A 69,270-nucleotide genomic window follows, 5' to 3' on the forward strand; every position below is an offset into this window, starting at 1 on the left:
TCACAATGGTCTACTAGATTTTAGACGGTTGCAATGAATCCCTGGTTCCACGAGGTTCCATGATGTCACAATGGTCTCCTTGGTTCTGGACGGTAACAATGGAGTCTTGTTTCCACGAGGTTCCATGATGTCACAATGGTCTCCTTGGTTCTTGACTGTTAACAATGGAGCCTTGATTACATGAGCTTCCATGATGTCAAAATGGTCTACTAGATTTTAAACGGCAGCAATGGAGCCCTTGTTCCACGAGGTTCCATGATGTCACAATGCTCTCCTTGGTTTTGGTGGGTAACAATGAAGCCTTGGTTGCACAAGGTTCCATGATGTCACAATGGTCTCCTTGGTAATGGACGGTAACAATGGAGCCCTGGTTCCACGAGGTTCCATGATGTCACAATATCCTCGATTCTGGACGGTAATGATGGAGCCCTGGTTCCATGAGGTTCCATGATGTCACAATGGTATCCTTCGTTCTGGACGGTAACAATGGAGACATGGTTCCACGAGGTTCCATGATGTCACAATGGTCTCCACGCTTCTGGTGGGCAACAATGGAGCCTTGGTTCCACAAACTTCCATGATGTCACAATGGTTTCCTTGGTTCTGAATTGTAACAATGGAGCCTTGCTTCCTTGAGGTTCCATGGTGTCACAATGGTCTCCTTGGTTCTGGTGGGTAACAATGGAGCCTTGGTTCCATGAGGTTCCATGATGTCACAATGGTCTCCTTGGTTCTGGTGGGTAACAATGGAGGCTTGGTTCCACGAGGTTCCATGATGTCACAATGCTCTCCTCGGTTATGGACGGTAAAAATGGAGCCTTGGTTCCACGAGGTTCCATGATGTCACAATGGTCTCCTTGGTTCTGGTGGGTAACAATGGAGGCTTGGTTCCACGAGGTTCCATGATGTCATAATGCTCTCCTCGGTTATGGACGGTAACAATGGAGCTTTAGTTCCACAAGGTTCCATGATGTCACAATGGTCTCCTCGGTTCTGGATGGAAAGAATGGACCCCTGGTTCCAAGAGGTTCCATGATGTCACAATGGTCTCCACGCTTCTGGACAGTAACAATAGAGCCTTGGTTCCACGAGGTTCCATGATGTCACAATGGTCTCCTTGGTTTTGGAGGGTAACAATGGAGCCCTGCTTAGAGGAGGTTCCATGATGTCACAATGCTCTTCTCAGTTCTGGACGATAACAATGGAGCCTTGGTTCCAAGAGGTTACATGATGTCACAATGGACTCTTTGGTTCTCGACTGTTAACAATGGAGCCTTGGTCACACGAGGTTCCATGATGTCACAATGCTCTCCTTGGTTCTAGACGGTAAAAATGGAGCCTTGGTTCCACGAGGTTCCATGATGTCACTATGGTCTCCTTGGCTCTGGACGGTAACAATAGAGCCTTGGTTCCACGAGGTTCCAAGATGTCACAATGCTCTCCTTGGTTCTAGACGGTAACAATGGAGCCTTGGTTCCACGAGGTTCCATGATGTCACAATGCTCTCCTTGGTTTTGGAGGGTAACAATGGAGCCTTGGTTCCACGGGGTTCCATGATGTCACAATGGTTTCCGCAGACCTGAACGGGAACAATGGAGCCTTGGTTCCACCAGGTTCCATGATGTCACAATGGTCTCCTTGGTAACGGACGGTAACAATGGAGCCTGGGTTCCACGAGGTTCCATGATGTCACAAGTGTCTCCTTGGTTTTGGAGAGTAACAATGGAGCCTTGGTTCCATGAGGTTCCATGATGTCACAATGGTCTCCTTGGTTCTGGAGGGTAATAATTGAGACTTCGTTCCACGAGTTTCCATGATGTCCCAATGGTCTCCTTGGTTCAGGACGATAACAAGGGAGCCCTGGTTCCACGAGTTTCCTGATGTCACAATGGTCTCCTCGGTTCTGAATTGTAACAATGGAGCCCTGGTTCAAGGAGGTTCCATGATGTCACAATGGTCTCCTCGGTTCTGGACGGAAAGAATGGAGCCTTGGTTCCAAGAGGTTCCATGATGTCACAATGGTCTCCTTGGTTCTGGACGATAACAATGGAGCCCGGGTTCCACGAGTTTCCATGATGTCACAATAGTCTACTCGGTTCTGGATGGTAACAATGGAGCCCTGGTTTTACGAGGTTCCATGATGTCACAATGCTCTCCTCGGTTCTGGACGGAAAGAATGGAGCCTTGGTTCCAAGAGGTTCCATGATGTCACAATGGTCTCCTTGGTTCTGGACGATAACAATGGAGCCCGGGTTCCACGAGTTTCCAAGATGTCACAATGGTCTACTCAGTTCTGGATGGTAACAATGGAGCCCTGGTTCAAGGAGGTTCCATGATGTCACAATGGTCTTCTCGGTTCTGGACGATAAAAATGGAGCCTTGGTTCCACGAGTTTTCATGATGTCACAATGATCTCCTTGGTTCTGGAGGGTAACAATGGAGCCTTGGTTCCAAGAGGTTCCATGATGTCACAATGGTCTCCTTGGTTCTGGACGGTAACAATGGAGCCTTGGTTCCACGAGGTTCCATGATGTCCCAATGGTCTCCTTTGTTTTGGCGGGTAACAATAGAGCCTTGGTTCCTCAGGGTTCCATGATGTCACAATAGTTTCCCCAGACCTGAACAGGAACAATGGAGCTTTGGCTCCATGAGGTTCCATGATGTCACAATGGTCTCCTTGGTTCTGGACGATAACAATGGAGCGCTGGTTCCACGAGTTTCCACGATGTCACAATGGCCTCCTCGGTTCTGAATTGTAACAATGGAGCCCTGGTTCAAGGAGGTTCCATGATGTCACAATGGTCTTCTCGGTTCTGGACGATAACAATGGAGCCCTGGTTTTACGAGGTTCCATGATGTCACAATGGTCTCCACGCTTCTGGACGGTAACAATGGAGCCTTGGTTCCACGAGGTTCCATGATGTCACAATGCTCTCCTTGGTTTTGGAGGGTAGCAATGAAGCCTTGTTTCCATGAGGTTCCATGATGTCACAATGGTCTCCTTGGTTCTGGACGGTAACAATGGATCCTTGGTTCCACAAGGTTCCATGATGTCACAATGGACTCTTTGGTTCTCGACTGTTAACAATGGAGCCTTGGTCACATGACGTTCCATGATGTCACAATGGTCTCCTTGGTAATGGACGGTAACAATGGAGCCTTGGTTCCACAAGGTTCCATGATGTCACAATGGACTCTTTGATTCTCGACTGTTAACAATGGAACCTTGGTCACATGAGGTTCCATGATGTCACAATGGTCTCCTTGGTTCTTGACGGTAAAAATGGAGCCTTGCTTCCACGAGGTTCCGTGATGTCAGAATGGTTTCCTTGGTCCTGGACGATAACAATGGAGCCCAGGTTCCACGAGTCTCCATGATGTCACAATGGTCTCCTCGGTTCTAGATGGTAACAATGGAGCCCTGGTTCAAGGAGGTTCCATGACGTCACAATGGCCTTCTCGGTTCTGGACGATAATAATGGAATCTTGGTTCCACGAGGTTCCATGATGTCACAATGACCTCCTTGGTTCTGGAGTGTAACAATGGAGCCTTGGTACCACGGGGTTCCATGATGTCACAATGGTTTCCCCAGACCTGAACGGGAACATGGAGCCTTGGTTCCATGAGCTTCCATGATGTCACAATGGTCTCCTTGGTTTTGAATTGTAACAATGGAGCCTTGGTTCCACGAGGTTCCATGATGTCACAATGGTCTCCTCAGTTCTGGACAGAAAGAATGGAGCCTTGGTTCCACGAGGTTCCATGATGTCACAATGGTCTACTAGATTTTACACAGTCGCAATGAAGCCCTGGTTCCACGAGGCTCCATGATGTCACAATGGTCTCGACGGTTCGCGACTGTTAACAGTGGAGTCTTGGTTCCATGAGGTTCCTGATGTCACAATGGTCTCCGCGTTCCGGACGGTAAAAATGGAGCCTGGGTTCCACGAGGTTCCATGATGTCACAATGGTCTCCATGCTTCTGATCGGTAACAATGGAGCCTTGGTTCCACGAGGTTCCATGATGTCACAATGGTCTCCTTGGTTTTGGAGAGTAACAATGTAGCCTTGGTTCCACGAGGTTCCATGATGTCACAATGCCCTCCTTGGTTCTGGACGATAACAATGGAGCCCTGGTTCCACAAGTTTCCATGATGTCACAATGGTCTCCTCGGTTCTGTATTGTAACAATGGAGCCCTGGTTCAAGGATGTTCCATGATGTCACAATGGTCTTCTCGGTTCTGGACGATAACAATGGATCCCTTCTTTTACGAGGTTCCACGATGTCACAATGGTTTCCTCGGTTCTGGACGGAAAGAATGGAGCCTTGGTTCCAAGAGGTTCCATGATGTCACAATGGTCTCCTAGATTTTAGACGGTAGCAATGGAGCCTTGGTTGCAAGTAGTTCCATGATGTCACAATGCTCTCCTTGGTTCTGGACGGTAACAATGGAGCCTTGGTAGCAAGAGGTTACATGATGTCACAATGGACTCTTTGGTTCTCGACTGTTAACAATGGAGCCTTTGTCACATGAGGTTCCATGATGTCACAATGGTCTCCTTGGTTCTGGACGGTAAAAATGGAGCCTTGCTTCCACGAGGTTCCGTGATGTCACAATGCGCTCCTTGGTTCTAGACGGTAACAATGGAGCCTTGGTTCCACGAGGGTCCATGATGTCACAATGGTCTCCTTGGCTCTGGACGGTAACAATGGAGCCTTGGTTCCACGAGGTTCCATGATGTCACAATGGTCTCCTTGGTTCTGGACGGTAACAATGGAGTCTTGGTTCCACGAGGTTCCATGATGTCACAATGGTCTCCTTGGTTCTTGACTGTTAACAATGGAGCCTTGATTACATGAGGTTCCATGATGTCACAATGGTCTACTATATTCTAGACGGTAGCAATGGAGCCCTTGTTCCACGAGGTTCCATGATGTCAAAATGCTCTCCTTGGTTTTTGTGGGTAACAATGAAGCCTTGGTTCCACAAGGTTCCAAGATGTCACAATGGTCTCCTTGGTTCTGGACGGTAACAATGGAGCCCTGGTTCCATGAGGTTCCATGATGTCACAATGGTATCCTTCGTTCTGGACAGTAACAATGGAGTCTTGTTCCCACCAGGTTCCATGATGTCACAATGGTCTCCTCGGTTCTGAATTGTAACAATGGAGCCTTGGTTCGACAAGGTTCCATGACGTCACAATGGTCTCCTTGGTTCTAAATTGTAACAATGGAGCCTTGGTTCCATGAGGTTCCATGATGTCACAATGGTCTCCTTGGTTCTGGTGGGTAACAATGGAGCCTTGGTTCCACGAGGTTCCATGATGTCACAATGGTCTCCTTGGTAATGGACGGTAACAATTGAGCCTTGGTTCCACGAGGTTCCATGATGTCACTATGGTCTCCTTGGTTCTGAGTGGTAACAATGGAGCCTTCCTTCCATGAGGTTCCATGATGTCACAATGGTCTCCTCGGTTCTGTTGGGTAACAATGGATTCTTGGTTCCACAAGGTTCCATGATGTCATAATGCTCTCCTTGGTTTTGAGTGGTAACAATGGAGCCTTCGTTCCACAGGTTCCATGATGTCACAATGGTCTCCTTGGTTTTGAGTGGTAACAATGGAGCCTTGGTTCCACGAGGTTCCATGATGTCACAATGGTCTCCTTGGTTATGGACGGAAAAAATGGAGCCTTGGTTCCATGATGTTCCATGATGTCACAATGGTCTCCGCAGTTCTGGACGGAAAGAATGCAGCCATGGTTCCACGAGGTTCCATGATGTCACAATGGTCTCCTCGGTTCTGGAGGGTAACAATGGAGCCTTGGTTCCACGAGGTTCCATGATGTCACATTGGTCTCCTTGGTTCTGGATGATAACAATGGAGCCCTTGTTCCACGAGGTTCCATAATGTTACAATGCTCTCCTTGGTTTTGGAGAGTAACAATGAAGCCTTGGTTCCACGAGGTTCCATGAGATCACAATGGTCTCCTCGGTTCTGGATGGTAAAAATGGAGCCCTGGGTCAAGGAGGTTCCATGATGTCACAATGGTCTTCTCGGTTCTGGATGATAACAATGGAGTCTAGGTTCTACGAGGTTCCATGATGTCACAATGGTCTCCTTGGTTCTGGACGGTAACGATGGAGCCCTGGTTCCATGAGGTTCCATGATATGACAATGGTATCCTTGGTTCAGGCCGGTAACAATGGAGCCTTGGTTCCACGAGGTTCCATGATGTCCCAATGGACTCCTTGGTTCTGCACGGTAACAATGGAGCCTTGGGTCCATGAGGTTCCATGATGTCACAATGGTCTCCTTGGTTCTGGAGGGTAACAATTGAGCCTTGGTTCAAGGAGGTTCCATGATGTCCCAATGGACTCCTTGGTTCTGCACGGTAACAATGGAGCCTTGGGTCCATGAGGTTCCATGGTGTCACAATGATCGCCTCGGTTATGGACGGTAACGATGGAGACCTGGTTCAATGAGGTTCCATGATGTCACAATGGTATCCTTGGTTCTGGACGGTAACGATGGAGCCTTGGTTCCACGAGGTTCCATGATGTCACAATGGTCTCCTTGGTTCTGAATGTTAACAATGGAGCCTTGCTTCCATGACGTTCCATAATGTCACAATGGTCTCCTTGGTTCTGGTGGGTAACAATGGAGCCTTGGTTCCACGGGGTTCCAAGATGTCACAATGGTCTCCTTGGTTTTTGACGGTAACTATGGAGCCTTGGTTCCACGAGGTTCCATGATGTCATAATGGTCTCCTAAGTTCTGGACGGAAAGAACGCAGCTTTGGTTCTACGAGTTCCTCTGATGTCACAATGGTCTCCTCGGTTATGGACTGCTAACAATGGAGCCTTGGTTCCACGATTTTCCATGATGTCACAATGGTCTTCTTGGTTCTGGACAGTAAAAATGGGGCCTTGGTTCCATGAGGTTCCGTGATGTCACAATGGTCCCCTCGGTTCTAGATGGAAACATGGAGCCTTGGTTCCACGAGGTTCCATGATGTCACAATGCTCTCCATGGTAAGGGACGGTACAAATGGAGCCTTGGTTCCACGAGGTTCCATGATGTCACAAGTATCTCCTTGGTTCTCGACTGTTAACATTGGAGCCTTGGTTCCACGAGGATCCATGATCCATGATGTCACAAGGGTCTTCTTGGTTTTGGAGGGTAACAATGGAGCCTTGGTACGGCGAGGTTCCACTATGTCACAAAGATCTCTTTGGTTCTGGACGGTAACAGAGGAGCCAGAGTTCCACGAGGTTCCATGATGTCACAGGGGTCTCCTTGTTTTTGCAGGGTAACCATGAATCCTTGGTTCCACGGGGTTCCATGATGTCACAATGATCTCCTTGGTTTTGGAGGGTAACAATGGAGACTTGGTTCCATGAGGTTCCATGATGTCACAATGGTCTACTAGATTTTAGACGGTCGCAATGAAGCCCTGGTTCCACAAGGTTCCATGATGTCACAATGGTCTCCTTGGTTCTGGTGGGCAACAATGGAGCCTTGGTTCCACAAGGTTCCATGATGTCACAATGCTCTCCTTGGTTTTGGAGCATAACAATGAAGCCTTGTTTCTATGAGGTTCCATGATGTCACAATGTTGGCCTCGGTTCTGGGGGGTAAAAATTGAGCCTTGGTTCCACGAGGTTCCGTGATGTCACAATGGCCTCCTTGGTTCTAGACGGTAACAATGGAACCCTGGTTCCACGAGGTTCCATGATGTCACGATGGTCTCCTTGGTTCTGGACGGTAACAATGGAGCCTTGGTTCCATGAGGTTCCACGATGTCACAATGCTCTCCTTGGTTTTGCAGGGTAACAATGAAGCCTTGGTTCCATGAGGTTCCATGATGTCACCATGGTCTCCATGGTAATGGATGGCAACAATGGAGCCTTGGTTCCACGAGGTTCCATGATGTCACAAGTATCTCCTTGGTTCTCGACTGTTAAGAGTGGAGCCTTAGTTCCACGAGGATCCATGACGTCACAAGGGTCTCTTTGGTTTTGGATGGTAACAATGAATTCTTGGTTCCACGAGGCTCCAAATTGTCATAATGATCTCCTTGGTTCTGGACAGTAACAATAGAGCCTTGGTGCCACGAGGTGCCACGAAGTCACAATGCTCGCCTTGGTTTTGGACGGTAACAATGGAGCCTGAGTTCCACGAGGTTCCATGATGTCACAAGGTTCTCCGCGGTTCTGAAAGTTGACAATGGAGCCTTGGTTCCATGAGATTCCATTATGTCACAAGGGTCTCCTTGGTTTTGCAGGGTAACCATGAATCCTTGGTTCCAAGAGGTTCCATGATGTCACAATGGTCTACTTGGTTCTCGACTGTTAACAATGGAGCCTTGGTGCCATGAGGTTCCATGATGTCACAAGGATCTCCTTGGTTGTGGTCGGTAAGAATGGAGCCTGCTTTACATGAGGTTCCATGAAGTCACATTAGTCTCCTTGGTTCTGGACGGTAACAATGGAGCCTTGGTTCCACGAGGTTCCATGATGTCACAGGGGTGTCCTAAGTTCTGGACGGTAACAATGGAGCCTTGGTTCCACAAGGTTCCTGATGTCACAATGGTCTCCTCGGTTCTGAATGATAACATTGGAGCCTTCGTTCCATGAGGTTCCATGATGTCACAATGGTCTTCTTTGTTCTGGAGGGTAAGGATGGAGCTCTGGTTCAAGGATGTTCCATGATGTCACAATGCTTTCCCCAGACCTGAACGGTAACAATGGAGCCTTGGTTCCATGAGGTTCCAGGATGTCACAATGGTATCCTTGTTTCTGTACTTGACAATGGAGCCTTGGTTCCACGAGGTTCTATGATGTCACAATGGTCTCCTTGGTTCTCGATTGTGAACAATGGAGCCTTGGTTCCATGAGGTTCCATGATGTCCCAATGGTCTCCTTGGTTCTGGACGGTAACAATTGAGCCTTGGTTCCACAAGGTTCCATGATGTCACAATGGTCTCCTCGGTTCTGGATGTTGACAATGGAGCCCTTGTTCAAGGAGGTTCCATGATGTCACAATGGTTTCCTCGGTTCTGGACGAGAACAATGGAGACCTGGTTCCACGAGGTTCCATGATGTCACAATGGTCTTCTCGGTTCTGGACGATAACAAGGAAGTCTTGGTTATACGAGGTTCCATGATGTCACAATGGTCTCCTCGGTTCTAGACGGTAACAATGGAGCCCTGGTTCCATGAGGTTCCATGATGTCACAATGGTATCCTTGGATCTGGGCGGTAACAATGGAGCCTTGGTTCCACGAGGTTCCAAGATGTCACAATGGTCTCCGCGGTTACGAACGGTAACATTGGAGCCTTGGTTCCACGAGGTTCCATGATGTCACAATGGTCTTCTCAGTTCTGGATGGAAAGTATGGAGCCGTGGTTCCAAGACGTTCCATGATGTCACAATGGTCTCCTTGGCTCTCGACTGTTAACAATGGAGCCTTGGTTCCATGAGGTTCCATGATGTCACAATGGTCTCCTTGGTTCTGCAGGGTAACAGTGGAGCCTTGGTTCCATGAGGTTCCATGATGTCACAATGGTCTCCTCGGTTATGGACGGTAACAATGGAGTCTTGGTTCCCCGAGGTTCCATGATGTCACAATGGTCTCCTTGGTTCTCGACTGTCAACAATGGAGCCTTGGTTCCATGAGGTTCCATGATGTCATAAATGTCTCCGCGCTTCTGGACCGTAAAAATGTAGCCTTGCTTCCACAAGGTTCCATGATGTCACAATGCTCTCCTTGGTTTTGGAGGGTAACAATTAAGCCTTAGTTCCATGAGGTTCCATGATGTCACAATGGTCTCCTGGGTTCTGGAGGGTAACAATTGAGCCTTGCTTTTACGAGGTTCCATGATGTCCCAATGGTCTCCGCTGTTCTGGATGGTAAGAATGGAGCCTTGGTTCCACAAGGTTCCATGATGTCACAATGGTCTTCTCTGTTCTTGACGATAACAATGGAGCCTTGGTTCTACGAGGTTCCATGATGTCTCACTGGTCTCCTCGGTTCTTGTGGGTAACAATGGAGCCTTGCTTCCATGAGGTTCCATGATGTCACAAAGGTCTCCTTGGTTCTCGACTGTTAATAATGGAGCCTTGCTTCCACGAGGTTCCATGATGTCACAATGGTCTCCTCAGGTCTGGACGGTAACAATGGAGCCTTGGTTCCACGAGGTTCCATGATGTCACAATGGTCTCCATGGTAATGGACGGCAACAATGGAGCCTTGGTTCCACGAGGTTCCATGATGTTACAAGTATCTCCTTGGTTCTCGACACTTTACAGTGGAGCCTTAGTTCCACGAGGATCCATGATGTCACAATGGTCTCCTCGGTTATGGACGGTAACAATGGAGCCCTGGTTACTCGAGGTTCCATGATGTCACAATGGTCTCCTCGGTTCTGGATGGTAACAATGGAGCCCTGGTTCAAGGAAGTTCCATGATGTCGCAATGCTCTTCTCGGTTCTGGACGATAACAATGGAACCTTGGTCACATAAGGTTCCATGATGTCACAATGGTCTCCTCGGTTCTGGATGGTAACGATGGAGCCCTGGTTCCATGAGGTTCCATGATGTCACAAGTATCTCCTTGGTTCTCGACTGTTAACAATGGAGCCTTGGTTCCTTGAGGTTCCATGATGTCACAACGGTCTCCGCGCTTCTGGATGGTAAAAATGGAGCCTTGGTTCCACGAGGTTCCATGATGTCACAAGGGTCTCCTCGGTTCTGGACGGTAACATTGGAGCCTTGGTTCCACGAGGTTCCATGATGTAACAATGGTCTCCTAAGTTCTGGACGGAAAGAATGCAGCCTTGGTTCCACGAGGTTCCATGATTGCGGCGTGGGTTTTTGCTCTCCCCGGCTGCACGCGGCTCTTGGGAGCCCGGCTGTGGCGTTGCTTCCACGTGCTGCCGGGGTTTGCTGCCGCGGGTTCCCGGACACGGCTCCGTGTCTCGGGCGCGTGGGCTGGCCATCCTCTGTTACCGTGCGCTAGGGACCCGGCAAAGAGGTAAGGAATTTGTCCATTTACTCCGTGCTTAGCAGGAACGGTTTATTGGTCACGTGGCGCGGTTCGATGGAAAGGCGCAACCGCTCCCGCCACTCGCATGGGAGAAAATGGCGTCTGACTGCCGGCAGGATAGGGCTTTATGGAGGGGCGGGGCGAGAGGATCCACGGCCTGCCGGCCAATAGGGGTGGCTGCCGTGGCGGTGACGCCAGCAACAGCGACCAACCAGAGAACCCCGCAGGGGCGGGCACTGAGCCGCGGGCTGAGCGGGATCGTGTGGCCAGCACGGGGTTTCCCGGGGCCGGACGGCAGGGTGGTTACAGGAGCGGCACAGGGGTAAGAATCCGGCAGCAGGCAACATGGGGGCAGAAACCGCGGGGGGGAACAACGCGGGGGAAATGCGGGATTACAGAACTTGACTTATTTTAACATAAATTAAAAACCCTAATCTAAACCCAACCTCCAGGATGCAACACATGATGTCACAATGCTCTCCTTGGTTTTGGAGGGTAACAATGAAGCCTTGGTTCCATGAGGTTCCATGATGTCTCAATGGTCTCCTTGAATCGGGACGGTAACAATGGAGCCTTGGTTCCATGAGGTTCCATGATGACCCAATGGTCTCCTCGGTTCTGGTGGGTAACAATGGAGCCTTGGTTCCACAAGGTTCCATGATGTCACAATGGTCTCCATGGTAATGGACGGTAACAATGGAGCCTTGGTTCCACGAGGTTCCATGATGTCACAAGTATCTCCTTGGTTCTCGACTGTTAACAGTGGAGCCTTGGTTCCACAAGGATCCAGGATGTCAGAAGGGTCTCCTTGGTTCTGGACGGTAACAATGGAGCCTGAGTTCCACGAGGTTCCATGATGTCACATGGGTCTCAGCAGTTCTCAATGTTAGCAATGGAGCCTTGGTTCCATGAGGTTCCATGATGTCATAAGGGTCTACATGTTTTTGCAGGGTAACCATGAATCCTTGGTTCCACGGGGTTCCCTGATGTCACAATGGTCTCCTTGGTTTTGGAGGGTAATAATGGAGCCTTGGTTCCACGGGGTTCCATGATGTCACAATGGTCTCCTTGGTTCTGGAGGGTAACAATGGAGCCCTGGTTCCATGAAGTTCCATGATGTCACAGTGGTCTCCATGGTAATGGACGGTAACAATGGTTCCTTGGTTCCACGAGGTTCCATGATGTCACAATGGTCTCCTTGGTTCTGGACGGTAACAATGGTGCCTTGGTTCCACGAGGTTCCATGATGTCACAATGGTCTCCTTGGTTCTGGACGGAAAAAATGGAGCCTTGGTTCCATGAGGTTCCATGATGCCACAATGGTCTCCTCGGTTGTGGTGGGTAACAATGGAGCCTTGGTTCCACGAGGTTCCATGATGTCACAATGGTCTCCATGGTAATGGACGGCAACAATGGAGCCTTCGTTCTACGAGGTTCCATGATGTTACAAGTATCTCCTTGGTTCTCGACTGTTAACAGTGGAGCCTTAGTTCCACGAGGATCCAGGATGTCACAAGAGTCTCTTTGGTTTTGGATGGTAATAATGAATTATTGGTTCCTCGAGGCTCCAAAATGTCACAATGATCTCCTTGGTTCTGGACTGTAACAATAGAGCCTTGGTGCCACGAGGTTCCACGAAGTCACAAGGATCTCCTTGGTTCTGGACGGTAACAATGGAGCCCTTGTTCCACAAGGTTCCATGATGTCACAAGGGTCTCCCCGGTTCTGAAAGTTAACCATGAATCCTTGGTTCCACGGTATTCCATGATGTCACAATGGTCTCCTTGGTTCTGGACAGTAACAATGGAGCCTTGCTTCCTCGCGGTTCCATGATGTCACAATGGTGTCCCCGGATATGATCGGTAAAAATGGAGCCTTGCTTACATGAGGTTCTATGATCTCACAATAGTATTCTTGGTTCTGGACGGTAAAAATGGAGCCTTTCTTCCATGAGGTTCCATGATGTCAGAAGGGTCTCCTTGGTTCTGGAGGGTAACGATGGAGCTCTGGTTCCACAAGGTTCCATGATGTCACAATGGTTTCCCCAGACCTGAACGGTAACAATGGAGCCTTGGTTCCATGAGGTTCCAGGATGTCACAATGGTATACTTGTTTCTGTACTTGACAATGGAGCCTTGGTTCCACGAGGTTCCATGATGTCACAAGGTTCTCCTCGTTTCTCGACTGCTAACAGTGGAGCCTTGGTTCCACAAGGATCCATGACGTCACAAGGGTCTCCGCGGTTCTGGAGGGTAACAATGGAGCCTTTGTTCCACGAGGTTCCATGATGTCACAATGGTCTCCTTGGTTCTGGACGGTAGCAATTGAGCCTTGGTTCCAGGAGGTTCCATGTTGTCACAAGGGTCTCCACGGTTCTGGACGGTAAAAATGGAGCCCTGGTTCCACGAGTTACCATGATTTCACATTGGTCTCCTCGGTTCTGGATGATATCTGCCGAGCCGTGCGGGCTTTTAGCCACTCGGCACGATGCTCGGATAGCTGGTACATCTGAGGGTCCACCAGAAGAACGGGAGGGACACTCGGGCTGCTGAAATCCTGCTCGTTTTTTGAAGGGTCGCAGATGGGGCAAACAGGGAGACAACGAAGCAGAAGGGAGGCAGATTCCGAGAGCCCCGAAGGGCGGGGTGAGGATTCTTTTACTGCGTAGGGGTAGGAGGGTTTAGCATTCGAGGGTACAATCGGGAGAAGGCTAAAGGGAGTGGAAATATAACATTAACCAGTGGGGAAAAGGGAAAGGAGTGTTCTTGGTGGAAGAACCAAAGGGAAAACGTGGAACAGAGAAGATTCTAGGCTAAGGGGCAGACTTGAACAATAACTGACAGGACAGGGGGAGGGTACAATTGTCTTACAAAAGGGGGTGGAGAACTCATACAACTGCTGTTTCCCATGGCAACCCTAGACTGCCTTCCCCAACCCCTCCTCCTACATCTCCCCCGTTTTTATTTATTAAATAAGCACTTCCCAACATTTTAAGCAACATACGCCTAAACAAAAATAACGCAAGTGAGATAATGAACGTTATCAGAAAGATCCAAAAGAGTCCCCTGAGAATGATAGCAACCCACCCTGGGACACCCAGGGATAGCAGTTTATTCACAGGATCTACAGTCGAGGTCTCAGTCTTGAGGTCGTCAACTTGCTCTCGGATCCGCTGGATATTAGCTTGGATGGATGTGCTCTTTGATGCCAGATTGAAGCAGCACATTCCTTCAAAGTCCTCACAGCCATGGCCATGGGCGAGCAGTAAGAAGTCAATAGCAGCCCTATTTTGCAGTGTGGCGTGCCTGGTGACTTCTTCATCCACTAGCAAGTCAGAAAAGGCAGCGGACGTGGCATTGGCCTGCTTACTGAGCCAACACTCGAGGTGAGAAAGCTCACCGAGGCACTTTGCTGCAGCATACCACAGTAAAAATATGGATACCGTGACTCTCTTCGTCTTTCCCCAATTGTAAATTTTTGAATCACAATTTTCGTCAAATTGGTTATAGGATCTCTTTTTGCCAGCCAATTTATTTTCGTTTTTTCAATTTAAAATTTGGGTTTTGTTCAGTGTCAGTGTGGTAAACTGGCCAAGGCTGCAGGGGCCTCCCTGGATTTGGAAGGGAATCCCTGCCCACACCCTGTCGCCGCAGATGAGAAAAACCCCCCTGGGGAGCACCCTGGGAACTGAGCAGGACCTAGATACGATGGTCGAGGTGTAATTGCACCAATTTGCTGCATGGTATCTCCGATCGTGGGGAGATACATCGTGTCTTTTTACTTCTTGGGTACCAGCGGGGTGGAGTTTAGCCATTTGATCCCAGTCTTTCTGGGAGGGCTGGTACCTAAACCTGACACAATATGTTGCCTGAGAGGAGCCCAAGAGGTCCAATTCTTGGGGCTCCTGTGGTGCATGTGGCAGAATCCTCGTCCACTCATCCCAGGTGTCCACAGGATTAGGTTTTTTTCCTGCATATGGATAGTCGTTTGGCGACAGGGGGACTCCTACCAGGCACGTGGATAACGGATTGTCCACACTTCCCATAGCCATACAGAAGTTGTCCTGCTTCAAGGACTTTGCCAGCGTGACCCATATGTTTTCTCTCGGCTGTGGGACTATCCAGCTCCTGACTGGTGACAGCCAGATGATGGCGATCAGGAGCATCAGATGTTTCAGAGGTGTCCTCAAGGCGGCAGTCATCCTCAGCGTCTTGTGATAAAAGAAAGCAGAACTTGAATGATAAATTTTCCTCAGTGGTCCCTCCCCAACCTCCCCCGTTTTTATTTATTAAATAAGCACTAAATAAAATTAGAGAAAAGGGGTAAGGATTGAGGGAAAGGGGAGGTTAGGGGAAAGGAAAGGGCACAGGGGGCGATGGGGTAATTGGGTACGTAGAGTTCAGCGGGGGAAAATATCTTCGGGTAATCATGAGACGTGTGACAATATTGGGAGGAACGGTCTTTCTTCTCCTCCTCTTCCAGGCAGTGGAAACTCCGTCCAGCGATGAGGTGTTCTCGGTGGTTTGCACCAAGGACACATTGTCTTGCTGAGCTGGCACCTCTACAAAGGGCTTGACATATTTCCCCGGAATCCATCTTGGTCCTTTATCTGTAGAAACACAGGCATACCCTCTCCCCCAGGTTATTAGAGGGAAAGGGCCCTGGATAGCTTTGGATTCTGGGTCCTTTATCAAGACTGGTGGCCTCTCGGCGAGTTGCGCTCTGGTGTTATTGTGAAAATGGTGGATAATAGGAGGGTCAGGCTCCCTTTCTTAGCAGTTTAAAAAATTCAGGACATACAGGGCCTTACATAACCTTTCGGCTGGGCTCACTGTAATGTCCGGGTCACGTTGTTGTTCAAGGAGCCTTTTTAGATTTCTGTGGGCCCTCTCTATTATTGCCTGTCCTGTAGGATTGTGGGGAATTCCGGTGGTATGGGAAATTCCCCACTGTTGCGCAAACTCAGCGAAGCGCTTTGACGCATAGCATGGGCCATTATCAGTCTTTATGTGAGATGGGACTCCCAACGTAGAGAATGCCATGAAAAGATGTTTAATGGCATCCCTGGTTTTTTCACCTGCATGGACGGAGGCAAACACTGTGCCGGAAAACGTGTCAATAGAGACATGTATGTATTTCATCCGACCAAACGGCTCGAAGTGTGTTACATCTGTCTGCCATATCTCTAGCGCTCCCAACCCTCGGGGATTTGTCCCCGTAATGAGGGAAGGGAGAGCAAAAGATTGGCAGCTCGGGCAGGTAGAAACAATGGCTCTTGCCTGTGCTATCGAGATCTTAAATTGTCGCACAAGAGCAGGGGCATTCTGATGGTAAAATGCATGGCTGAGCCGTGCTTGCCGGATTATGTCTGCTAAGGTGGTTGAAGTGGTTGCAGATATTTGTGTTGACGTGGCTAGGAGGTCCGCTTTCCGATTACCCTCAGTGATCTCTCCGGGTAAATCGGTGTGTGCCCTTACGTGCATGATATGATAAGGTTGCTCTCTATGGGAAAGTAGCCAAATGAGATCAGAGAGTAAACTGTATAAATTTTTGTTTGAAACTTCTTTGAGGAGGGCACCTTCGGCCCTTTCTGCTACCCCAGCGACATAGGCCGAATCAGTGACCACATTCAGAGGCTGTTGAAATTTTTTGAATGCTCTCACGACTGCGGCAAGTTCAGCGATCTGGGGGGAACCCTCAACCAGTTGGACGTCAGACTCCCACTTCTGACTGTCCGGGTCCTTCCAAGTGATCAGCGATTTGTGGGATCTGCCCGACCCATCGGTGAACACCGTGAGAGCACCTGGAATTGGTGTTTTACTTCTAAACATTCTTGGGGCCAAATGCAATGTATCCTTAAACAATTTATGCTTAGGATAGTGAACCGAAATTTGTCCGGGGAAGCTGTCCAAAGCAATGAGCAAAGTTTCATTAGTTTGCAACAACGAGTCCAATTGATCTAATGTAACAGGTAAGTAAATGCACGCAGGATCACACCCTGCGAGGGTTCGGAGGCGGTGTCGTGCCTTCATTATTAATGTGGCTAGCAATTCTGCAGGGGTCGTGATCGTCCTAGAGGGCTGGTGTGGTAGGAAGAGCCACTCTAAGATGACCAGGGGATCAGATGCTCTGTTATCCCACTGGAAGAGAAGTCCGTGGAGGCGGGGGCACTTACCCAACACCGCGAAGTTCACAGGAAGGGTCCGGACCACACGGTGTGCCTGGCGAGACTTCAGAGCAACAGCAACCCGTTGCAGGGCTTCCCGCGCGGCAGGTGTCAGCTCGCGCGGTGAGGCGAGGTCTCCGTCGCCTTGAAGCAGATGGAAGAGAGGTGACAGCTCCTCAGTCGTCAGTCCCAGGAGGGGGCGGATCCAGGTGATCGTTCCGCACAGCTGCTGAAGGTCTCGCAGAGTCTTCGGATCCTCGTTGATGGTCAGTGTCTGTGGCGTCACTGTCCTTCCCGTGATGAGGAATCCGAGGTACCTCCATGGTGCTGAGAATTGGATCTTCTCTTCCGCTATCTGGAGCCCTGCAGCTTTGATAGCCTTAATAGTCTTGTCCAGTGTTGCCTTTAGGTATGTTGAGTCGGAAGCACAAACTAGCACATCATCCATGTAATGCAGGATGATGGCCTCAGGGAAAAGCCGACGCACAGGTGATAAAATCTGCGCTGCAAAAGTCTGACAGAGCACAGGGGAATTTTTCATCCCCTGAGGCAGGGATGCCCAATGATATCTTTTAAAAGGTTCAGCCCTATTCAATGATGGTACAGAAAAGGCGAACCTGGGAGCATCCCCGGGGTAGAGCGGAATGTTAAAAAAGCAGTCTTTGATGTCTATCACTGCTAGCTGCCAGTCTCTGGGGAGCATAGAAGGTGATGGAAGGCCTGGTTGAATGGGACCCATATCTTCTATCACATCATTAACCCTTCGCAGGTCTTGGAGCAGGCACCACCCGTCTGTGCCAGGTTTTCTAATTACAAAGACAGGGGTATTCCAAGGGCCAGTAGAAGGTGTTAAATGCCCAAGTTTCACCTGCTCCTCTACTAATGTATGAAGCGCACTCAATTTTTCTGATGGAAGGGGCCACTGATCCACCCAGACCGCTGTGTTGGTTTTCCAGGTCAGGGGTGGGGAAGTGCGCTCTGCAGTGGCCCACACTAAAAATCCCACGAAGGGCTAGGGATGTCGAGGCGGGCTCCCCATTGGGATAAAACATCCCTTCCTAATAATAGTATGTTTGAAGAGACAACAAAAGGTCTCACCGTTGCCAATTGTCCTTCCGGACCTTCCACGCACACAAGATGCCTACTCCTCAGAGAGTGGACCGCTCCGCCCACACCGGAGATCCTGCCGCAAGGGGGCACAAGCTCCCAGTCGCTGGGCCACCTCGCCTGGGGGATGATGGTCACGTCAGCTCCTGTGTCTGCCATGAGCCACATCTGCACCGACTTTCCCTGGAAAGAAAGTTTGGCATCAATTAATGGTCTTTCTTTACATACATTTTGGGTGAAGAAAACATGTCTCTCTGTGTCTGGGTCATCGTGGGTGTCCAGTACGTAAAGCAAAGCAAAAGGATCTCCTTTCCTTAAAGTAAATGGCGGGTGGTTACAAATGACGGAGACGGTGATCTCCTCTCCTGGTGGAAAACACACTACCTCAGGTAAGATGGTGATTTCATTCGGTGTGTTGAAGGAGTCTTCTAAGATGAGCACGGTGGTGTCCCGACAGTCGTGGAGGGGGCCCAGGAACCCAGCAGGAACTCTCATCAGGTCCTCATCCTGGAGAGAGATGGTGACGCTGCTGCGGAGGACCCGACGATTGCCCTGATTTAGGGTACCTGTCCGGCGGAAGAGGCGGAGTCCGTCCTCGTGGCTGCGCTGAACTGCTGGACTTGGCCGCGCGGCCACTCGTCCTCCCTGATGGTCGGGAGGCTGGGATGCTGAGAAAGGCTACTTGGTGTCGTCGCGCGGCCCTTTCTCGCGCTTCGCCACCAGTTTCCCACTGGCTGGTACCCTTGTCGCTGTAGATGAAACTGGTGATCTTGATAAAATGGGTTCCTAGGATATGGTCTTGGGGGGGGCAAGATAGGTTGTTGAATCTGTGGCCACTGGGGACAGTTCACCTGGATGTGACCCAGCTGACCACAGTTAAAACAGCGCGTATTTTGTAAGTTTATCATGGCCTCTCCCACCCCTTTGCTGACAGCCAGGGCCACCGTGTGCTCCATTGACATTGCCTTTGTGCAAGCCTCCACCATCTGAGAGATGGTGGGCTCGGGGTCCTGAGGTAGTGCACGGAGAATCTGTTTTGTTTCCGAATTATAATTAGAAATGGCCATCTTTTGTAGAAACTCTGCACGAGCTTCTACGTTGTCTATTTGTCTATCAATGGCCTCTTTCAGTCTATCAACAAAAGTAATAAAAGTCTCCTCAGGCCCTTGCATGATGGAAGAAAAGTTTTGGAGGGGGGTCTTACCGTCCGGTATCTTCAGGAGTGCCTCCTTTCCCTCTGCTGCTATGTCCTGAAGCAGCTCCTGTGCTAGTAGAATTTGGTCCTCCGGACTGCTGAACTCCCCTTCTCCAGCAAGGGCTTCCATTGCCTCATCTCCCTCTCCCACCACCTCTGCGAGATCATACTTGCGCAGGAATGGTTTCAACAGTTTTTTCCAATGAATCTCCCAGAGGTCGCATTCGGTGGGAGAAAACAGTGCCTTAGCAATATACTTTAAATCATGGGGGACTAGCAAACGTCCAGCAAATGTTAAGTCCAGCACATTTTTAAAGAAAGGCGAGTTTCTGCCGTAATCTTTGGCAGCCTTCCTTAACTCCTTCACCTCAGCGTATGGAATTTGCTCCCACTTTGGCTCCCTCCCCCGCCGGAGGATGACCGGTGCTACAAAGCTGCCCAAGTCCCGTGCCAATTCGAAATCCCCATCCTTAATTGCCTCCTCTCTGATCTTTGCCCAACCCCCCTCCAATTTGTTGGAATGCCGGGGGCTGCCACTCTCCTCATCCTCTTCTGAGGATGAAGCAGGCCGGGTTAGGGCATGGTGCCTCTCCCTGGCTGGTGGGTCCTGGAGACCGTGCGACTGACAGGCCAGGATGGCCTGCTTCCGGCCAGGCTTCTTCCCGGCTCTGGTAGCGTGGGAACCGGCAGTGGCAGGAGAGGAGGAGGCGTGTCCCGACCCACCCACTGGGGCGTGACTTTCTGGTGGGGGGGTTCCCACCCACAGGGGCTGGGCCCACTTGGGGGCTGGTCCCAGCCACATAGGGCCCACCCAGGGGTGTGGTCAGAGGGAAGGAGGGGACGGGTCCCGACGCAGGGGCAGCACTTGACGGAGGGGGGGGAGGAGGCGGGGGCGAGACGGTGGGAATTTTCTGGGGTGAAGGAGAAGGAGGGGCGCCATCTTGGGACTGGTCTTTTTTCGCCATGAGGCAGGCGCCATTTTGTCCCATTTGTTCAGTTAAGTCCTCTAAAGAGCAACAGGGTTTCAAACTAGGATTAGGGTCTCTGGGGTGGAGGGAACAGGAATGATGTGTGTTGGGGTGGCCAGTCCCAACACGCGAATGGGACAGGGAGGATCGGGAAGCAGCAGAGAGACAGCAGCAGCTCTGTGCCGATGCAAAGCAGGATCTGTCTCCCGATCCGCCCTTAGGGGAAGAGGGAATAGGATTGGGGGGGGGGAGGAACACGAGGTAGGTGAACTGGGGACCCAACTCTCCCCCTTCTTTTTTAACAAATTAAGAATGGAATGAAACAGCGGAAAAAAACGACCGATTGAAATCCTCCCCTGAACTTGTAAATCGTAAATCTTACTCCCAACTCTTCCCCAGAAGTCAGGCACCAAAACATCTTCCCGTGTAGTAGCAGGAAAATGTTCGAAAATAAATTTAACAAAAGGCTTTAAATCTCTCTTATTAAAAGAAATGTTCCCTAAAACAAGGTGGGACTTGGATATAAAACTCCCGTTGAGCTGGAGACAGGCAGTTGCCCATTATATCAGGTCTCACAGCTAAATCACCCTCTTCGAAAAGGAAAAAAAAAACCAAAAAAAACCAAAAAAGGGACGTGAAGCCTAGTCAGGTGTAAGAAAAAGTGAGATAAGCATACCTCTGAAGGACTCAGGCATAAAACGGGGACATTGAAGAGGGGTCTGGTGGAACTTCTGCTGGTCCGAGGGCATCGCCGCTGCCGCGCAGCTCGAAGGTCCGTCGGATATCAGCAGAACCCAGGAGACAGAAGCCTTCCGAACTGAAAGGGCGACTGTCCCTGGAACTGGTCCCGAATGCCACTTGCAATCCTGGAGAAGGCTGGTCACAGAGCAGGCAATCTCCAGGAGACGGTCAAGGACTGGACCCGCTGGTGTCCACTCTGTTCGGGCGCCAATTGCCAAGCCGTGGGGGCTTGTAGCCACTTGGCACGAAGCTCGGATAGCTGGTACATCTGAGGGTCCACCAGAAGAACGGGAGGGACACTCGGGCTGCTGAAATCCTGTTCATTTATTGAAGGGTCACAGAAGGGGCAGACAGGGAGACAACGAAGCAGAAGGGAGGCAGATTCCGAGAGCCCCAAAGGGCAGGGAGAGGATTCTTTTACTGCGTAGGGGTAGGAGGGTTTAGCATTCGAGGGTACAATCGGGAGAAGGCTACAGGGAGGGGAAATATAACATTAACCAGTGGGGAAAAGGGAAAGGAGTGTTCTTGGTGGAAGAACCAAAGGGAAAACGTGGAACAGAGAAGATTCTAGGCTAAGGGGCAGACTTGAACAATAACTGACAGGACAGGGGGAGGGTACAATTGTCTTACAAAAGGGGGTGGAGAACTCATACAACTGCTGTTTCCCATGGCAACCCTAGACTGCCTTCCCCAACCCCTCCTCCTACAGCCTTGGATGGGGGGAATGGCGGGGTAGGGGTAGGGACAGAGTCTGATTGATTGTCAGCTATAAAGGGTCTTGATTTTCATATCTATTCCAACTGCATGAGGAGGTTCTTGGATTTAGTGTCAATTGGAGACTGCACTTATCAATGTATTAACAGGGAAAAAAAAACTAAACAGGACCTAAAAAATATTTTCTCTTTTTTTTTTTTTTTTTTTTTTAATATATTGTATTCACTTGGAATAGGCTTCTGAAATCTGTCTAATCAACCGGAAAAGATTTGAACACTTAAATTATTCCCAGAGGCTTGGCTTGTTAAGGTGTTCTGAATGTTAATGAGCCCTGAGGCACTGAATTCCTGAACTGAAGAGCTGGAGGCTGAACAAGCCTCTGGAGCAGTAAAATTCAGCAGCAGCCTCCAAGGTGCTGAGGATGTCAGCAGCCCCCACTGAGGCCATCCCTGCCCAGAGACCGTGGGGGAATGGGCAGACAAGGAGAGCGTCCCTGGGGCTGGGGCAGCAGAACTCAGAGGCACCAGCGGCTCCAGCTGGGAAATGGAGCGTGGAATGGGGCTGTGAAATTCTGCCTGGGCTGTGCCAAGCAGGACAGACAAGCCCTGACCCCCATCCACTAAAAAACTCTTGCAAGGAGACATTTGAAAGGAATTACAATTACTTGTGTCCTCGGAGTTGGACTCACTGGAGAAATACCAACAAGAGATTTTCAGGAGCTCCAAACAATAAAACTGTGAGGAGGGGTCAGGGTATAGCGTGACCTCCCCAGTGACCTCATACAGCTGCTGTGATGTCACACAGCCCCCTGGGATTTCACACAGCCTCCTGTGATGCCGCAAATCGTCCTCTGATGTCACACAGTCCCTGTGATGCACACGGCCACCCCATGATGTCACACAGCCCCTGTGATGTCACTGGCCAGTCTGGGATGTCACACAGCCAACTCTATTATGTCACACAGCCCCTGTGACATCACAGAGGCACCTGAGGTGTCACACAGCCCCCTGTGATGTCCCACAGCCAGTTCTGTGATGTCACACAGCCCTCTGTGATGTGACAAAGCCAACTCTACTATGTCACATGTTCCCCTGTGATGTCACACAGCCCCTGTGATGTCACACAACCTTGGCTCAGTGCTGGGCAGCCCCAGCACAGTCCCAGCAGTGGCCTCTCCCTCCTGCCCCGTCCCTCAGCCGGTGCCGCCCTTGGGGCGCTGGGCCTTGGCTTCCTCTTCTCCCCGGGCATCCCCTGCCACCTGCCCGCCCAGGGTGTCCCGGGGAGCTGCTGCCCCTGAGCCAGGGGCTCTGCTCTGCTGCCCTGGGCACCCAAAACACCCCACGGCCAGGCTGGGCCCCCAAGTGTCACAATGTCCCCTTGGTTCCATCGGGCCCCGCAGGGTCACAGTGCTCCCTGCGCTCCCTGAGGCCCCACATCACCCAGCCCAGGCCATTGCCGTGGTTCCAATCCCTCCCAGTATGATCCCAATGACTCCCAGTCACCCTAACCCCCAACCCAAACCCCCTCCCAGCACCACAAATGACCCCAATAGCCACCCCAAGGGGTGCCCCTGTTCCTGTCACCCCAGGCCATGAGAGTTTAATTAGAGCTTCTTCCGATAGTCCAGAAATGGACCCCTTTTCCGATAATCCAGTCTTTGCTGCAGGTGCCCCCCCGCAAAAAGGCGGGGGCAGAGCCTTTGTCCGTGGCTCAGAAGTTTTCTTCTGCTTCTGCGCAGAGGGAGCCTCCTCCTCCTCCTCCTCCTCCTCCTCCTCCTCCTCCTGCAGCGTGTGAGCCCCGCCTCCACGCCCCTTCGGAGGGTGCGGGGCCGCTCCCGGCGGAGGCGGAGACGCCGCTCCGCCCGCCGGTTTCCCCGCCTGCAGCCGTGCCTCCTCCTCCTCCTGCCCATTCGGAGCTGGGAGACGCACCCGCCGCTGAGAGCCGGCCTGAAGCCGCCTCGGCAGGGGCGGAGACGCCGCCCGCAGCGGCCCCCGCGCCGGCCCCGCCGGTCCCGGCTGCCCCGCCGCCTCCCGCGGCTTTCGCCGGGTCGCCAGGCGCTGCCAGCAGCAACAGCAGCGAGCAGCAGCAGCCCGGGGCCGCGTTGGAGCGGACCCCGCCGACTCCAATCAGCCCGGGGTCCCCTCCCAGCCTGTTCTCTGCTGCTGGCGCTCCTCGGCAGCTCCTTGCAGCTGCCGCGAAAGTGAAAGTTATGAAGTTTAGTGCCTTTCTGGGGAACAGTGTTTTTCCTGGTCCAATTCTTGCTTGGGTGGGGGATTCTCGCCGGAGCTCGAGGCCCCTCGCCCCTCCCGCTCACGTTTGGGGGGCGGGGGGGATGAGTTCTGGGAATGCAGCCGCTGGTCTTGTGCCCGGAGAGCGTGGGGGTGCTGCGGCCAGGGGTCAGAGAGCTGCGTGCCGGCCCAACCGTGCCGCAGGTCCTGAGAATCAACATTTCTCTGGGGAAAACACCTTCTCTGCTGAGCCCTGGGGCAGTTCTTGTGTCATGCCCTCGTTTGAGGGGCGGGGGCAAACGCGTCCTGAGAGGCTGTGGCTGCGGCCACGGCCAGGCGCGGTGCGGGATGAACACGATGCCGGAAGACTTGCCGTGACACTGGCCGCGTGGTGGGGGCGGGCTGTGAAGATGAAGATCCCGCCCCGCCGGTCGGGCTGGGACCGATTGGTCCAGCCCCACGGCCGGAGGGCCCCGTGTGCCCCCCACGGCCGGGTTGGGGATCTTGGCTCCGCCCGCATGGACCGGGGCCGCCAGCTGCGCAGGGTCTCAAAGCCTGCTACTTGCTGGGCATTCTGATTCCCAGATTAAAAAAAAAAAAAAAAAAAAAATTAGATTTAAGATTAATTAAATAGAGGTGGTTGGAAAGACAAAAAACAAGAAAAAAAGTGGTTGATTTAAGAGTTTTGGCCATGTCATTTCAGATATTTTTTCAGTTTTTTTTAATTTGGTGATGGTTTTTTGCACAAGAAAGGTATGTTTGCATGGTTGACGATCAGCCCAGAGTTGGTTGTTGCGGTCTCTGGGATGCCATTCAGTGTTTTAGTATTAGATAATTATATGATGTCACATTTGGTGTTTGATTATGGGTTTTTAATTGTTGTTTGGACTTTCTTCAGTTGTTTTGTTTCAGGATTCAGCAGTTCTCTGTTTCAGCATTGAGAAGGACTTTTGAGGATGTCAAGGTCAATGTTTCCAATCAATGGACACCTTCTCCTGAGAATCAGCTGTTTGGACTTTGAAATTTGAGCATTCTTTTAATTGTTGTTTGGGTTTTTATGTTGTAAGTTTTGTTTTAGAGATTTGATAGATGGTTTGCAGGTAAAGGATCTCTTTGAACATTCCACATCAGCATTTGATTTGGCTTTTGATTGATAACTAGCAAATTGATAAGGGGACCTCTTGAGATGTGTTTGCTCTCTTTTGCAGGGCCCTGCAGAAGAATTGCAGATGCAGTTTTTTTATTTTATTTTTTTTAATTTATACTAAAACGGTGATATGTGGCAAGCACATTTCTCTCTCTCTCAGGATTTTTTTATTGAGGTGTACAGAGAGAAATGAAAGAGAAAACAATTTCTATTTCTGCTTCTTGTTTTTCTCTTTCATTTCTCTCTGTGCACCTCAATAAAAAATCCTGAGAGAGAGAGAGAAATGTGCTTGCCACAATCTGCATCATGACCACTGTGACGGACAGAGATTGAAGCCCCTCCCAAGGACTGAGACTGAGACCCCTACCACAGGGGAGGAGGGCTGGCCTGATCAATGGGAGATGTTTGCCCAGGTGTGGCTGATGGACCAAGAAGACAATGGCTCTCGCTCACGGCTGATAACATGACCTGTTCCCCCTCAGTGGCTTCAGTGGACTTATTCTTCATTGTACCTGTTCCCCCTCAACGATTTCAATAGACTTTCATTGTCTTTTGCCCGTTCCCCCCATTCTCAGGGGAAGACCCCTGAGATAACCAAGATTTTCAGGTTCTCCCCAATGCGACAAGACAGATCTCCATTGTTCAGACCAGTGAGAATTTCGTCTGCTTTGCTACCTATAGTCCCCTTTCCCCTCCTTTTCTTTCTATCCTTTATTTCCTTTCTGTCCCCTCTATTGCATTTGTTGTTTGCACTCTATAATAAAGGTGCATTTGTTGTGATTAAACTGATGGCCTTCTGATGCTGTTTGCCTTTTTGGCACTTTTGGGATTGGTAAATGAGCCATCACAACACCCTGCTCATCCAAGAGGATCGTGACACGCCCTCACGGGATCGTAACCCATGGGCAGGGTCCTTTCCTACCCCAATAGTTCTAGGATTCTGTCAGGGACTCGCTTCCCTTTCCTTCTTCCCTCTGCTTCCAGCTGGGAATGTGCTGGGAAATGCCCGGCAAATCCACCTTTGCTGCATGCTCTGGGAGCTCACACAGCTGCTGCACCTTGTCCCCGGCCCTGCACGGCTCCTTGGGAGGCATGGCAGGAGCAGCACCCTGGGAGCCTCAGGAATGCCCATCTGGGATCCATGGCACACGCTCCCAGGGGCTGGAATTCCAGTTCCCAGCCAGGAAAAGGTGTTCCTGCTCTTGAAGGCAAAGCTCTTATGGAAGAGCCAAAAGCCAAGTGCAGCGAGATCCTACAGTGACATTTCACTGCCAGCCTTCATAACTTCACCCATGGTTGTTGTAGCTCATGGATTGGGAATTAAATCAGGGCAGGGTCTTTGATGGGAGCTGCCCTGGGTCAAGGGAGGCACTGATAGAGAAATAGAGCAGGCAAAGAGAGGCAGGAGAGAAAGGAGGACACAAATCTAATCAGCTGAGAAGGTGGCACTCTGAAAACAGAACTGCAACTGACTGAAAAGGAATGGGAGGAAAGAAATAATTTTGTAGCTTTATTTCCTATCAAAATACAATTTCCTTTCTCACAAACCTCCTCCTGGTGTCATTTAGCAGGACTGTCAGAAAGTTCTTCATTCTGAGTGGATGTTCCAGGCTGCAGCCACAAGGAAATAGGGAATGGGGACTTCCTGCTCCTGGGGAGTTTGACATCCTCAGCTGAGGAGAGTAGAGGGCATCAGAAGGAAAGGACAGCTGGGCTTCACCCTTCCACAGGAATGAGGGCGGGGGGGAAATCTCTCATCATGTCTGCAGCTGCTCCCACAGGGATGTGAGGGCTGATCCCAGAGCCCCAGGGGTCACATTCAGGGCTGCCCTCAGGGAATGCTTGCCTGGTATTGAGGGGCAGCGTGGAAGCACCTGGATTTTGGAGCACCCAGCTGCCCCCCATGTTTGGAGGTGCCTGACAAGGACTGGGACAATGCCAGGGACATCCTGCAGTGACATCCCCCCTGTCCCTCTCTGCATGTGCTCAGTCCCAAACCTGACCCTGATCCTGGTCTCAATCTCACTCCACGTTTAGACACACTCACAGTTCTGTATTTAATCTCATCCCAGTGCCAGACTCACCTAGCCTCAGACCCAATCCCAACCCCAGCCCTAAAGCCAATCCCATGTTTAGCCTTAGCCCCAATCCCAGCTCTAATCCAAATCTCAGCCCCAACTCCAACCCCAGCCCCAAATCTCAGCCCCAAGTCCAACCCCAGCCCCAATTCCAGCCCCTTCCTAAATCCTCATCCCAAATCAAATCCCAGGTTCAGCCCTTCTGGGGGTTTGGGGGTGTCTCTGTCCCTCTGACCCCGATGATGTTTGGGCAGGGTCACACCAGGGCTGAGAGGGGCAGAGAACCCCCTGGCCTCCTCAGGGATGAGAAGGTCGGAGAGCCCCCCCAGCCCCGAGCACCCTCAGCGGTAAGAGGGACACAGAGCCCCTGGTGCCCAGCCCTGCACAAGCATTCCCTGAGGCCAGAGGGATGGAGAGACCCCGAGTATCTCCCAGGGTGAGGGGACAGAGACCCCTGAGCATTCCCTGGGCTGAGAGGGACAGAGAATCCCTGGAGCACCCCCTGGCACAGGGGTGAAAGGGAGAGAGAACCGCCAGGCATTCCCTGGGGTGAGAATGATGGAGACCCCCTGGGGAATGGCCTGGGGTGACAGGGACAGAGACACCGCCTAGGGAATGGCCTGGGGTGACAGGGGCAGGGACAACCCCCCCAAGCCCCTCCCAAGCATCACCCAGGGCGAGAGGCACAGAGACCCCTCGAGCATCCCCTGGGCATTGGACAAAATAAACTCAGCAGAAATCAAACTTAAGGCTACATAAAGTGCCTTGAGGAATATTTGCTCTTCCCACAAGTCACTTGTGATGGAAACGCAGACAAGTCCCAAACATGAAGAAATCGACAATAGAAGCAATTCTGTGGCAATTCCAAATTTCATCGATTCCTGCACAGCTCCAGCTCAGCTGCTGGCAGGTTCCGAGAAAAGAAAAGTGGAAATTCGGCCCAATACAGATTATTAAAAGGAAGGGAAAGCTCAGTGTATCTGTCAAAAAGGTGACAGGGACAAAGAAAATAATGATTCTCACATTTGGCAAAGCCCCCAAGCCTGTGAATTTGGGAGTCATTTGGGAATTTAACTACTTGAGCTGGGCTTCTTGTAGGACTTGAGTAGCCTTGTTTTCCTCACCTTGTGGTGAATGCTCCTTGTCAGTCTTGCTGATATCATTTGCTCCCTTTCCTCCAGTGATTTGAACAAACTTTTCAAGGAAGGACAACAAAATATTTTCTTTACACTGGCCAGCCACAACAGCCATTTTCCTCATAAGTTCTCCCATAAGTCGCTCAGAGGAAGCTGCGTCCAAGTTTCCAAGAGTTCCTCCAGAAAGAGCCAAAACCTCCTCAGAGGAGGGAACCATGCTGTTGTCAAAGGCACTTGGTGTCAGACAACACTGCCCTGAACTCACTGTGCCAAAATAATATCACAATCTGACGCCGTTGAGCAGGACGGGAAGAGAGAACTCCAGATCAGAAGGCAAAGAAAATGAACTCTCTCCTTTATTTCAAATGCACCCCTCTATATATAGAGAACATCGAGCAGACTAATTTCATTGGTCTTAGAGTAAAAACATCCACACCTTGGTGTGCAGTGAATGACGCACAGAGGCAGAACATACCTATAAACAATGTGAATAACAAGATAGATTAGGGAATTATTTACATTCCTTCCCACTTGCTTCCCAGGCTGTCGCCTGGTTAGAAAACCTTTATCTTTCTCTCTGACTGAAAGGAGAATACCCACAACAATCTGGTAAATAAAATTGTTAGAGAGATGCCTCTGCCCCAATTAAGGTGCTAAGGAGACCAAATCCAAAGTGGATTTTATTGAACAGTAAATATGAGGTAGAGAGAGAGATGGAAGGAAGGAGAAATGGGGGGAAAGCAAGGGAGTGACAGGGACAGAGACCTCCCCTGGGGCAGGGCAAGTGTGACATTGTCCCCTGTGTGTGTGGCCTTCCCGGGGTGGGGGTTTTACACCAGAGCCAGTTTGGGTAAGGGGGGTGGTGTTCACCCCCCACCCCGAGCAGGGATTGCCTCACTCTTTCAGGTGACAATGTAAGATGTAACCAAAAGTATGTTTTCAGTCACCATCTTCATGAACTGCTATAAACAGGTGGGGCAGTGTTCTTTATCTCTTCCATGACTCAGCCCTGATAATGCCCTCCAGGGGCCATCTTCTGTTAATGGGCCATTGAGTGTGACTGCAGGACTGATAAAATTACATCATCCCATTGTGGGATGCTCCGCCCAAGGGGAGGAACCAAGCATTCCTACCTGGATATAATCTCACCCTTGCAACACCAGGAGTACCTTGCCTACTGGATTCCCAGAGGACAAGAGCTCCATAACCACCACTGGACCTTCAGAGGAAGACCAGACCTTTCTACAGGATCACTGCTTTGACAGAATCACGTTCATCACTCCAACAGGACTGCAGCCACCATTTCATCAGACGGCTACCACCACCCTGACCAATGGTGTGTCAGGTTATATCCTGACTCTGTCCGTGTAAGCCAGGGTTTCTGTATCATTGCTTTGATTTTAATTTCCTATTAAATTGTAATTCTGGCTTAGCCTCTCCCCCTGGTTTGCCCTCAAACCAGTACAAAACTCAACGTGCTTATCCCTTGTTTTCTTCCCAAAACAGAATTTCCCATCCTCAAACCTTGGCTGGATGGAGGAGAAGGTTGTGAGGAAGAGAAAGGTGCCCCGGGACAACCAGGCAGGTGAGGAGGAAGTCAGTGCCCCTTTCCCCCTCTCTCCTGCTCCATCTCCCAGTCCAGCACGGCCTCCAGCTGCAGGACAGCCCCGCTGCCGACGCCGTCCTGCCGGGGACGCACTGGGGGGATCTCCTTCCCCTTCCCTCTGGCACGGAGGCAAATCCCATCATCTCCTTGTCCTTCCTCCCCCAGAGCAGGAGCTGAGGGTGGAGACCAGGGAGGACAAATCCCCACGGCAGAACCTCGTGGCAGAGGCCGTTTTGAGCGACTCCATGGTGTAGGAATCCAATGGGAAGGAAAAGCCCCAGAGATTCCACAGGAGGAGGGGCTGCAAAGCCAGCCCAGGGTGCTCTGAGGAGGAAAGACCCACCCTGTGCCAGGAAGGTGGGCAGAGCTTCAGCCAGAACTCGGAGCTGGTGGTCCATGAGCAGCTTCATGATGGGGAGAAGCCCTACAAGTGCCTGGAGTGTGGGAAGAGCTTCAGGCAGAGCTCCCACCTGATCTGCCACCAGATGATCCACACCGGGGAATGGCCCTACGAGTGTGGGGAGTGTGGGAAGGGCTTCAGCTGCAGATCCAACCTCATCATCCATCAACGCATCCATACTGAGGAGAGGCCCTAGGAGTGTCCTGAGTGTCAGAAGAGGTTTCACACCGGCTCAGATCTCCTCTGCCACCAGCGGAGTCACACACAGGAGAGGCCATTCCACTGCCCTGACTGCGGGAAGAGCTTTAAGCGCAACTCCCACCTCGTCCGGCACTGGCACATCCACACCGGGGAGAGGCCTTATGAGTGCCCCACATGTGGGAAGAGGTTTCAGACCAGCTCCAATCTCCTCCTGCATGAGCGGATTCACACCGAGGAGAGGCCCTTCCGCTGCCCTGACTGCCGGAAGGGCTTCAAGCACAACTCCACACTTGTCAGGCACCGGCGCATCCACACTGGGGAGAGGCCCTGCAAGTGTCCCTAGTGTGGGAAGAACTTCCGCCAGAGCTTTAACTTGACCAGAAAGCAGTGGAGTCACCGGTAAGGGAAGCCCTGCAAATGCCCCAACTCCAGGAAGAGCTTCATGCACCGCTCCAGCTTCATCCCCCACTGGAGAACCCACACTGGGAAGAGCCCTGGTGACCCATCTTCCCTGTGATCCATGCTGGGAAGACACCTGTACCTTCTCCTGCCCCTGCCAATGGCATTATGTGGGAGTGAAGAACATGGAGGTCTGGCCATGGCCCTGTCATGACATTCACTCCCACCTCAGGTCATTGCCAGGGGCAGGAAAGGGACTCTCTCTCTCTGTCCCTGAGGAGAAGGGTGTCCTTTCCAGGCAGGAGGAAATACGTGGCTGGGAAGGGACGGTTGGTGGTGATGTAGTTTTCCCTGTAAATAGTTTTTCTTATCCCTTCTGTTATCAATATTGTTTCTGTTCCTGTTTGTTCCTTGTCTCGTTGATATTCCCAGTAAATTGTTCTTATCCCAGCCCGGGATCTTTGCCATTTGTGCTTTCCATGGGAGGCGGGAGGGCAGCGAGCGGCAGCACGGTTTTGGTGGGAGCAGGAAATTGGGGAATCCCATTCCTGAACCCCGGCCCGTGGAAAGCGAGCATCCCAGCTGGTGCCAGCCTTGGTGGCCACGGCAACAGCCTTGGGAGAGGGTCCCTGGCTGGGGCTGTGGGAACCTCTTCACTCTGGTGCCCAGGGACAGGAGTGGAGGGAGCGGCTGCAGCTGAGTCGGGGCAGGCTCGGGTTGGATCTCAGGAAAAGGTTTTTGCCCAGAGGCTGCTGGGGCACTGCCCAGGCTGCCCAGGGAAGGGTGACAGCTCCAGGGCTCTCTGAGCTCCAGCAGCGCTTGGACAGCGCTGCCAGGCCCAGGCTGGCATTGTTGGGGTGTCCTGTGCCAGCAGTTGGACTCGAGGATCCTGATGGGTCCCTCCCAGCTCAGCCAAATCTGTGGCTCTGGGATCCCATGACCCTGGGGATGGGACTGCCAATGGTTGCCATGGCAACGGGCTCTGGCTCCAGGCCTGAGCTGGTGTCCATGGCAACCACCCCTGGCATGGGGTCTCCATGGAGCTGCCCAGGGACTGACCATAGCAACAGGGGATGGGGATGGTTGCCATGGAAATTGACCATAGCCATGGGTCCTGGTGATGGTTGCCATGGAAACTGACCATAGCAACAGGGGATGGGGATGGTTGCCATGGAAACTGAACATAGGAACAGGGGCTGGTGATGGTTGGGATGGAAACTGAACATAGCAACAAGGGCTGGTGATGATGGTTGCGATGGAAACTGACCATAGCAACATGGGGTGATGATGGTTGCCATGGAAACTGACCATAGCAACACGTGCTGGTGATGGTTGCCATGGAAACTGACCATAGCAACGGGTCCGGGTGATGGTTGCCATGGAGACTGACCATCGCAACATGGGGTGATGATGGTTGCCATGGATACTGACCATAGCAACGGATCCTGGTGATGGTTGCCATGGAAACTGACCATAGCAACAGGGGCTGGTGATGGTTGCCATGGAAACTGACCATAGCAGCAGGGACTGGTGATGGTTGTCATGGAAACTGACCATAGCAGCAGGGACTGGTGATGGTTGCCATGGAAACTGACCATGGCAACAGGGGCTGGTGATGGTTGCCATGGAAACTGACCATAGCAACAGGGACTGGTGATGGTTGCCATGGATACTGACCACAGCGACATGGGGTGATGATGGTTGCCATGGAAACTGACCATAGCAATGACTCCTGGTGATGTTTGCCTGCTAAGGATCAGATTTGTCACAGGCCCTCAGAGGGGTTCCATGGGGATTTTCCAAGAGTCTCCAGGCTGTTCAGGAGCTGGAATGTCACAGGCAGAGACAGGGGCTCCATGGAGACCTCCCACGAGTTTCTGGGGATGGTCAAGAGCCGTGTGGTCAGAGGCAGTCACAGCCATTCCATGGTGACATCCCAGGGCACCTTGGGCTGCTCAGGCACCGATCTGTCACAGGCACTCACGGGGGCTCCACGGTGACATCCCAGGAGTCCCCAGGCTGCCAAAGAGCCAGGATGGCACAGACAATCACAGGGGTTCCCGTCATGGGCAGAGTGGGAGCTTCAGGCAAAAGCTTTATTTCTTTATTGGAGAAACTCCTGCTGAGTCATGAGGTGGAGAAATGACACCCAGCAGCCACCATGTAGCCTCAAACCACTGCAGGACCCGAGAGAGGAGACTGGGAGTGACTGGATCCAATCCCGGCTCCACAATTTGTCAAAGGTGTAAAAGATTGGACAGGTGGAATAGGACCTTAATGCAATTTGTCCCACAGGATTAATGATGGAATACCAGAAATATTTATATAAATACAGCTCTGATTGATTCTGATCATGATTAGACAGAAGGATCTTAACCAGAGTTATTTACTCCACAGTCCAGAAGCTATAACAATTATTCTAATATAGTGCTCTGGGAACCAATTTTGAAGGCAACAGGGCCTTGCTGGAGTTCTTTGAGCCCAGTGCAGGCAGAGCCTCCTGCTCCAGCAGGAACTGCCTTTCCTGTGCCAGGAGCAGGGCAGGTCCCGCTGCAGGAAAAGCCCCAGGCCAGCCCCAGCCCAGGGAAGGCCTCGGGCACAAGGGCAGAGTGCCGTGCTGGGAGCTGTGCCAGGCAGAGCCTGAGGCACCAAAGGCACCTTGGCAGCAGCAGCTGCTTGCAGGGCATGGCCAGAAGCCTCCCTTGGCAACCCGGCCTGGTGGCCAGCACTGAAGAGCTGCTGCCTCAGGGCTCATTTCTGGCTGGGCTCTGGAAAGCCACTTCTGCTCCAGAGCCTGACAGGGAAGCCATTGGCCCCAGCACCTTGGGGACAAGATCTTAATGACAAAACTCTTCATGGCAGCAGAGACAAGGCAGGGGCAGAGGAAAGGGGGGAGCCAGGCCCAGGGGACAGGGCTGCAATGGTGATGGCTGTGAGGTCACAGCCCCTGCAGCAGCCTGGCTGCCCTCAGCAGACCTTCTGGCCAGAAGCACTGTGAGGGCACCCAGCACATCAGAGAACCCACACAACAGGAATTCCATCCTTGGGGAGGGGACAGGTTTTCCCTGGGTCAGGTTGCACAAAGCTCCTGCTCTTGGAGCATTCCTGGGATGAGGCATCCACTTCTCTGGAAAAACAGTTCCAGTTTTGTGCCACTCTGTCCTAGGGTGACGGTATGGTGCTTGTATCCCAAATAATGTGTTCTGTTTATGCCTGATATTATGTTCTGTGCCTTCAGGACTGACTCTGAAAGTGAAGGATTGGTTTGTCTTGTTATCAGCCGGCTCACCTCCCCCCATGATCTGTGTCTAGGAGAGGCTCGGCTGGCTTGCTTGCTTTTGCTTTTGCTTTTGCTTTTGCTTATTAGTTAGTGTAGCTAGGCAGTGCAATTTTTACCCTAGACTGTTTCTTTTCCCCTTCCCTCTCCCTTTCCTGAATATCATCTGAACCTGCTCTGGATCTGGACCTGGACCTGGACCTGGGAAACATCAAGAAACACGGAGAGTCTGCATTTGGGACCTGCAGCAGCCATCCCCAACGCCGGAGACTGATAGCTGGGCAACCACTCCCAGGAGTATCTCAAAGCATTACTGAGCCCCACTATGTGTCAGTGCAAAGCTCTCAAGGGACTCTTAAAGCAGATAATTGGGGCCACGATTGCACAAACCTCTCACAGAGTCTGCATCTAAAGGGAAACACCAAGTACCTTAAAAGAACTGAAGTACCTTGAAGCATTCATGAGCCCCACTGAGTGTTGTTCCTGACAAAACCTCTCCAGGGACTAATTACAGCAGGTAATTGGAGACCATGATTGCACAAAGCTCTCAGAGACTCCAAGGCAAAAGCCAAAGCCAAAGTCCTTTGGAAAACCTGCAGTCCCTGGGAGCATTGTGGAGCCCCCAGGGCCATTCCTGAGCAAGGCTCCCCAGGGACTCCTTCCAGCAGATCCTTGAGGCCACTGGGATGTGGACTAGGGGGGGATGCTGAGGGCAGGACAGGAGGGTGACAGTGGCCAGCCTGGCTGGGGCTGTGCCAGGAGGCCCCAGGGCCTCAGCACAAGGTGTCTCTTGACAGCCCTTGGTGGCACAGACCCTGCTGTGCCCCAGGCCACCAGGACTTGGCTTCTCTTTGTCCCCACCTGTCATCAGTGCCTCCAGTTCTCTGCTCTGCCTGGGGCCTGGGGACACTTTCTCAGTTGTGTCCCTCAGTGGGACCCAGTAAAAGTCAAAGAAACTTTGGAGTTGGATTCTGACTTGGACTTCTGGAGAGGTTTCTTCAGCTCCCTCTCAGGGCCTGATGTTCAGGGCCTGAGCACAAAGCCCCAGAGGGTCATTCAAGTCCTTGTGCTGTGTCTGTGCTGCTGAGCTGGGCCGAGCTGTTGGCACAGAGGGTGATCCTGGCAACCAAGCAGAGCTTCAAAAGCACATTTCTCTGGATGAGCAGCTCTTCTCCCAGCCCAGCAGGGCTGGGGCACTGCCTGCAGCCAGCCCAGGCACAGCCCAGAGGCACAGAGAGCTTCAATCAGTCAGGGCTGGGAAGGTGCTGAGAAGTGCCTGGGGCAGAATCACTGCCAGCCCTTGGCACAGGAACCTCTGGCTGCAGGACAAGGCAGCTGCAGCTCCTGCAGTGATCTCCTCAAGCTGGAACATCCCAATGCCCACAGACCCTGTGAGTACAACTCTGACTATTTCTGGTGCAGGGCAGGTGAAATGCTCATGAAGCTCTGACATGCTGAGGGGTTTGGATCACTCATAGAATATTTCCAAGACAAGGATTTTGATAAAAATGAGGAAATTTCCAAATATTTGGCATTCAGTCTCCTAGTGTTGGAGAATGGCAAGGAGGGGGGATAAATATTAAACGTTGATTATGAATTATTAATTGTGAATTTTGGCAAGTCCCCGAGACATCCAAACTGTTACTTTTAGTGATCAGTAGGTTCACAGGAGATCCCTAATGTGCTTTCAGCCACTCTGCCCATGGACAGCACCAGCATCGCCTCTGCTGGAGCCATCAGGCTCAGTCTGAGCTCTCCTTTCTCCAAGCTGCAAACAGAAGCTGCCCCCAGCCAGTGCCCTGCAAACAGGCAGGGTTCTGTCAGGCCAAGGAACCCTGTGCACAGAGATTTGGGGTCTGTGAGTGCTGGCACGGAGAGATCAGGTACAGGGAAATACCTGCAGGAGGAAAATCTCCAGGAAGCAGAGAGAAGATCAGGCAAGGAGAGAAAACAAAACCCAGAAGTGCTGTGGCAGGCAGAGTTTAGAGATGTGCAGAGGATCCCCTCCAGTGCAGCCCCTCCCTCTGAACAAGCCCCCTCCCTCCTGTGCCCCCAGCCAAGCCTCTGCCCTCAGGGCCGGGGCTCCAAGGCGTGCAGCCCCTCCTGTGCAGGCAGAGCTGCAGCAGAGCCGTGGGGCAGCTCTGCAGCCCCGGGCCCAGTTCCCTCTGCAGAGCACAGGGCTGGGAGCAGCTGCCCGGCACTGGGGGCTCTGGCAAGGGGCACAGCTGGCTCAGGGTGACACAGCTGTCCCCAGGGCCCGGCTCTGGGCAATGCTGGCAGTGCAGCCAGGGAAGGAGCTGCATCTCCCTTCATCCAATGCCATCAGAAGTATTCTTGGAAGTCTCCCTGAGATTTCAGTCCAAGCTGGGAGCTCCAATCCAGGATGCAGACCTGTCCTGGAGCATCTCTGAGTTGCAAGATTGATGGGGAAAGACAGAGGTGTTGTGACACTGAAAATGCTGCTGGGTTGGTGAAATGAGCAATGTGAGTCCTTGGCTACAAATGTGGAGCTGGGCTGTGGTGGCTCCACCTGCTCTCCACTGTACCTGGGGGTTTTTTAGGGAAAATGTGGGAAGCTGATCAACCTCCCCCAGAGAAAGGTTAAAGCACAGAGAAACTCGGAACAGGTGAGAAGGACAGACCATCTCCCCTCACTCCCCACTCTCCACTTTCACAGAACTTGCTCTGTTCTCCCTGATGGCAGCAGAAATGCTGAGGGTTTCTGACATCCAAGAACACCAGGACAAATATAGGGGAGCTTGTGAAGAAAACCCCAGAACTCTTGAACACAGAAGTGTGTCTCTGTATTCCTGGGGAGGGTGTATGGGAAATGGCTTTGATTTTGGTTACAGGTATCTCCTCTAACTCTTCCCTGTCCTTTCTCCATGAACAGGTCCCCCTGTGCAGCCACAGCAAATGTCCAACAGCAGCTCCATCAGCCACTTCCTCCTGCTGGCACTGGCAGAGATGCGGCAGCTGCAGCTCCTGCACTTCTGCCTCTTGCTGGGCATCTCCCTGGCTGCCCTCCTGGGCAACAGCCTCATCATCAGCGCCGGAGCCTGCGGCCACCACCTGCACACGCCCATGTTCTTCTTCCTGCTCAACCTGGCCCTCAGCCACCTGGGCTCCATCTGCACCCCTGTCCCCAAAGCCATGCACAATTCCCTCTGGGACACCAGCACCATCTCCTACTCAGCATGTGCTGCTCAGCTGTTTCTGTTTCTCTTCATCTCAGCAGAGTTTTCCGTTCTCACCATCATGTGCTACGACCGCTACGTGTCCATCTGCAAACCCCTGCACTACGGGACCCTCCTGGGCAGCAGAGCTTGTGCCCACATGGCAGCAGCTGCCTGGGCCAGTGCCTTTCTCAATGCTCTCATGCACACGGCCAATACATTTTCCCTGCCCCTGTGCCAGGGCAGTGCCCTGGGCCAGTTCTTCTGTGAAATCCCCCAGATCCTCAAGCTCTCCTGCTCATACTTCTACCTCTGGGAACTCGGCGTTTCTGTTTTCACTACCTTCTTAGCTTTTGGCTGTTTGGTGTTCATTGTTTTCTCCTACGTGCAGATCTTCAGGGCTGCGCTGAGGATCCCCTCTGAGCAGGGACAGCACAAATCCTTTTCCACCTGCCTCCCTCACCTGGCCGTCCTCTTTCTCAGCACTGGCACATTTGCCTACCTGAAGCCCCTCTCCATTTCCTCCCCATCCCTAGATCTGGCCCTGTCAGTTCTGTACTCGGTGGTGCCTCCAGCCCTGAACCCCCTCATCTACAGCCTGAGGAACCAGGAGCTCAAGGCTGCAACTGTGGAGACTGATCACTGGACCATTTCAGAAAGAGTAAACTTATGGCCTATTTCTGCAAATCATTTGTAATAAAATTCATCTTTGATATTTCATGTTGGGTTTTGAGGTTGGTTTCTTCTTTTTATTCCTCTGATTTGGTTTTTTAACGTTGTCCACAAAGAAATGCCATTGCTTGTGCCATTTTTCATTTTGTTTCTCTCCACCTTTGCTGAGGCTTCAGATTGTGTCAATGAGGAGCTGTGCCCTCAGCCACTTTAAATGAACGAAAGCATCTCCCAGCAGAGTTTTCCAGAGTTTTCACTGGAGATCCACCTTTTGTTGCCTTCTCTGGAGCTACAGCAGCAATGTCTGTGTGCAGAGCTGGGGGCAGATCAGTGCTGGCACAGCAGCTGTGCCCAGCAGCAGCAGCAGCACTTGGTGTTGCCAGTGCTGCTCCCGTGGCCCTGCCCCGCTGCCCTGGTGGCCCTGGTGTTGCTGCAGGGCCTGAGTGCTCTCGGGGCCGGGCACAGTCCCGGGGGTGGCAGTGCCGGGGCTGCAGCAGGGACAGGCCATGGGCACTGCTGGGGCAGCGCTGACGCCTCAGGCCAAGGCCTGGGGGCTCCAGGCTCCTTGCCCTGGCTCTCTCAAGAACACGGCCAGGCCAATGCTCAGCACAGAAAACCCCGTGAGCAGCCCCAGGCTGGCCGTGGGCAGGCTGGGGGCAAACAGCACGGCTGGTGCTCTGCCAGGGCCCTGGGGGAGACGGGAAGGAGCAGCAGAGCCGGGGCTGATCCATCCCCAGTGCGCTGGACAGCCCAGGGCAGCGTCCCAGAGCGTCCTCATGGAGCTGCCAACAACATCCCCCCTCTGCAGCCCTGGCCTCTCCCCCAGCTCACACAGGTGCCCCATCCTTGCAGGCACAGACACGGCAGCACTGGCTCAGGAGCCCCTGTTTGCATTGCACACAGCAGGCGGGAGCACCCCCGTGCTGGTGCTGTGGGGACATGAACCTGAGGGAGCAGAAATGCCATCAGCCCCTGGGGCCAGGAAGGGCTGGGGAACGCCAGGGAAACCACTAAATTGGGGGTCCAGAACTGGACACAGCACTCCAGGTGCTGCCCAACCAATGCCCAGTACAGGGAAAGAATCACTGCCCTGCTCCTGCTGGCCACACCATTCCTGATTCAGGCCAGGAGCCGCTGGCCTTCTTGGCCACCTGGGCACACTGCTGGCTCATGTCCAGCCTGCTGTCCATCAGTCCCTGCAGGTCCCTTTCTGCCTGGCTGCTCTCCAGCCCCTCTGTCCCCAGCCTGTAGCTCTGCAGGGGTTTTTGTGGCCAAAGTGCAGGACCTGGCACTTGGTCTTGTTAAACCTCATCTTGTTGGACCTGGATCCAGCCTGTCCAGGTCCCTCTGCAGAGCCCTCCTACCCTCCAGAACATCCACACTCACACCCAGCTTGGTGTCATCTGCAAATTTCCTGATGGTGGATTCAGTCCCCTCATGCAGATCATCAATGCAGACATTGAAATCCACGCTGGCTGGCTCTGATCCCTCGGCCATCCTGTGGGTGCCCTGTGATGGCACTCAGGGTGATCTGTTCCAGAACCTTGCCGGGCACCAAGGTCAGGCTGACAGGCCTGCAGTTCCCCAGATCCTCCTTCCAGCCCTTCTTGGGGATGGGCTCACACTGGCACCTCCAGTCCTCTGGGGCCTCCCTGGTGAGCCAGGACTGATGAGAAATGATGGAGAGCAGCTTGGGGAGCTCATCCACCAACTCACTCATCCCCCTAGGATGGATCCCATCTGGTGCCAGAGACACCTGTGAGCATCTGAGTGGCTCAGCAGGTCCCCAACTGCTCCCTCCTGGATTCCAGGGAGCTGTTCTGCTCCCTGTCCCCATCCACCAGCTCAGGAGAACACTTGTCCTGAGCATGACCTGTCCTAATGTTGAATATTGGGGCAAAGAAGGCGTTAAGCAGCTCAGCTTTTCCTTATCTTTAGTTACTTTATTCCCCACTGCATCCAATAAAGAGTAGAAGTTCTACTTATCCCTCCTTTTGCTATTAGTTTATTTTTAAAACACTTGTTATTCTTTTTCACAGAAGTGGCCAGCTTAAGCTCTAATTGACCTTTCACCACTCTACTTTCTGCACGACCTAACAACATCCTGAAAGATTTCCTGACATGCCTGATCTTCTCTCCAAAGTTGATGCACCCTCTTTTTTCCTGAGTTCCCACAAAAGCTCCATGCACAGACAGAACAGTCCTTTTTCCTCGCTGGCTCAACTTCGGCACAGAGGGACAGGCTGCTCCTTCCCCCTTAGGATTTCTTTCTTGAGATGTGTCCATCCTTCCTGGACCTCTTTGTTTTTAAGGGCTGTTTCCCTGAAAGAATCAGACACTTGATTCGCTACTCTCCAAATCTGCATCCTGAATAAGCCCAGGTCTGCCCTCCGTAATTCCTGTGTAGAAGTTTGGTTGATGCCCCTCCTTCTTTCACAGAACATTGAAAACTTGATTATTTCATGGTCACTGTGCCCCAGGCAGCCTCTGAGCACCACATTTGCCACCAGCCCTTCTCTGTTTGTGAACAGCAGGAGACAGAGCTTTCCTTGGGAGTGGGAGTTACCAAAAATTCGGTAAAACAGAAAACTCCTTAACCCCAATGTAACATTAGGAAGCAGCATTCTTTATTCAGCCAGATGCATGGGGGAGAGCTCCTCCCAAAGCCAAGCATGCTGAGTGCAGGAAAGTTTCTGTTCATATTCTGTATTTTGCACACATATTCATTGATTGTCTGGGAGTAAACACACAGATGATAATCATTTCCCCAAAATCATGAACACATTTCCCCTCCCATTTTTTGCATGCCTTCTTCTGTCCTGGGGGGTCTCTCTGGTGGTCCCTGGTGGTCGTGGACCCCAATGTTCCCATCAGCCTGGCTGAGCTGGCAGGACACTGAGGCTGGTGAATTTCAGTTCCCCTTCTCACACAATGGGCATTGTGTGGTTTCCATAGGCCCGGGGTTTTGCAGAACGAGCATTGTGTGTGCTCAGCAGGTGGAGACAATTTCTCATCTGGGAACATGAGGTCACAGAGTGGGATATGACATCACAGAGTGGGTTATGTGAGGTCATCACACAACTATGGTATCATAGGCTGTCTCTGTGACATCACAGAGTCAGCTGTGACATCACAGGGCAGAGGTCTGACATCACAGAGCAGGCTATGACATCAAGAACAGGCTGTGACATTCGAGACCAGCTGTGTGACATCAGAGAAATGTAGAGGAATTTCTCATGGAACAAGGGCATGATATCCTTGATGGCATTTCTTTGCAGGAACTGGACAACCCTGGCCTGCAGATTACGGAGATACTTTAGTTACTTTAGAAGTGTTTAAGACATCCTTGGAACGACAATAAGCTTTGTATGAATACAATAGTCTATGCTGGATGCTGAAAACTGTCACGTACTATAACCTGATCAGACGCTTGTAGTATAACAGCCAATCAATAAGTGACTTGTAGATGTAATCATATGACCTTAACCAATGAATGTTAATTAGCTATTGTATGATGTAAGGCAGTAAGGTATAAAATATGGATAAATTAGACCATAAAGGAGGAGGACATCTAGCCATAGTGGTTTGAGTGTCATTATTCCGACCCCCTTCATACTGGCACCATGAACAGGGACTCCTTTGCTGAAATGCGGATCACTTAAATGCGGAAGGCTCCCAAGCATCAGGTAAGCACCTGATTTGGGAGCCGGAGAGCTGGAGGCAGGAAAGGCCTGGTAGGCAAACGCAAGAGCAGAGTCCAGAGCTTGAGCGGCCGATCAAGCCCCTGCCAAGGTAAGACCACGATGGAATTAGACGCGGCAGTTAAATTACTGACAACTATCCTCTCAAAGAGAGGTGAGGACACCAAAGAAGAAGAAGTAATAGCCGTAATAAAATGGGCATGTAAAAAAGGAAAGCTTTCTGAACCTGCCCTGCTCTTTAGTGAATCTGAGTGTCAAGAGGTAGGAAACTTCCTCCGGGACATCAGGATAGAAGGTGGAAAAAATGGAAAAGAAGCAAGGGAGTTAGGAGTTACTTGGAAATCTATCACCAATACTTCAGAGACTATGAAAGCTGACCAAAAGGTAGCTGCCGCAGCCATTGAGGATTTGGGAGGCGATGTGAGTGGAACAAAGCAACAAGTTCCTTCCAAGCCATCACATCTCGCCAACTGTTTTGGAGTTGGAAAGGTCCCCATGAAAGGAATCTCTGCCCCCGTTTGCTCTAATTTGCAAGAGTTGCTAAATAATCCATCACAAAAAGAGGAGGTTGCCCCATCAGAGTCTGCTGCAGCTGGTCAAAAATTAGACAAAGTAACTGATCCCCCTTCAAGAGAAGCCATAGATATGGAAGCAGTGCCTGAAGCAGCAGAAATAGAAGAAATTCCTGAGGCGGTGAGTGATGCAAGGCCGAAAAAGGCACCTTCAGCTTGCGGGCAGAAAGGAGACGAAAAGAATGCTGCCCTTCCCTGTGCCCTCCTTTGCCTGACATAGCATCAGACGAATCTATGCTGTCGGCTGAGTCCGAGGGAGAGGAAAAAGATAGAGTTGGAAGGTCAAAGCGCTCTGAATCTAAGTACAAAGCTAAAAAATCAGATTCTAATGACTCAATTCAAGAAGTGTTAAAGAAATTAGCAGAATTATCCATACGGCAGGAACAATTGGAAAAACAAACAGAGACTGTGTCCGTGCTAAAGACTATTCCGACACCCCTTTCCGTCCCAGTCCCTGTGACACCCCCTGAGGAGCCGACTGCTCCACCGATGCCCGGATGCCTTGCAATACCCCCGCAGGCACCAAGGCCGAAAAAAGATCCAATTCAACAGCGATGGTTGGGTGTGATTCGAGATGCTATCATAGAAGGTGAATGGCAGGTTGCCAGTTCTCTTGCTTGCCCTGCAATAGTCAGTAATAATTAAGCCAATTGGGAACCTCATGATTGGAAAATATTGCAACGAGCAAAACAAGCAGTTACTACCCATGGTATTCGATCAGAAGCTACCCGACAAATTATTCCGTTTATTTCTACAGCAGATGTCCTTGCCCTGCTGACTGTGCAAGAGTTGCTTCCCTTCTCCTCACTCTGTCTCAGTATTTGTTGTTTGAAAGAGAATGGAAAAGATTAGCAGTTGAAGAAGCAAATAAACATTTAATAGTAGGAGACCCTCTGTATGGTATACAGGCAGACATGCTAACTGGGCAAGGACCCTATTCTAACACACAGGTTCAGCTACCATATCCTATTCAAATGCACCAAATTGCCCAGACTTTAGCCCACTGAGCTCTTTTGTCTGTACCTGATAAGAAAATCCTGCACCTTAGACCACTGTCCGCCAAGGAAGAACAGAGCCCTGTGGACTATTCCTAGACCGTCTGTCAGCAGCAATAAAAGATAATGCAGATTTGCCTCCTGAACTCCAGGAACATATGTTCCGCAATCTCGCTTTTGAAGGAGCAAATCCCAGAACGAGAGCAATCCTGGCAACATGACCCCAAGGGAGCCCAGTTGACAAAATGCTTATGAGAGCCACTCGGGCAGAACAGAATAATCAGACAGCCGCCTTCACGGCAGCGATGAAAGAAACATTAAAGGAACAAGGTCATGTAATTGCAGCTGCTCTGTCTGGAAACAGAGGCAAGCAAGCTAAAAAAAAGGTCAAAATAACAGAAATATTAAAACTGCTACCTGCTTCCGATGCGGTGAATTTGGGCATATGCGGCGAACCTGTTCCAAAACTGTTTGGTGTCATGTGTGTAACTCTGACACTCATGCCACCGCTGCCTGTACTCACAAACCGTCAAGAAACATGCAGAGCAGCGCGACCTGTCTCCACACAAAGACACAAGTACAGACCCCTTCAACCCAACACACCCCTTCGACACAGATGAAAAATACGGTTTCCTATACCAGGGCGTCCCAGCCACCCGAGGGAGTCTCGGAGTGGACGTGGCAACCACAGTAGAGGTAACCCTGAGCAACAAAGAGGTAACATTGATTCCAGCTGAAGTAAAAGGCCCTGTGCTCAGGGCTGAGTCTCCAGCCGGAGGGCTTTTACTTGGCAGGTCGTCAACAAGCAAACAAGGAGTAATTGCATTACCCGAAGTAATAGATGCAGATTTCATAGGGCAAGTACAAACCATGGCCTGTGCTTTACAATACCTGTAACAATTCCAAAAGGCAGCAAGAATGCACAAATGCTTCCCTATGAAAACTTTCTTACACATTGAGAGTATTATGAAAAACTCAGAAAACAAGGCCAAGTAGCTAAAGTAAGAGGAAATAAAGGTTTTGGATCCTCTGGATATGGTGTGTTTTTCACATTGGACCTTAATCAAAGACCATATCCGAAAATTCAACTGAAAAAGGGCAGACAACAAATTAGTTTAGAACCATTACTAGAGACTGGAGCAGATGTCACCATCATTAATCAACATATGTGGCCTCTGACATGGGAATTACAATCTCCAGTTGCCCAAGCAGTGGGGGTGGGAGGAGCAAAAGCACCAAAACAAAATAAAGACTTAATTACTTTGCAGTTTGAAGGTGGCCAAACAATTGTAATTAAACCTTATGTAATGCAACTTCCACACACTTTACCAGGATTGATTGGGCGGGATGTTTTGTCACAACCGGGACTGGTCCTGACAACAGATCAGCATTTTGTGCCACGGCCACTGGGCGGCAGCTGCCCATTCTAAAAATTACATGGTTAACTGAAAACCCAGTGTGGGTAGACCAGTGTCTGAAGACCTCAGAAAGGCTGCGCATTGCAGAAGAGTTAGTGCAGGAACAGCTAAAAGCAGGTCACATTCAACCTTCCACAAGCCCGTGGAACACTCCTATATTTGTCATCCTGAAAAAATCTGGCAAGTGGCGACTTTTGCATGATTTACGAAAAGTTAATGATCACATGTTAGGTATGGGTGCACTGCAACCTGGCCTTCCTGCTCCTACAATGATCCCACAAAATTGGCAAATAATAATAATAATAGAGTTAAAGGACTGCTTTTTCACAATTCCTTTACACCCTGATGATACACAGAGGTTTGCATTTACTCTGCCATCTGTCAACTGTGCAGACCCTTCCAAACACTATGAATGGGTAGTTTTACCCCAGGGGTCCAGAAAGAGTCCAAGTATGTGTCAAATCGTTGTGGATTGGGCACTTCAGCCTGTGCAAAAGCGATGGTCTCACATGCTCATTTATCACCACATGGATGATATTTTGTTTGCTGCCAAATCTGCTTTAACAGATAGTGAATTCGAGTGGATCATCAACCATTTGCACTCCTGTGGACTGACTGTCGCCCCTGAAAAGGTCCAGCATTCTGTACCATGGAAATACCTGGGTTGGCTCATCTCGGACGCTCAGATCAGGCCACAAAAGGTAACCATCACTGCACAGATCGGTACCCTGCATGATGCTCAAAGGCTTTTGGGAGACTTACAATGGGTTTGTAATCTAGTAGGCATCACCAATGATGACCTCCTCCCCTTCCAGTCTTAGCTGCATGGCACCGAGGCACATAGTCCCCACACCTGTTCACCAGAACAACAGGCTGCCCTGGATGAAGTAGCTCGTAAGATTCAAACAGGATGGAGTAATCGCCGATTGCCAGATCAGCCATTATCTCTCCTGATCTGCAACGCCACCACTTCTCCCCTTGCCATTACCCTACAATGGCAAAAGAAAAAGGGGGAGGACACGGCCATCATTCTTGAGTGGGTGTTTTTGCCAATGCAATTATGGCATTGTATTTCGTGTCGGTCAGAAGCATTAGCAACTTTGGTAAGGAAAGGGAGGGACAGAATCATTGAACTAGATGGAGCTGAGGCTGCAGACATCAGCATCCCGGTCCGTGGAGATGATTTGGAATGGCTCCTGTGGCATTCGATTGAAGTGCAAGAAGCCTTGATAGGCTCTACAGGAACTGTACATAATAATCGACCAAAAGGGCCTCTTTGGAAGATGCTTGAACGATACGGGTCAAAAGGACACTCTGTTCTGAAAGGCCAGTCAAAGGGCCAAGGTGTTTACAGATGCGGGGCGAAAAATGAAGAAGGCTGCATGTGTGTGGCAATCAGAAAATCACTGGCAGAAGCACATCATCCTTGGGCAACAGAGACACAGCCTCCAAACCTTAGAACTGAAAGCCATGTGCTGGGCTTTGGAAACTGGAAAGATACGCCTGTAAACACAGCATCAGAGTCATTGTGTGTAGTCGGCGTAGTGCAGTGCATTGAAGATGCTTTGCTACGAGAAACAAAAAATCAGCAGCTTAGTGAACTGTTTGTACAGTGACATACCACGCTTCAGCAAAGAGAGCAAGAATTCTGCATGATGCATATCAGAAGCCATCAGTGGAACATTAGATTAGGCGAAAGCAATGCACAAGCAGATGAAGCAGTCAGTTGTTTTGCAATAAGACCTCTAAGAAACAAATTTGAAGAAGCCCGAAACAGCCATGAAATTGTGAAAATGCATCTTTTATGACTGGCTTTTCACAAATATTAAAATGAATATGATATGCGTAATAGTAGAAAGTTATGCTGTATTAATTCTCTTGAGTGGTGTGTTAAATATAGTTTTAGGTTATAACATAATGTTAACATAGAAACTCTGCAATGTAAGATTTTTTACTAGCTCAAGAAAGGGATAAGATAATGGGGACACCAATATTTCCTGTGGGAACACGCCCAGGCTTGCCCCATTGCTGAGCTCAATGGCAGCGCTGGGGAAGGGCTTATACATCTAGGAGGGAGAAGACACACCACAACAATAAGGTAATCAAGAAACTCCGCAGAGAGATAGCAGTGACAGGACACAAAGAGTTACAGCCTCCTTATTGGAAACGACAAAGATCCTTCTACCTTCTCTCCATCTTTATGGAAGCACCAGGATGAAGGGGAAGAAGTTGACAAAAACCAGAAAAGTTCTTAATTAGCAAGGAATTTATGCATCATATATGAGATAGATGAATATGCAACAGGCTGTTGCTTTTAAGGGTTATTCCTTTGTTCGCAAGGCATGTTTTTGGCAGCTTAGTGCCCAAGAACATCCGGATGTCTGTAAGTCATTGCTTTCAATTGTCTTGTAATTGTCCCAACCCTAAATTTTTATTGCTCTAATTGTATTGCTATTTTTATAACCATTTTATTATTATTATTAAACTTTTAAAAATTCTAAAAACAAGTGATTGGCATTTTTCACAAAATGTTTCATCAAAATGCAAAATCATTGCATCGACAGAACAGAATCCCTTTGGCAGATGCAAAAGGAATTGTTCGGTCCTGTCCTCCGTGTAGTCATCGTGGTTCTGGTATAGCGTTTAAACCCAAAAGGCTTAAAAGCGTTCCAAATTTGGGAAATGGATGTAACACACGTTCCTGAATTTAGAAAGTCTAGATGTGTCCATGTAACAATTGATACATACTCTCACTTCATTTGGGCCACTGCCCAGGCTGGAGAAAAGGCAGTTCATGTTGAAAGACATTTAACAGCCTGTTTTGCAGTTATGGGAGTGCCTGCAGAAATCAAAACAGATAATGGTCCTGCTTACAGTAGTTTATGGGTTGCTAGATTTATGAAAACATGGTGGGTGAAACATGTCAGGGGAATTCCACACTCCCCTACAGGACAGGCCATAGTCGAGAGAGCAAATCGCACAATAAAAGAATACTTGAGGAAAGAAAAGACAACAGAGATGGATGCAAGTAAACGGTTAAATAAAGTAATTTTTACATGGAATTACTTGTCTCTAACAGAAAGAAGAGAGGGGCCTCCTGTTGTTATACATCATCAGGCTATTCAAAGCAGTCAAAATCAAACCATTCCTGGGATGCAAGTTCATTCTAAAAACATGACTACGGGCAACTGGGAGGGACCCAGTCCAGTGTTCTTTATCGGTCAAGGATATTTCTGTATTTCCACAGGTAAAGAACCTTTGTGGGTCCCTGGCAGATTTGTCTGCCCTGAATGTCAACCCCAGCAGAATGAAGGGAATATCGATATCAACTCTACTTCTTCCCAATCTTCAAGAGACTCCACAAAGAACTCGGACCAATCCCACCTTCCAGAGAAGACGTCGTGTCAAAAGTCATAGCAGGATAATCATTTGGTCTGCTAGCTTGTAATGCTGTGTTAAGAAAATGCTATAAAAATTCTGCTTGTGAAAATTGTGGAAAGCAAGCTGACATAGTGTTACATTGCAGTAGTTATAGAAAGAATTTTGTTATACAGTGGAACCACTTGCAAAATGATCATGCTTTGTGCTCAGACCGCTGAGATGTCATTGTTAGTATTACCTTTGAAGAACCTGGTAGAGCATTTCTGAACCTTGAGCCAGATCAGCCTTTTCCAGAAACATGGATACCAGAAAAGATTGAAGGCCTATACGAAGCTTTCTTTTGGCATGTTATAACCAAGGCTTACACTGTTGTCTTATCCACAAAAAGAACGCAAGCTCTTAGCCTGTGGTGTTCATTTTGCCAGTTAGGAACAAGAATTACAAAAGGATGAAATTTTTTCATTTGATTATAGGGCTGTTAGGACTGACAAAACTGTCCTTGGAGAAGACAGCATGGATTAACAACCAAGAACAAATATGTGGGTTACCTGGGCCAATCAGACAGGGCAAAAATCATTCTGTTTATCACTAGCTACCCCCTCTGATCCCTTTTGTATTTGCTTAATCAGAGTTCCTTTGAACAATCTCACAGAATTCAGGCCTTGGACAAAAAGTAAAGTATATCCCAAGCCTGAACAAGCAGCAGAAGAGTTTTGTACTACCGCCTGTTGTTGTTGTTGTGGCAGGACAGGAACTAAGAACTCCAGTTCAGAAGGAGAGAAGGAAAACTGATTTATTTCAAATGCACCACTCTCTTTAGAGAGAACATTGTGCAGACAAATTTCATTGGTCTTAAAGTAAAAACATCTCACACCATTGTTGTGCTCTGAATGACGCACGGTGGCAGAATATATCTATAAACAATATGAACAACAAGAGACATAGTGAATTCTTTACATTCTTTTCCAACTCTCTTCCAGGCCCAGCCTGGTAGAAATCTCTCTTTTTCTCTCTGACTGAACTGAGAATATCCACAACAATGAAGTGAAACAAAAGGCGTTCCAATTAATTGCTGCAAACAACTCAACAATTCGACCAACCCCCCTAGGGTCCCGAGCATTCTTAATTGCAAAAAGGACTGAATGTTACAGGTATAAAAAGAACCTCAGGAGCTTGACATGTCAGGGTCTGCTCCAGGAAATTACTGTCTAGTTTTTGGATTTCAGAGAAAGGACATTAGCTCCGAAAACCTTCAGGCATTCAAACCAAGAAGTAATAGTACTTGCATTGCCCCTGGATCCCCTTGGTACAACAACATTCCTGCTGTTTGTGACAATTGAATTTGGCCTGTTCCATGGTTTAGGGCCACGGCACAGATGTAACTTCCAGGAGTATTCCTCATTTGTGGGGATCGTGCCTGGCCTGCCATACCTGCTAAAGCAGCAGGAGGACCGTGTTACTTTGGCAAATTAACATCATTTGCCCCCAGCATCCAACAGGTACTCAACATAAATCACAAATCTCAACGTGTTAAGCGTAGCGTACACCAATTAGAATTAGGACCTGACTGTAGAGATGATGTTCAATTGTGGGGATGACCATCTGTCATTTTAGCATCAATTTTTGCACCAGGAGTTGCTTCCGCCTGAGCTTTTGAACTAATAAGACGACTGGCTTGTTGGACAGGGAAACAAAGTAATATCACCTCCAAAATATTAAGTGAGCTCACCACTGACGTTGGCAGTAGACGACACGCTGGATTACACAATTGTGCCGCAACTGATTTCTTGTTACTGGCTCAAGGACATAGCTGTGAGGATTTTGAAGGAATGTGTTGCATGAATCTTTCTGATCACTCTGCTTCCATTCACAAGAGACTTTCCCTACTTCAAGAGAATATGAAAAAGCTTACTATTGTTGAAAATCCTTTGGACAAATGGCTCAAGGAATGTGGAATTACTGGATGGCTGAAAACCTTCTTGATGGAAGGAAGTAGAATCCTTCTTGTCACTTTTGCTGTGCTTATTATCTTTGGCAGTATTTTTTCGTGTATGAAGAAAAGTTTAGAGTCTATTGTAAATAGAGCCTGGGTTGTCCAGAAAGAAAAAGGGGAATGTGTAGGGGAATTTCTCGTGGAACCAGGGCATGATATCCTAGATGATATTCATGTGCAGGAAGGTGCTGGCAAGAGCGTCCTGTGGGAACAGGGCTCTGGGCTCTGGCTGGAACAGCCTGGTTTTGCTGCCGTGACCCCAGGCAGGCGTTCAGACAGGTGAAAAGGCAGCAGGCAGCTTGTGTTTGTAGAGGTCCTGGGGCTGCACCTCTGAGCCTCCACCTGGAAACACACTTGGGGGAATAGGAGCTACAGCTGGAGTGCCTGTCCTGAAAGGACCTGAAGTCATTCAGCCTTGCCAGCTTTTCTTAAGAGTGTGTTGGTGTTCCCCAGGAAAGCTACATGTTTGGGGAAATGACTTTGGAGGAAAGGGGCTTGCTTCTCAAGGGAAGTGCTTCCCAGGGAGGCAGGTGCAAGTGTCCCCCTTTGTCTCTCTGTGGTCCTTTCAGTCTTTGAGGCTCATTGCACTTGGCAGAGGGGCAGGGCAAGGGAGAAGGCTGTGAAGAGCAGGTTTGGCATCCGCCTGGACCTATGCAGACCAACCCAAGCACCTGCAGCAGGGTGTGTTCCCCCCTTTGGACAGAGGTGTGAGCAGGAGCGCCTCTGTCCAGCCACGAGCCCCAAAGCTCTCTTTGAGAGCTGTGCATTAAAAGGCCTTTATGCACACGCTTTTCACATCTTCCCTGTCTGCTGGGTTTCAACTCTTGGCAATATGCATTTGCCTCTTGCTTGGGGGATGCTGCTGTGGCCCAGGGCCAGCACAGAGCTGGGCTGTGTGGACCACGCAGCGTGGAGAGTCTTGTTTGATCTTGGTGTGTCCCTGGCCTCAGAAAAGGCAGGGAAGGTTTGCCTCCCAAGGTGTCCTGCTCATTGGCTCTCCCTGTGCATCTTGGAGAGAGCAAGGTAGGCATTTCTGGCAGCTGGGCATCAGCAGGCCTTAAAATGGGGCTGTGTTGTGGAGCGAGCCCAGCTGAGATACCCTGAGAGGAGCCCAGTGCTCCTTGCTCCCCTGTGCTGACACGTGAGCGTTTCTCTGGTTTCGGGATGACCCTGGCTGTGTCAGGGGGTGCTACGTGGACACGAGACAGCCGGTCCCGTCCCGCTGGGTCCCAGCAGTGCCTCGCAGCAGTCCTGCATCCACGTCAGGATGCTGGCCAAGAGAGGTCCTACAAGCTGGGGCAGCTGATTTTAAGCTTGTGCAGGTGCCTACAGGTCAAGGCCAACGGTGTTTCCTCAGGATACAGCAGTCCTGAGGGGTCTCCCTTATTCAAAGAAATCGGCAGACAAATGCACTGTCTGCCAAAAGCCCTTTTACTGACCTGGCAGGAGGGCAGGGGTCTGCACCCACTGAAATGTTTCTCCACCACCTATAAATTTCAGGGGGTTGATGTAGCAATTGTATCAAACATACCATCCATCTTTACACTGCTGAGGTGATTCGATAGCCGGGGGTTAGAAATACATTGTGTCAGATTGCTGTACTTGAAGCTGATGTCCAGGCCCTGGCCAGGAGCCGTCTCCATGCCCCAAAGCAGCACAAAGTCTTCCTCATGGCTTCCCTGCACAGGGCTGACTCCACACCTGCCCTTAGTTCTTCTGCTAGACTATGGCTAAAGCTTTTTGTCAAGTCACTCTCAGGTCAAGTTAGGCCTGCCAGGTTTTTCTTATGCTAACTGCTGCTAAATACTTCGGTATGTCTGTGCTCATTACTTGTTTACTCATGTGAATTGCTTGTGCTTCCTTCTGTCAAACAAAGGCCTTGTTTCCTTGCCAAAGGTGCCTGAGGCCACCCGCTCCTTGTGGCAGCAGTTGCTTTCCTGTGGAATGTTCTACCTCCCTGAGAGTAAAGAGGGAGCTGGAGAAAGAGCTTGCCAGGCTGCTCTCCATCCTTCCCCAGCACTCGTGGATCAGTGGAGAAGTCCGAGCTGAGCACAAAGGTGCAAATGGAACAGCCGTGCACAGGAAGGCTCGGTGGGAAGGATGATGCAGGAACCATAGGCCTGGCAGCCTGAGCTTGCTCCAGGGGAAGGCCTTGGAGCAGATCCTCCTGAGTGCCATCCCACGGCACCTGCAGGGAACCAGGGCGTCTGCTGGAGGCTGGGAAAGCTCTGTGGAGGGACGGGGACAGCTGGGGCTCCTGGCAGGGTGTTGAGGGCTTCTGTGCGGGAGTTTGGGGGGGTTGGTGCTGGTGGGGTGTTGGAGAAGGAGTTGTGTGGAAGGGGAGAGGTCTAGGCTGGAATTTGTGTCAGTTGGAAGGCAGCATCTGTGCTTTGGCATAGCTTTGGTTAGGGAGGGCAGAAAGAATATCTGTGACTTTTCCTCTTCATGCTCCTGATTCTGCTGCAGGGAACAAGAGGAGAGAGCTGCACTTTACTGGCCACTTAGATATCTGTACCAGGGGGAGGATTCGCCCTTTTGCCATCTACTCATTTCTTTGGGCTACTTTTGTACCACTGAGTAGACTTTGATTTCTTGAGAGCTTTTATTCCTTAAGAGAATTAGGATATTATCATCCCTTCATAGAAAACCAAAGAATGGCCCTTGTTTTTGCCCTTATTTTGTGTAGTGTTAGGTTCTGTAAAGTGACTCTCAGTGGATGAGGTTAAGGCAAATGAGTTGCTGCTTTGAGATGGGAAGCAAAATTCCAAATCTTCACCTCCTCAGGCCATCCCAATTAATTTGGGAAGTTTGCAATTTTTTGGAACTACTTGAGTTGAACAATGGGAAGGAAAGCTTTCCTGAACTGAGGATTCTTATTTGCCAGATTCTTCTGTGCCTTGGCCACTAAGGTGTTTTTGTGCAGAAGGCAAGAACTTCAATGAGAAAATAATTTCAGCACGGAGTAAGAGCTTCTGACAGAGACCAAGTGTTGCCAGCAGTTGCTCCAGGTGCTCCTGCCAAGAGCCCCTGCAGGCAGGAGCGCAGTCCCCAATGCACGCGGGCTTTGGCTCCCTCTGGCACAGAAGCCCCCCACGGGCACAGGTCTCTGGGGCAGGAGAAGGGCACCAGCGCTGCCAGGGCCCGGGGGGTGGCAGGTCTGCTTGGGCAGGGACTCTGCCACACCTGCTGATGTCAGCGCTCCCCGGGCCCCAGGGGTCCGAGCAGCATTGGTGCTCTGGCCCACATGTGCCTTGTCTGTGTCACACCCGCGGGTTTAGGATGGCCACCAGCCGGGACGTGTCCCAAGGAGGCCGTGCCAGCTTCTGTGGAAGGCCCTGTGCCCTTCCCAGCACAGCTGCGTCGGCAGCCCTGGGGGCTCCTTCTGCTGCCCTGAGCCCGCAGAGCAGGGCAGCGTTTGCTGATGGTTTCAGCCATTCCTAAAGACCCTGTCGGGCTGTCTTAGACACTTGGGGTGAGGAATTCCTTCCAACATGGGCCACTTTGGGTGGGTCAGGGGTGGCCCCAGGGCAGGGGGCAGTGTTTGCAGGGGCCCTTTGTGACACGGTGCTGCATGGTCACCGTGTCATGGAACGGGACAGCGTGTCCAAGGGCCCTTTGTGACACGGGGTGACATAGGAGCTGGCGGTGACAAGACCACGCCAGAGTGCTTGGAGCACGCGATGGGACAGGACGGGACAGAGCGGTGCCGTGAGGAGCCCCCGCACAGCGCACTCGTTCGTGTCTGACCCGGAGCTTTTCCCAGGCGTTATTCCTGCAGCTGTCCTCGAGGCCAGACCACAGGACTTGGTGACCTGTGGCCTTCCTGAGGCTTCTCTTCTGGAAGGTGCCCTTGAGGGCAGACCGTGGGACTCGGTGCCCCGGAGGCATCTCCTATCCTTGCCACTGGTGCCCTCGAGTCCTGACCACAATCAATCCTTGACAGGAGTCTCCTGTCCTTGTGGCAGGAGCCCTCAAGACCAGAGTGCAGGACTTGCTGTCCTGTAGCCTTCCTGAGGCTCTTCTCTTGAAGGTGCCTTCCAGGCACGACTGCAGGACTTGCTGACTCGGAGCTTTTCCGAGGCATCTCTCCTGCAAGTAGCCTCAAATCCAGTCACTGCCATGGAGCAGAGATCCCTGAGAGGGCCCAAGCTGGCCTGGGTGCAGGAGGAGGAAGAAGGCCCTGGAGCTGCCCCAATAGTGGAGATCAAAGAGGTGGTGCGGTTCAAGACTCTACAGGAGGGTGAGTGGCAGAGCTGGGCTTAGGGTTGGTGCCTGCAGCCGGCTTGGCACCATTCCATCCCATCCCACTGCATCCCATCCCATCCCATCCCATCCCATCCCATCCCATCCCATCCCATCCCATCTCCTGAGGACATGCCCACGGACAGGACAGAAGAGGGGCCGGGCAGACACCCCGCAGTGGCCGTGCTCCATCCCCTGGGGCATCCCGGGGCTGTCCCTGCCTGGGGAGCTCAGGGCTGGGCTGTGTTCTCCGGCCTCTCCCGCAGCCCCTCAGCTCTGGCTGCGCTCGCTCTTTGCCAGATGCAGCCGTGGACCGCACACAAGAGCAGGACCCCGCCCGTGGCCTCTTCCGCAGAACAGTGGAGGTACCTGCAGCCATCCCCACCTGGGCTGGGCCTGCTGGCACCGCTCAGCCGAGCACCGCGCTTGGAGCATTCCGTGGAACATCCCTGGCTTCCTGCCCTTCTCCTACACCTGTTTGCAAATTCATCAAGAGGATTCAGGAGGAAGAGACCAGCACCATGGGCAAAGGGCTCAGAGCATATTCACACACCTTCAAAACCAAGACCTGTGCTGCCCCGCTGGAATATGCTCATAGAGGAGGGGTTTTGCAATCCAAAGCAAATAAGCAGCCTGTGGCCAGGGTTTGATCCTCCCAGGAATTGCTTGGCCTCCCAAGCCACGCCCGCTGGTCACTGGAAGCCTTTGAGGCCATGGCAGTGTGGTGGGAAGGGAAGCACTTCTCTGGGGAAGCTGGGGACATTCCTCCTTCTGGCAGCTTTCCAAGTCTCCCCATGCCTTCTCCAGGTGCCCGCCATGGTGAGGTACATCCACGAGTGGCTCATGGACAATCAGTTTGCTGAGCAGAGGCTGATCAGGGCCCTGCTGAATCTCACCGAAGAACAGCCTGCTGATGTAGTAATGACACTCCTGTGTGTGGCCCCATCCTGTGACAGGTATGGGGCCACCTGCCCAGAGGGCTCACAGCTCCCCAGCCCATCAGCCTGTACAGCCTGTCCCAGATGTCTGACCAACAGAGAGTCCCCAGGGCCCTCTGGCTGCTCCCTTTGCCAGCCCTGGCACCTCAGCCCCCGAGCCTGCTGCCATGCTCCCTCGCTGCCCCTCAGGGGCCTGTCCCCACAGGCCTGGGCTGCCTGGGTGCTGCTGGCGAGGGGCAGTGGCAGAGGCAGAGCCGGCAGCCAGCTCAGGTCCCCGCTGCTGCCCAGGCCACGGTGCTGTGTCCCAGATCCCACTGAGACAGAGCTCTAACCCCGCAGAGCTGCTTTCACCATGTGGAAGAGCATCATGTGCTCTCCCAGGACTGCCGAGCCAGTGCAGCTGATGCTCCTCGATGTGCTGGGGAGTTGGCCAGAGCACAGCACGTTCACCTCTGATGGGGGCAAAACGGGTGCCTTTGTCCTGGCTGTGAGTTTCTGCAACTGGCCTTTGCTGGCCCCAAGGCCACCTGTCCAGCAGCTCTCCATCCTCCTTGCCCCACTGCATCTCCCTGCCTCAGGCGCTGGGCTGAAACCTGGCCTCGGGGCAGCTTCAGGGGCACCAGGCCCGCTGCTCCCCCTGCGTCTCTCCGGGCCTCTCCCTCCCGTGCTCGGGCCCTGCCACACGGACACCTCGGCACTGAGCGCTGTCTCGGGGGGCTTTGTCCTTTGCAGGCAACTCTGGTGATGTGGAAGATCCTCCAGGTGCCCTGTGTCCCACAGATGGTGACGGTGTATTTCCCCCACCTACTTGTGCATCTGCTCTTCCAAGTGTTCTTCAGCACTCTGGATATGCCAGAGGAGGTCGATACCTTCTGGAAGGGATGCCAGCAGCAATACGGCCTTGCCACCAGCCCCAACAGGTACTCCATCCCACTCCTCTGTCCCTGCCACATCCCTGGGCAGGAGCCAGTGCTCCCAGCGTGACCTGGGCTTTGCTCTGCACGCAGGTTTGCAGTGCGGACCCTGAAGTCCCTGCTCTGCCAAATGGAGCACGAGGATGTGGTGCTGGCAATGGAACGCAAGCGTGGCTGGGACACGCTGCTGTGTGCTGACACCCACCACTATGCCGTGGGTCTGCTGGCCAGGTGAGACCCCCTTCTCCCCGCTGCCTCTGACATTTGTGCTCTGTGCCCAGGGTGCCCCACACAGTCCCAGTGGTCGTGGGCCAGAGGGCCTTGTCACTGAGGCACAGCCAAGCAGACTGGAAAAGGCTGGCAGAGGAGGGTACCCACAAGGAGCCGCCTCCCAAATAGCCCAGGGCCCCTTGCAGGATGCTGGGGAAAGACCAGACCTCTGTGAGTCCGTCCTGGGAGAGGTTTGTCCCCCGGCCCAAAGTCTTGGTTACTTTTTCTCCTGCCAGGGAGATATCCCGTGTCTCCATCCCCTTGTGCTCCCGGATCGCTCGCTACCTGCTCCAGCTGCTCAACACACTGGAGCCACGCTGGGAGCTGCCCGCCCTGGCGTTCCTTGTGGAGGTGAGCCTGATGGCCAGCGCTGCCTCGCTCAGCTGCCTCCCAGCTCTCTGTCCTCTCGTAGCCGCAGCTGCCTGGGACGGGTGCCCGCGCCCTGTGCTGCTGCCTGGGCCCAGCCCTGTGCGGTTCCGGGCTCCTGCCGGCCAGGTCCCCTGTCACTGCCCTGTGCCTTTCAGGTCCTCGAGTGCCTGAACTTGAGTGGAGGCAGTGCTAACAGAGTCCTGCAAATCTTGTCAAGGCACCTGCACAGCAAGTGCAGGGACAGGCGTCGCCTGGCGCTCAGGGCCCTTCTCAAGCTCATTGACAATCCCTCGATGGTGAGAACGGGGCAGCGGCTGAGGCTGCACTCGGGAATGCAGTCGCTTGGGCTTTGCTGGGCTTTAGGCACTGGGGCAGCTGCTCCCAGCTCTCCTGCCTCCTGCTTCAGCTGCCCAAGTGCTCCGCAACAGCCCTTTGGCCTCTAGGCCCTGCGGCAGCAGGATGGCGTTTCACAAACTTGTGTTCCGCACAGAGTGAAAAAATGGGGAGCCTGACTGAAAGTCTTGTGGAGCTCCTGTGCGACGCAGATGGAGAGATAGTTAGCATGACAGTCATGCTCCTCAGCTTTATCTCCCGGGACAAGGACATGCTGATAGGCAGCTCCATTGCACTGCGGCTGGTTGAGGCGCTCCTGCCACTCTTTCACCACGTAAGGCTCGCTGCCTCCAGCCACAGCCACTGGCTGCTGCCCGGACACTTTGTGCCCTGTGGATTTCCAGGCCTGAGCCAAGCTGAGCCCCGTGCAGCCGATGCTCAGGTCTTTTTTTCTTCCTTTCATACAGGACAATAGCCACGTGCAGCTGCTCTCCATCCTGCTCTTCCAAACATTGGTGTCTCTTCCACTGCAAAAGGACAAAAAGGCCCTGAAGACACATGCGTGCCAGAGTCTGCTGCCACTCTTCTTCCACTGCCATGATGAGGATGGGCGTGTGGCACAGGTGAGGATTCGTGGGCTGCTGCTGTCCCCCTGGGAGGCGGCTCAGCTGCCTCTTGCCCTGGCGCCTGCTGGGCTGCAGCCTCCTCCAGGCCTTGGCACAGGGACACAGGTCCTGCGCCCTGGGCTGTGGGGCCATCTCCGTGTCTCTGCTGCTCTCCAGGCTTCTCAGGAAACGCTGCTTTGTGTGGCCCAGTTCCTGAAGAGGAGGGATCTGGAAAAAGTGGTGAAGAACAAGAAGCTGTGGAAGTTCACCGAGTGCCTGGTAAGGATGGTCTGGAAGTGCCAGCCTCAGGCTGGAGAATCCCCCTGAGCGCGGTGCTCAGTGTGCGGGGCTGGCAGCTGTGCCCCTGCCCGCTGCTGCAGCCAGAGGCGGCGCGGGCTCTTCTCCAGGCTCCTGTGGGCCCGAGCTCACGGCGGTGCGGGCAGGGGAGGCTGGGGCTGGGCGCAGGGAGTGCCCGGTCCAGGGGCTGAGCCTGCGCCAACCCTTCCTTCCTGCCGCTCTCTCCAGCTGGCAGACGACAGCAGCAGAGCGGCCGAGCACCTGCGCCAGGCCATGCCCTACCTGGAGAGCCCTGAGGAGCCCCTGCGAGAGGCGGCCATCAGGTTCCTGGGTGAGCCGCGAGCCCGGGCTCCCTCCCCGCCCCGCCGCAGCTCGGCCCCAGCCCCGCCTGCTGCCCCGGCAGCGCCATCCGGGCCCGGCGGGGTGGAGCCCCGGCTGGCCTGGGCGCTGCTGCCGCCCTCTCGCAGCCGTGCCCTTGGGCGGCAGCGTGCGGCAAGGGCCCGGCTGAGCCCTGCCGGGCCAGGAGGCCGTGTGGCCACAGGGCTGGCAGCGCCGCTGGCAGGGAGCTGTGCCGCTGGGCCGTGACGGGCTCTGTGTTGGCAGGGATGGCCGGGCGGCAGCTGAGGGGGAAGAAGGAAGAGCTCCAGCTCATCTGTGAGGGTGAGTGAGGGCAGCGGGCTGTCAGCAGGGGCTGGCGGGGGAGCTGCAAGCCGTGCCCCGGCTGCGCAGGGCTCTGCTCCCTGTGCGGACGAGGGGCGGCGTGGGCAGAGCACACGGAGATTTCAGGGCCACCTGGGGGATTCGTGGCCAGCAGCTTGGGGCTGATCCTGTTGGTCCCTGCTCCCTGCTGGCCGTGGCCGGAGCCGGCTGGGATGGCCCTGGCAGGGAGGTCTCCTCGGGTCCCCTCAGTTCCGGGATCTGACCATGGCTCTGTTGCTCTCTCTTTCAGCTCTTGAAGGCACGGCTAATGACATCAGCGTCGCCGTTGGAAGCCTGGCAATTCAAACGTTGTACATCCTCCAGGCAGTAGAGAGAGCTGGATATTCCATCTTGGACAGCCTGCATGATCAGCTCCGCAGGGCATGGAGGACACGGCCTCGTCTCTTGGGGCTCGGCTGGCTGCGCTGCTGGAGCTGTGCAGAGTGCTGATCCCAGAGGCTCTGTCTGCTGGGGCCACCTGAGCCAGCAGGAATGTTTCATTTGTTTAAGGTTGTGCTTTCGTTCTTTTTGCTTTTCTGTAGGATATAAATATAGGATGTGTTCTAATAGACAGACTCCCAGGATCTTTCTTTTGCTGCCCAGGCTCTGCAGGGCATAGGGGAAGAGGGAGCAAAGGGTGCCTGGGCTCAGCAAGCTGCCCAGGCACGTGCAGGCTTGCAGGGAAAATGGCCAGAATCCCCTTGGCCTTTGGTGGTTCTGCTGAAGCCTTTGTGCTGCCAACAGAGCAGGTGGGAAGGGGCCAGAGTTCCAGGGATCCCTGTGAGACCAGTGCCTGGAGATGGCCACAAGCCCTGTCCCAGGCAGGAACATGCCATGTCAAGGAAAAACCCACTCAGTGCTGGGGAAAACCATGCCTTCATCCTCCCTGCCTGCGTTGCCCCAAAGAACATTATGAATCCAAAGGAAACCAGGTGAGTGGAGCAGTCCAAGCCCTTTCTCACCTGCACACCAAACCGGCTGGGGCACAGGTTCGGGCCCCCCCTCTCTGCTACCCCCACCCACGGGTGTTTTTGTTGGGCTGGCTGCCCTAGCCCCAGCCCTGGGCAGAGTGGTGGGCAAAGGCTGCCAGCAGGGCTGGAAGCTGGCTCCCCACCCAGCCCTGCTGAAACGCAACTCGGCTGAAATCTCAGAGCCATCAAGGGCAGCAAAAGGGACAATCCCCGATGCCACAGCCAGCTTGGGCTGGGAGATGTTGGGCCATGAGATACCGGCACGGCGAGCACAGCCCTGTGTGGACTCACCTGCAAAGTGAGTGTAGGCTGTGTCTTGCAGGTAGGTGCCACAGCCAAAGTCGATCAATTTAGCCTCCCCGGTGGCCAGGTCAACCAGGATGTTCCCTGGTTTGATGTCCCTGTGCAGGACCCCGCAGCTGGTGCAGTGCCGCACGGCCTCCAGCACCTGGCGGAACAGCTCCCGCGCCACCTCCTCGGACAGGAACCCCCGTGCCCGAATGAAATGGTGCAGGTCCTGAGACCGCTTTGGGCGCTCCAGCACCATCACGATGTCGTTGGGGAGCTCAAGCCACTCCAGCAGCTGGACGACACCGGGGAAGCCAGTGGACACCTTGGCCAGCAGCACCACCTCCAGGGGTGCGCTGGTGCCGTCGGGCTGCGGGAGGAGCACGATGCCGTTAGTGGGGCTGAGGCCGTGCCGGGGCTCGGGAAGCCCTCGCCCAGCCCGAGATGCTCTGCGCCCTGCGCTGGCCCCACGCCCGCTCTCCCTCCAGGCGTCCCGGCAGCTTCCACCCTGCCGGGCCCCGGCTCATCCCCGCCCGGCACGCCCCGGCTTCTGCCACTGGCCCCGCTCACTCACCAGCTCGCCCCAGTGCAGGACGCGGTTCTGTGGCACCCTTTTGATGGCCACCTGCAAGCCAAGAGAAGCAGCAGGCTCAGCTCGCCGCCCGCCCTGCCCAGCCCCATCCTCCTCCTCCTCCTCCTCCTCCTCCTCCTCCTCCTCCTCCTGTTTCTCCTCCGCCCCCTCCTCCTGCTCCCGCCGCTGGCCCCGCCGCTCACCGGGGCGCCGTCCGAGAGCCGCGTGGCCGCGAAGACGCTGCCGAAGCCGCCGCGGCCCAGCAGCGAACCCAGCCGGTACTGCTCCTTCAGGCCCTGCTGCGCCTTCCTTGCCGGCGGGACGCGGCTGTCAGCGCTCGGCCCGGGGCCAGGAGCGGCCCCCGAGCGCCCCTCAAGCGCCCCGGGCCGGCCATCCCCAGGCGTTCGCTCCTGGCAACGGGACAGCGGCGGCTTGGGGCCGGCGGCCGCGCTGCCGAGCGGCGGAGCTCGGGCCGGGGAAGCCGCAGCGGAGGCGGCGGCAGCGGCCGCGCCGCCTGTGTCCTCCGCGGGGCCCGGGAGGAGCCGGCGCCGGGGCCGGGGCCTGTTTGCTCTTTCCAAGAACCTTTTCTGGAGAACGAGGTGCAGCTTCTGTCTCAAGATGTGCCACCAGCTGCCGCTGCTCTTGGCATTCCACACCGTGTGTGCAGCACAACTCTTGCAGCAAAGCAGGACAAATGTTTGAAGAACTTGGCAGGTTGTTCTTTCTTTTCCTTGTGGGCTGGGCAGTTGTGCCATTGGCAAGGTTTTCATTGTTATTGTTCTACCCTAAGAAAACCTGATGGGCTACCAGGAATTGTTAGGGAGCACAAGCCTGACTGAATGCAGAGAAAGAATCTGCAGAGCCTGCAGCCAGAAATGGAGAGCTGTGTGATCATCACTGCAACATCCCCATGGACATCTTGAAAGTGATCTAGAAGATGAAAATGGGCTGACAAAGGGAGTTTGTTTCTGTGTTCAGTTCAGATGCTTCTACATCTCATGCACTGATATAAATCAGGATTTCAATCAGTTCATGGAAAGCACCAGAACAAGCCGGACCTCTCAGGAGATGACCGAAAGAATCTGAAAAGAAGAAATTCAGGCGATGACTTGGTGGACTTTGTCTGAAAGAAGTGTAATTTTTCCTTTATAATTTGTAATCCATCTCCTCTGCAATTATCTTTTGGAAAAAGGCCATTTTCACCCCAGATTCCCCATGAAATGGGAAGCCTGAGCTTGTGGAAGTGCCTGAAAGATGCCCTGTTCCTCTGCAGGGTCACTGAAGCTGAAACAGGAGCCGGAGCCCTCTCTGGGGAAGCCTCCTCCGAGCTGGAATTTGTGCCGTGCTGGGAGAGGAGGAGGAGGAGGGGGAGAACGCTGGGCGCTGTGTGGCAGGAGCAGGAGGTTTGGGCCGCAGGACATTCCGTCTGCGCCGCTGCCCCGCAATGGGCGGGAACGCTGTGGGGAAGACTGGGGGACACTGGAGCAGACTGTGGATGGCACTGGGGGGAACTGGAAAGGCCTGGGAATGAACTCAGGTGTACTGGGAGGGACTGGGCTGTACTGGGAGGGATTGGAGGGGCACTGGGGTTGTACTGGGGATGAACTGGGGATGCGCTGGGCTGTACTGGGAGGGACTGGAGGGGTTGAATGGGCTGTTCCCGCCTCCACCACCTCCCATTTGCCGAGGCTCCCGCCCATCATCACCCGCAGCCAATCATCGCCGGGGATTGTGGCTTTGGGGGCGGTGCCTGGAGTCAGTGCTGTCTTTTCTTTTGCCTACAACTCCCATCATGCCTCGCAGCCCAATAGAGCCCCATTGGAGCCGGGACTACAACGCCCGTCATGCCCCGCGCTCCACAGAACCCCCGGTATCCGCCCCCATCTGTGCCGTAAGTGTCCCCCAGACCCTCCAGGATCCCCGAGTGACCCTCAGCGGCCATTTGGGACCCCCCACAATTTTACTGGCAAAGTACAAAAAAGCAAGAAACTTTGGAAAAGGATTTAATACAACATCCAATCCAACATAAACCACCCTAGAAGTAACTTAATTCACTCAGCCCATTTAACCTGGAAGCCTTTAAACACTTTAGTTGTTGAGGTACCCAAAAAATGTTCCATAGAAAGAGCATGAGAAGGAGAGGAAAGAGAGAGAGACGCAAAGACAGAAGCTCCATAGAAAGACACGCACGTGGCTCCCAGCTCCTGGCGTTCCAGTGTGGGTGAGACACAAACCCCAGGAGAAGGCAGAGTCCATAGCAGGGGCTGACCTTGTGCTCTGTGTTTTAAGGCCCTGGGCCTTTGTGGGCCTCCCCCAGGTGGGATTTCTGATTGCTCGGGCAATCAGGGCTGGGTTAGCGCTGTCCCAGCTGTGTGACTGATTGACAGCTCAGCCCAAGGTGTCTTGGGACATCGATCTCATCCAGCCTCTGACAGTGACCACGGTGACACTGGGGAACCTCATGGAACTGTGAAAAACACATTCACTCTCCTGTGAAAATTTACGAAGTTTAATAAAGGACAATAGGAGACAAGGACCATAGAGCAAAGGTTAGTTTGGCCGGGTGCATCTTGACACTCAGCCAAGAGCACACCCTTCTCTTTGGGGATTCCCCTTAAATACCTTTCCTATTACATCAGCCTGTTGCATATTCATAGACTCTTATGCATACCCATTAACTAATTTACATTTTCCAGGAACTATTTGACATGGCCCCTCCTTGGGTCTGCCTTTTTAGAGCATGCCTGTTTCTTGGCTGTGGTTTTGGCTCCTTCTCTTTATCACTTCCAGTCCGGGTCCCGGCCCACGCTGCCTTCAGACGGTGAATGCTGATGGTTGGCAGATCTGTACAGGTGTCCTCATCCTGTGTTCACTGGATGTTATCCCATCCAAGCAGGCATTTTAACACAAGCATAGCTATTTCACTACTATGCCTAAGCTTAATTAACAGCAGAAATACAAACTATATCTTTATAACAAAGTGATTTTAACACAACACATATAAAATCCATGGAAAAGGTCTGGACTGTTTGACTGGCTTGGCCTTCTGGGGGCCACCTGACAGGTCCAGCTGACCTTGGCATGTCGAGGGCTGCTTCTCATTAGTCCTTGAAGCACTGGGGCCCTGTGCTTTCCTTCCTGTGCAAAGAACTATCCCTCTTTCCAGCTGTCCATGGCCAAAACTGGGATTCCTTCTCCAAATTTCCTTATATGCAAAGATTGTTCCCAGATGAAATCTGCCAGGACAGACAGATCTGGCTGGCTTGGCTACCCTGAGTCCACCTCTCATCTGCCTTTGAAACACTGGAATCATGTGCTTTTCTTTCCAATGGGAAAAAAAATCACCTTTCACATCCAAGTCCCCATGGCCAAAGTTGGGAATCCACCTCCAGATTTCCCATATCAAAGGATAACTCCCAGACAAAACCTCCTAGAAGATACAAGTCTGGCTGGCCTTGGCTTCCTGAGGGCTGGCACACATCTGCCTTTGAAACACTGGGGCTCAGTGCTTTCCTAATGAAAAGAACTCTTCTTCCTGTCCAGGCACCCACAACCAAAATTGAGATTTCACCTCCAAAAATCCCCGTGTCCAAGGATTTCCCCCGGATGAAAGGTGCCAGGAGAGACAGGTCTGGCTCCCTTAGTCAATGGGTGGCCACCTTCCATCTTCTTCCAAAACACTTGCACTTTGTGCTTTTCTTTCCTATGGAAAAAACATCCATCTCGAGCAGGTGCCCATGGCTGAAACTGGGATTCCACCTCCAAAACTCTGTCCATCCAAGGATTGCTCCCAAATGAAAGCTGCCAGGACAGACAGGCCTGGCTGCCCTTGGCCCCTTGGGGGCTGCCTCTCATCTGTTTTTGAAACACTGGGTCTCGGTGCTTTCCTTCCAATGGAAATGAACTGTCCTTTTCATCAAGGTGTCCAGGGCTGAAATTGAGACTCCACCCCCAAATTCTGTATATCCAAGGATTTCTTGGTGATGAAAGCTGCCCGGACAAACAGGTCTGGCTGGCTTGGCCTCCCAGGAGCCACCTCTCTCCTCTTCTGCCTTTGAAACACTTGGGCTCTGTGCTCTCATTCCTGTGGAAAGAATCCATCCTTCTTCTCAATGCAGAAATGGCCAAATTGGGATTCCACCTCCAAAATTTCCTATATCCAAGGGTTGCTTTCCGACAAAAGCTGCCAGGACAGAGAGCTCTGGCTGGCCTTGGCCTTTGGTGGTCACCTCTCATCTCAAGGAAGCCCTGAGGAAAGTATTTTAACATGTTTGAATGCTGGAACATCAATGAGTCTCTCATCCTCTGAAAAACTCAGATGCCCTTCTGATCAGATGTGTCTGGATTTTTTCTCATTGTGTGTTCTGCATGAAATACTATTGTCAGCTAAAAAATATTCTTCTTCACACTCTAGCATTGTTATCTGACACAAAACACCTCATCTACATATGGACCCAGGTCACCTGTAGAAGACAATGAAGAATGCAGCAGGAATGATTTGTCTCTGTTCCCATCTGTCACATCTCCTCTGGAGCTGGAGGTGCAGCCCCAGCACTTGGCAGGGCTCAAGGGCTCACCAGCTCAGCTCCCACACAGAGAACTTGCGGACCCTGGGCTGCTCTTCTTGGCCCCTGCACGCTCAGCCAGGCTGAGATGGACACTGATGGTTTCTGGGCCAGGCTCTCTGAGCCCAGCCCAGCTCCCTGCAAGCTCTGCCAGCTGCCCTGAGCTCTGTGCAGCACCAAGGGCCTCTCCCCAGCACAGCCCAGCCGGCTCTGGCCCCACAGCTCTGCTCAGGCCAGGCTGCTCTGGCCACTGGCCCCACGGCCTCAGCCCCTGCCAAGGGCACAGCAGCAGCTGCAGCTCAGCCAGGACTCAGCCCCAGCCATGGGGGAAGGGGCTTGCCCAAGGCACAAGGAGGCTCCCTGGCTGCCCTGCTCCCCTCGGGCTCAGGTGCTGAGAGCTCTGCAGCCCCTGCTGCCATCCCATCTGCCCAGGCCAGCACAAGAGCCCTGGCCTTGGGGCCCTCCAGAGCTGCTCCTGCTCCAGGCCCAGGGCCCATCCCAGAGCTGGGGCCGCCACAAAGCTGTGCCCATTTCTGTTCATTGCTGCTCTGATGGGGATGGATCCTCAGCCCCTTGGAGGTTGGTGATGAATTTTAATTGTCCCGAGGCCTCTCCTTTCTTGAGCTCTTCTGTTGAGAAATTCAGTGACAAAGGCTCATTAACATTTGTTCAAAACACCCAAACAAGACAAGCCCATGGGAATAATTCAAGTCTTCAATACTTTTGTGGTCAATTACACAGATTTCAGAAGTGTATTCAAAGTGAATCTACTATATTGAAAAGAATGAAGAGAGAACTGTTTTGTCCTGTTTAGTTTTCTTTTCCTGTTTATAGATTGATATCAGCAATGTCCAATTGATATTGATCCCCAGCACCTCCTAATGCAGTCTGAACAGATATGAAATTCAAGACCCTTCATGGCTGACAATCAATCACACTTTGTCCCTACCCCCACCCCACCATTTCCCTCATCCAAGCCCTGGCACTCAGAGCAGCTGAGGAATGGAATCACATCCCGGGGTGTCCTCAGGGCTCAGGACTGGGGCCAGGTCAGTGAAATCTCTTTATTGCTGGTCTGGCCGAGGCCATCGAGGGCACCCTCAGGCAGTTCCCAGGTGAGCCCAGGCTGGGTGGCAGTGTGGCTGTGCTGGAGGGCAGGAAGCTCTGCAGAGGGATCTGGACAGGCTGGAGCCATGGGCCCAGGACAATTGGATGAGGTTCACCAAGGCCAAGGGCTGGGTCCTGCCCTGGGCTCACAACCACCCCAAATCCCTGGCTCTGCCCTGCCCCTGATCCCCACAACCTGTCCTGTTTCCTCCATCCCTACATTGCCAGGGACTTTCTGGGACAAGGCAGCTCTGCCCTGGGCATGGAGGGAGGTGCAAGTGCCACCACTGCAGTGGGAGCCAGAACTCATCAGGTTTGTGTCCTTTGGGGGTCAGGAACTGGTGGCACTCAGAGTCACAGGAAGTTTCTCTTCATTGCCAACATAAAATATGTAAACGTGACAGAATTTAAGAAACGTTGAAACTCTTCCCGCAGCAATGGGAGACATCCCAGCAACATCTGACATGTCCAGCATTCACAAGGGATTTTTGTAGAAAACCAATTTTATACAAAGATGATGTTGTGATAGATATAGAAACAGTTAAGTTGTTGTATCATGATGCTCTGCGTGAAGTGGGGATAAATCAGCCTGAACCATGCCTGGTCTGCAAAGCTGTCAGTGGTGGATGGAGAAGGGGGTCAGGCTGCTTTTGGGGTTGAGGAAATGCTGAAAGCAGCCTGACTCATTTCATCTCCTCCTGTCCTGGGATGAGGAGCCCCTCAGCCTTCCCTGCTCTGGGTTGGACAAGCCCAGCTCCCTCAGCCTCTGCTCACAGCCCAAGGGCTCCAGCGCCACCTTGGAGGCCCTTCCCTAACCCTGCTCCAGCTGCAGGGGGGACCCAGTGGGACAGGGACCCTGCTGGGCACAAGCAGGGGAGACTTCTCTGGGGGGGAAAAGTGAGCGGGGCTGGGGCAGAGTGACCAACCCAGTGACCTCACACAGCCCCACTGTGATGTCACAGTCTGCTCTGTGATGTCACACAACTGCACTGTGATGTCACAGCCCACTCCCTGATGTCACAGCTCACTCTGTGATGTCACTCTACCACACTCTATGATGTCAGAGTCTGCCCTGTGATGTCACAACCTGCTCTGTAATGTCACATCTTACCCTGTGGTGTCACAGACCACCCTCTGATGTCACACAGCTGCCCTGTGATGTCAAAGACTGCTCTCTGGTATCACACAGCCACTCTGTGATGTCACACAGTCCCCTCTATTATGCCTTAGCTGATCAGTGACCTCACATAACCCACTCTGTGATGTCATAGCCCACTCTGATGTCACAGCCCTCTCTGTGACCTCACTCAACCTGTTCTGTGATGTCACACAGCCCCTTGCTGACATCGCAGCTGCTCTGTGCCTCTCTCACACACAGCCACGGTGGTGCCTCTATGACACAGCCCCCTCTGGGACATCACACAGCTCATCTGTGACATCATGGCCATTCCCTGAGGTCACTGCTCCCTCTCTGGGACATCCCCCGGTGTCACCTTTGGGACAAAGGGATAGGTGGGCTCCAGGCGTATTTGGGCCCCTGTGCCTGCAGCCCCCAGCGCCCGGAGGTGCCCAGCAGCTCCCGCAGGCTGCAGAACCTCCGCGCCACCCCCAACAACCACAAGTGTCCGTCCTCGTCCCGGCGGAGCTGGCACCGCTTGGAATCCTGGCTGGAGCGCGGCTGTGGAGCGACCGCCGGGCTCAGTGGGGCGGGGACCCCCGGAGCCCCCAGACCCCTCCTGCCCCGCAGGTGCCCGCGGCAGCAGAGGAGAGGCAGAGGGGGTGGCGTGCTGTCCCCAGGCATGCCAGAGTGTCCCCATGGGTGTCAGGCTCTCCGAGTGGATGACAGGGTGCCCCTGTGGATGCCAGGCTTTCCAATGTCTGCCGGGCTGTCCCCGGCGATGCTGGGCTGTCCCGTGGGTGCCACACTGTCCCCCCACCCTTGGCTCACCTGTCACGGCTGCAGACCTGTCCGGGGCTCTGCCTCTCCTCCTCGGTGATGGGCAGCAAGTCCGGCATGGCCAGGCTCAGCCCCTGAGCAGCAGGCCTCGGCCAGAGCTGACTGACAGCACGAATCCTGGGCACTGCGTGAGCAACACCATTGGTATTATTTACCTAAAGTACATGACAATGATGCTTATGCCAGCTCCGTATAACCTGGTGTAGTTATCTGCAAGAAATGTATCATGTGAAGGAACTTTCCCAGTTGACATGAATAGAGGCTTTTTTGTAGTGTATTTTAGGGGAAAACCCTCCCATCTGAGGTCTGGGCTCTGGCCAAACCCTGGTCCCTGCTGGTCTGGACATGTGCTATCAGATCCAGGAGTTTCTGTGCTAAAAATAGAATCAAGTCACTTTGAGTTACTGATTTGGGCCTATAAAAGCTGGACTCACTTTTGGGGTGAATTTGGAGAGCTCACCTATGGGTGGATGCACAGTGCAGGATTTTGCCAGTTGCTGGGAAGGGTTCTCCAGATCCTCATTGTGAAACGGGGCTCCCCAGCGACTGCAGACTGGATGGTGGAAAAGTATTTAGGCAATTGGTGATGTATCTTTGGCAATCATGCTCCTTTCTCTCCCACAGTAATGATTAGGTGCATTACCTTGCTGACACTGGCTTGTTGCTAAAGCCAACTGATATATTTATTGAATATGTCATTTTACTTTTGTGTTGTCTTTATGTTCATAGTAAAATAAGACCATTCTTTCCATTGGTGTCTGTGTTCTTTAAATCTCCCCTCTTGCTTGGCAGAACACTTTCTAATAGCCAGATTGTGTTA

At 52.3% G+C, this 69,270-nt stretch overlaps 4 protein-coding genes across 4 annotated transcripts; 3 read left to right on the forward strand and 1 right to left on the reverse strand.

Moving 5' to 3' along the window:
- The first annotated feature begins 13,426 nt into the window (after positions 1 to 13,426).
- On the forward strand, positions 13,427 to 43,631 carry LOC128820934 (olfactory receptor 14I1-like). Its single transcript, XM_054001774.1, has 3 exons — positions 13,427 to 13,698; positions 37,310 to 37,692; positions 43,569 to 43,631. The coding sequence occupies exons 1-3, from the start codon at positions 13,635 to 13,637 to the stop codon at positions 43,629 to 43,631; spliced, it is 510 nt and encodes a 169-aa protein (XP_053857749.1). The 5' UTR covers positions 13,427 to 13,634.
- A 10,622-nt stretch (positions 43,632 to 54,253) lies between these two features.
- LOC128820890 (maestro heat-like repeat-containing protein family member 9) lies at positions 54,254 to 57,906 on the forward strand. The gene is made up of 9 exons (XM_054001730.1): positions 54,254 to 54,564; positions 54,867 to 54,931; positions 55,374 to 55,522; positions 55,844 to 55,991; positions 56,237 to 56,424; positions 56,512 to 56,649; positions 56,925 to 57,039; positions 57,213 to 57,353; positions 57,548 to 57,906. Exons 1-9 carry the CDS (start codon positions 54,444 to 54,446, stop codon positions 57,863 to 57,865), a joined length of 1,383 nt encoding a protein of 460 aa, XP_053857705.1. The 5' UTR covers positions 54,254 to 54,443; the 3' UTR covers positions 57,866 to 57,906.
- A 30-nt stretch (positions 57,907 to 57,936) lies between these two features.
- On the forward strand, positions 57,937 to 58,952 carry LOC128820909 (sterile alpha motif domain-containing protein 1-like). The gene is made up of 3 exons (XM_054001753.1): positions 57,937 to 58,013; positions 58,173 to 58,274; positions 58,521 to 58,952. Exon 3 carries the CDS (start codon positions 58,566 to 58,568, stop codon positions 58,875 to 58,877), a length of 312 nt encoding a protein of 103 aa, XP_053857728.1. The 5' UTR covers positions 57,937 to 58,013; positions 58,173 to 58,274; positions 58,521 to 58,565; the 3' UTR covers positions 58,878 to 58,952.
- Positions 58,953 to 59,237: 285 nt separating this feature from the next.
- LOC128820935 (serine/threonine-protein kinase pim-2-like) lies at positions 59,238 to 68,509 on the reverse strand. The gene is made up of 6 exons (XM_054001775.1): positions 68,459 to 68,509; positions 67,987 to 68,171; positions 61,025 to 61,403; positions 60,825 to 60,875; positions 60,106 to 60,620; positions 59,238 to 59,469 (listed from the first exon to the last, which is right to left on the reverse strand). Exons 1-6 carry the CDS (start codon positions 68,507 to 68,509, stop codon positions 59,238 to 59,240), a joined length of 1,413 nt encoding a protein of 470 aa, XP_053857750.1.
- Positions 68,510 to 69,270: the final 761 nt, after the last annotated feature.

Source organism: Vidua macroura, chromosome 32 (genome assembly GCF_024509145.1).
Source record: "Vidua macroura isolate BioBank_ID:100142 chromosome 32, ASM2450914v1, whole genome shotgun sequence".
Classification (NCBI taxonomy): Eukaryota; Metazoa; Chordata; class Aves; order Passeriformes; family Viduidae; genus Vidua; species Vidua macroura.

Coding starts and splice junctions, on each gene's coding strand:
- LOC128820909 (XM_054001753.1), top strand. CDS start 58,566: ATGCCCTACCTGGAGAGCCCTGAGGAGCCCCTGCGAGAGGCGGCCATC.
- LOC128820935 (XM_054001775.1), bottom strand. CDS start 68,509: ATGCCGGACTTGCTGCCCATCACCGAGGAGGAGAGGCAGAGCCCCGGA. Junction 60,876..61,024: donor GGCTCTCGGACGGCGCCCCG/GTGAGCGGCGGG, acceptor CTTGGCTTGCAG/GTGGCCATCAAAAGGGTGCC. Junction 59,470..60,105: donor TTGCGTTTCAGCAGGGCTGG/GTGGGGAGCCAG, acceptor CTGCTGGCTCAG/GTGGCCCCAGCAGACAGAGC.
- LOC128820934 (XM_054001774.1), top strand. CDS start 13,635: ATGGGGCAAACAGGGAGACAACGAAGCAGAAGGGAGGCAGATTCCGAG. Junction 13,699..37,309: donor CGAGAGCCCCGAAGGGCGGG/GTGAGGATTCTT, acceptor CTCCATGAACAG/GTCCCCCTGTGCAGCCACAG. Junction 37,693..43,568: donor TCATGTGCTACGACCGCTAC/GTGTCCATCTGC, acceptor GTACCTGATAAG/AAAATCCTGCACCTTAGACC.
- LOC128820890 (XM_054001730.1), top strand. CDS start 54,444: ATGGAGCAGAGATCCCTGAGAGGGCCCAAGCTGGCCTGGGTGCAGGAG. Junction 55,523..55,843: donor GTGGCCCCATCCTGTGACAG/GTATGGGGCCAC, acceptor CTAACCCCGCAG/AGCTGCTTTCACCATGTGGA. Junction 55,992..56,236: donor CGGGTGCCTTTGTCCTGGCT/GTGAGTTTCTGC, acceptor TGTCCTTTGCAG/GCAACTCTGGTGATGTGGAA.